This window comes from Lissotriton vulgaris, chromosome 3_1 (assembly GCF_964263255.1).
Source record: "Lissotriton vulgaris chromosome 3_1, aLisVul1.2, whole genome shotgun sequence".
In the NCBI taxonomy this organism is placed as follows: Eukaryota; Metazoa; Chordata; class Amphibia; order Caudata; family Salamandridae; genus Lissotriton; species Lissotriton vulgaris.
Window position 1 is genome coordinate 707,198,405 of NC_141689.1, and position 72,089 is coordinate 707,270,493.

The window sequence follows — 72,089 nt, forward strand, 5'->3', positions numbered from 1 at the left end:
CTCAGCTATGTGCAAATCACTCTTGTCCCTGCTCAATCAGAACAGTCCAGCCCTAACTGCCAAGCGAGGTCCTCCCTAAGACAGAACACAAGCAATCCAGGACTGGTTTCACCTTAGTGTTGGGCCCATGAGCCAGGGACAGCTTGGTTCCAGTGACACAGTGTGCACAGGACCACTGTCCTATGGCGACACACTAAAGTATAGAAACAAGTGACATATGGAATGCCTTTCTGTCATGTACCCCCAGCGGGGCACTCCAGCACATCTCCCAATAGCTTATTGTTTGTCCCTGGCAAGACATTACCCAGCACTGCACCTCCATAGACTCTCCACACAAAGGGCCCAAGAAGGGGGAACCATGTATAGTTCTCCATATAGCTAGTATCTCATGATGTACATCAGATGTTCTGCATTCTACTTTGTAAGCCCAACAGGATGATTTTTGTGGACTGCCATTCACACCATACGTCTGGAATGCTCAAGCACTGACAAATGTTTATGTTTCTGTATTCTGTAATCTGGAAGCTATGGCTATGTACCGACCCCTTTATTGCTCCCCCTTTTTTGTTCTCAATAAAAAATGCATAAAAAAAAGAAGAAAATAACTGAAAATTGTGTTGTTTTACATGTAGGTTACCACAAAAAGGTTACCACAACAGAAAACATCAGCATTTGCTCATGCAGAGTTTTATGGTGTTGTTTTATTATGGGTTTCAGAGTAAGGGATTACGGGATAAATGTACAAAGCATTTGTGTCATCGGAAACACTCCACTCAGAGATTAAAACAGCAAAAATTATTTTTGAAATGTACACAACTTTTCTTGCAAGTGAGTCACAGATTTCCCTATTACAAAATGGAGTTAGAAGGGCATAACAAATCACTATTTTGAAGAGGTATGCTTAGGGTGTCCCTTGCAAATAACGATGTTTTATGACAGAAATCTGGTCTAAAAAGATTAGAATATTACAATCTCCCAACATGAGGTGGTAATCTATTTGTTAAAGGGAACGGGTCCCCTTGGCATGCCTTCTTCCTCTTTGTGAATGTAAAAAAAGGTTTTCTTGGACATAGGCAAAATACCACTGTCTATGCTCAAACATACTATGACCCCACCTGGCCAACATCCCTGTAATGGCCACTAGTTACAGTGAGTCACAATTAACGACCTCCATCATGAAAATTGAAGAGGAATGTCTAATTACGGCCCACTACAATTCAGAATTCTGTCAACCAACGTATTTGTACATTGGTCGGTTTGCTAAATTGTACACTGGTTTCAAAAATGCTAGTTGCAATTTGCAACCAGTGTCTTGTACATCTAAACCATAATGTTTGTTAGCAAGACATTGGAACGCAAACTTGGATATCTGTGGAAGTATACATAATAGTTTAACATATAAACTCCTCAACTGAAATATATACTCTAAACAGTGTCCTATCAGAATGCATCAAACTTGACAACAAAAAGAGGTGAAATATTTTCTGCAAGGTAGACATGTAACCTCCCAATTAGTTTCAAATATACACCAACGATACACCTACCTCCTTGGAAACAAGAATAGCAGGTCAATAAACAAAGGTTTCTCTTGACATAGGCCCATTCAGTGTTCTTGAAAGATACAATTTCCATATGAGAAGAAATGAAATTCGAAACCGAATTGTAAGGTAACGAGAAAGGAAAATTACACTCAAATACGAGATGATAATAAATTATTGATTCGTTCATATGATTCTCATTAATCAGAGGGCCCTCATTAATCTCTGCTTGACCTAGATGACCCACCCACGCGTAGCAAAGCTTTTCTTTGTTCTCTCACTTTATCCATCCTTTCTCCAACAATCAGCTGGAAAGATGTGCAATTGAATCAATATCTCGCCTACACAACGTACCTAAGGTTGATCCCTTTCACTACAGAACACAAAGTCAACTCATCTCGTTCTGATGTGGATCCATTGATAACAATCTATACCAAACTAGAACAATTTGGCGAACATGCTTATAAAATCAAGCACCCCCGAACCTAACAAAAAAGCCTGCTAAGAATTTAAAGCACAGACTTCTAAAAACTCATCGAGAAATCCCTTTCTCTGACCCATATTTCAGCATCAATGAAGGTATAAGTGACTTCATCCTATATATGAGAAGAAGAGCACACTGGAGGAAAGTTTTGATCTCATTGCTCCTGATCTCCTTATCCAACAAAACTCCTCATGGTTTAAGACTCTTGATAGCTACTTCTTCGGTCTACAGAGCAGAAACAGCCATAATCATTTACAACAATTCTCATCCAATCCTATGATTGCAACCTAGAATTATTTGAGGAAATATTACTTCTCTTCAAAAATGCTGTAGCCACGAATGTGCCCTCTCCCTCCCAAGTCCTTCCTAAGCAGGCGTGCAATATGTACTCGCTTACTTCTCCAAGACAATACAAGCCCGCCTCTATCAATTGCAGTGCCACACCACATTCACACCCCACACCCAGAGCAACTTCTTCAGAGACACATAGACTTTAAAATCATGCTCTACTCCTGATTAGCCATCTGACCCCCCATGCAATGACTAGTAGCATCCCCAATGCCTAACCCTAATATCCCACTCACCAATTTGTCATTGACTCCTCCTCCTACAATGCACCTGAGCTCCCCTCCACCCAATTGGGATGTCTCTGCCACCTCCAAATCCACATCCCTACCGTCACATTCCTTTGACCTACAGCACTACATCTCCACAGAAATCAATACCCTGCTGCCTACACTTCCCACACTCCAAGACCCCCCCTTTGAATCTACTCCTCCTATGCTTCTTCCCGCTGGCCAACAATACTCCACTATCACAGATATTAACACCTCATCACTGCCTTTCCACACTCTGCAGGACCCTACTATCGACTCACACATCCTACTTGCATCCAGGCTGGATGTGATTTCACATACCCTACATCAACTTAAGGCAGACTTACAAAGCTGTAAGAAGCTGGCCTGGTATATGATGTCCACTAATGTAAGTGGGCACCTTGCACCAGTCCAGACAACCCTTCTTGTGATTTAGGAGGTCTCAGACAACCTTAGAAAGTGGTAGCTGTGGAGAGTAGTCTTCAGGCTTAGTTTTGAAGGAGTGCAAATCAGCTGTTTTACCAGAATCCATTCTAAAAATGTAGATTAAATGAAAAAGAAGCACACAAAGTATTTACAAAAATATGTATTTGTTATATTACACTGTCTAGTATGTTCAGTATCTCCCACACAAAGATAGACACAAAGCACACAACACTAAAGCAAAGGAATCACAGTAAATAGCAGAATTACACAGTGGGCCCCAAGAGGGCCCAAACATATACTAAGAAAGTGATATAAGAACCACAACTCGAGTAAAGAAAATGTCGCTAGGACGTAGAATTGCTGGGTATCCACAGAAAGACCCACGGTAAGTAGATAGGGACCCCACGGAGAGCGTGTGCAGTGTGTGAACATGACTGTGTGCTCCTTAAAAGTCTATATGCAAGTTGCGGTTGAATTTTTTAAGATTAGGGACCCTTCTCAGATGACCCTGAAGAAACCCAGTGGAAGACAGAATGTTGGAGAACGACCCCACTCATGGATACCGTGGTAACCATGTTACCTATCCCAGGGAAACAGGGTGCATAGTAGTGAACTGGCATCAGAAACCTCTGTCTAACCCAATACAGGACTTCAATAAAGAGCCGCTGCTGGAAGAGGAGAAAGTGTCCAGAGGAATATGTACATGGATTCTTGACGAGGAGTACCTGAAAGCAGAGGAGATAGAGTCTATGTCACTCAGGGGTGACCAAGAGACATGGAAGACGAACGCCTTCCGACGCCGGGTGCTTCAGGAAAGATGACAGTGACCTTGACTCTGCAGCTACAGGGACCAGATGACGCTGTGGATGACCAGCACCCAAATACGAGCTGTCTCACAAAGTATGTTGAGTGCTGAGGGGTTGGTATCTGGTGTGAGCAACAACAAGCTTTGGCAAACGCAACCCACACAGGAAGACAAGGAAGTGAACGGTTGGGACCAGCAAGGTCCAGGAGATGCACCACAAGCAGGGAAGGCAGGGGAGGCCAGAGCATTTAGGGGAGCTCAAGGAAAACAAAGGTGACCCTCAAATGGACCCACAGGCCGGAGGCACAGGAGTTGCAAGAGGACCCCCAGCAGCTCACCAAAAAATGCGGGCCACAATGCACAAGATGTGGTGTGGATGAAGATTCTAGTCACTGGAGGTGCTTGAGTTTGGGGCTACTTGGAGCCTGAAGATCTTCTTCCAAAGATGTCAACAAACCTTTGCAACTGCAAATTGGACGCGGTACTTAGGAGTTTGGTTATTGCAACCTCCAGGAGTACTACTTGCCTCAAACTTTGTGAGAGGGTAGAGCAGGCCTCAGGAGCTGTGGAAAACCACCACCTGTGATGCAGAGCCCACGAAGTCCAGAGGAGCTCAGGATCTGCAGACCGGTTGACTTAGTTGCGGTGCCTGTGAATGCAGGGGATTGACTCCTTCACTCCAAAGGAGATAACTTTGCTAGTCCTTGATGCTTCAAAGGCCTTGGAAGGTTTCTGTATGATGCACAGGTATATAGGATGAAGCAAACTGGAAGGGAGATGAAGTCAGGCCCAAACGAAGTCCAGCAAAGTCCAGAGTACTCAGACAGTAGAAGTGCAGTGGTTTCAATTCTGAATCTTATCCCCCAACAAATCTCGGGACCTACACCCAGTTAAGCCTTTAAGTACCCTAAGGAGAGGGCTGGAAGATTCAGGGGACCCTCCCAGGGGAGGGTCTGAAAAGGGGAGAGGTTACTCCCATAGCCTTTGTCGAGTTTCGCGTCAGAGCAGGAGCCAACGACTCCCACGACTGGTTTGAAAAGGACTATGCACAGGGACACCAAATGTGCCCCTCATGCAGACTTTCAAGCGCAGGCAAGCGCACCCACCAAGCCCTAATACACTAAATCCTGTCTGGGAGGTGACCACACCTCCCTGTGGCAGGATGCCTACTGTTCTACTTTCCCCTGCTCGAGCTTGACTCAGCAGCAGGAGGGCAGAAATGTGACTCTGGTTAGCAGCAATAATTATGTGATGTCTGGGACTAGAAGGATGGTACAGGGAACACTGCGAGCCTAACGGAGGGCTCTTCAAGTGCTTGGACTCATACACTCACACTGTTTACGGTGTGGGGTTATGATTTCAACATGTTTGATACCAAACATGATAAGATTGGTTGCATAATTTTTTGATTACATGGTGCCCCTCTATATAGTATATGGTTGCTTCACTGATAACTCTGGAGAATGGACTCCGTAGGCGGCAGGGGTGTCCTGCCCATGTAGGGGCACCCTCTCACTTACAACCAAGCACCCTGCCTTCAGGATTGAAAAGGCCTGCTATAGGGGTGACTTATACGTTTCAAGTGCAGTGACCCTTAGATACAGTAAACCTATATCTTTAGTAAGTGGTGCATGCACCAACTTACACAGGCTGAAATGGCAGGCCTGTAGTTCCATTTTGAATGGTCTCTCATGGGTGGCATAATACATGCTGCAGCCCATGGGAGACCTCTGGGGTACCTATGCCTGGGAAAAGGGTACCATATACTAGGGACTGACAAGAGTACCCCAGTATCCAATCTGGGATGTACCTAAGTACTGAACACAACAATTTAGGGAAAAGCAGATCGACTGGGGTCCTGATTAGCAGGATCTCAGTCAGACTAGTCTAAAACAGCATCACATCAAGCAAAAGGTGGGGGTGACCATAAGAAGCAGATCCTACTTTCCTACAAAAGCCTTATACATATCACCACTAAATCCACTACCAATCACTGACTAATCAGGAATCTGGGTTCGACAACACATGACCATGAACAACCTTACATCAATCCTACCTTGTCTCCAACACACCCCACAACCAATCTGATTTCATCCCTCCCGAAGCACCCGCAGTTGAGATGAAGCACACTTCCCTGCCCCAACGCACCCTCTATGCCCATCAGATAAACTGACTCAGACTCATACTTCTACTATCATACCACTCATTTCATCATGAGAGCATCGACAATCAGAGTAAAATCCAATCCATATTTGCAAACCCACACAGAGAATCTAAACCCAACAATAGAGTTTATAACAAACACAACCTCAAGAAAGCTACACATACCCAGACTTCATTGAATATCCACAAATCCTTTCTTAAATGTATTCTACTCAATTGTAGATGCTGTGGACGTTGCAGATCTCACCCAGCACATGAACTTGGTCTCCTTATCCTGACAGAAACTTGGATAAATGATTCCTTTGTACCAGTCCTTGACATACTAGTCCCTTTTAGTTACAACAGTTCCAGACTTGACAGCTCCACCAGACCAGGTGGAGGCACTGTATGTATTCACTGTAACAGCCTTTCAGTTTAACATTCATAGTCCCCTATGCTATCATCATGTGAATATCAGTGTGTCAACATCGCCTTCAACAACAAACCTCTTTGCAAACGTTCCACCTGGTGATAACCTTTCCTTCCGAGAACTAATTAAGGAGATCATCACAACAAACAATGGTCAGCATGGTACTTAACTCATTCTTAGCGATTTCAAACTTCACTGAAATTATTTGAATGACCCTATAGTTAACCGCATCAAAACATTTATTTTTCACCTCAACTTGATACAAATATGTGACAGCCCAACACATAACAAGGGAGCGATCTGAAATCTTATCTTAGTGAAAGATAACTCTATCCAACTCAAATCTATCCTCCCTTTGACTGGTCTGACCATTACTGTATCACCTTCCTCATCACTAAAGCCCTGAGAACTCCTACGGCACAAATACTCAAACCTAAGGTTTGGAAAAGAAATACGAGAAATATCAAACTTACTAGGCTGACATCCCTCAACGATAACATCCTGCTAACCCCTGAAGACATGCTAGATGTTCAAGATCTCACTAACCACTACATTGGCCCCATGAAGGATATTCTTGACTTAACCGCACCCCTACAACTAAAAAGACTATCCACCATAGACTCTAAGCCTCAACACTGAAAGATGTAACCTGAGACTAGCTGAACGAAAATGGAGATTCTGGCCATCCCTTGAACACTTTAAACATCTAAAATCTCTTAGGAATATTTATTACAAAAATATTAGATATGCCAAAGCAGATGTCTTCAGAAACCAACTGGAGCAAGCTAAAAATCACCCTAAAAACTAATTGAGCTGGTTAAGCAGCAATCTAATTGCCTACCCACCCGCTCCCCAGTTTGATTCAGCATACTACCTAATTGTGAAGAATTTGCTGCCTTTTTCCTTGAAAAAACAGACAATATGAAACTGACTTGCAGTTAGTTTGGGAGCATTGTGCTTGCTCACTATTCACTTGAGTCTTCCCCTCACTGATAGGTGGGCCCACATACCTTCCGGAGCACATCCTCAAAAACAACGCTTCCTGGAGCTCTTTTGAAATAATTGATCAAAAACACAATTCTCAAAATTCTGATGGACTTGAAACCCTCAAACCACTTAAATGAGCCACTTCCCTCCAACTTCTTCAACGAGATCAAAATGTCTATACTTCCACTCTGGACCAAGATTGTAAATGTATTGCTACTACAGTGTAAATGTCTGGACTGCCTAAAATCTGAGCAGATCATCTTATCCTAAAAATACCTATGGCTGATCCTCCCAACCTCAACAACTTTTGCCCCATTTCCAACATTCCTTCTGTGCAAAGCTTCTTGACAAATATGTTTACGTCTAACTTTGTACCCACATTGAGTAATTCTGTCTTTTTGACAGATTCCAATCTAGGGTCTGCTCCAGGCTTAGCACTGAATCGGCCCTGACACATATATTGTACAATGTCATATAAATGTTGGACCAAAAATAATCATGCCAACTAATCCTCCTGGGCCTATCCTCAGCAGTCAATACGATTAAGTATGACTGCCTGCTTGACTTGCTAGAACACAGTACAGGAATTTCAGGGTCTGTCCTAAAATGGTTCAACTCAGTTATTCAAAATAGAAAGTAAAAAGTCAAGGTTAATCTGTCCCTCTTTAAGATTGCTCAGGTCAAACTTGGGGTCCCAGAAGGCTTCTCCCTTTCACCCACTATCTTTAACATATTCATGGAGCCACTGACAGAGGTCCTTAGGTCATCTAACATCCACTATCATTTGTACGATGATTAAATCCAATGGTACCTTAAAGTCTCCTTTCCTAAAGACATCCAATCCCTTAATCCTATACTTCAAAATACAAAAAAATTGTCTGTCATGCAACCACCTAAAACTTAACACTATAAAACTGAATTCCTCCTAATCGCCCCACCCAATCAGTTGCCCCCTATCAATGAATGGATGTAGCAGCTCACAACATTCAATTGCACACCCAAAATTATTGATTCAGCAAGATCACTGGGAATAGCTCTCGACAAAAGCATTAACATGCAGAAGCACATTGGTGCTGCCACTAAAGGAGAAAACTTACAAATGAACATATTAAGAAAATTAAAACCCTTCTTCCTTCAAAATGACTTCAAATCTGCCGTACAAGCCCTTGTGATTCCCAGATTGGACTATACACCACCCCAACTTGAAATCCCTCAACTGGCTTCCCTATAAAGCAAGAATTCAACATAAAATTGCATGCATGACAAAGCTCTACACTTCAATTCCCCAAGCTATCTTGCTAAGAATATTGAACTTTCTGGAGGCTCAAGATCCACTAGAAGCTCCAGCACCTTACTGCTAAACCCACAGTTATTCTTCAAAAGGAAAACCTACACCAGAGCCTTCTCTGGCATTGTCAGAGAATTTGGAACTCCCTCCCCCAGAAATACAAATTATACCTTCAACAAAATCTTTCAAGAAAGATGTCAAACTTTTATGTTTGAACACATTTCTGCATTAGATCTTCTGAAGTCCTTTTTAAGATCATTCTATTCCTTTTACCTGTATGGCTATTGAATATTGTTTATATTGTTTTATACGTTTTTACTTTTGTTCACTTGCAGAGTGCTCCGATACCCGCCCGGGCCACATTAGCGCTCTATTAAACTTTTCAAATAAAAAAATGCTCATCTCAACAGAGGTCTCCATTTCTCTCTCCCTCCATCCAACCCCAACTCAGGCACAAATTATACACAACATTTCTGATTGGTCAACTCAGTGCAGTAACCAGCTAGACATATTATAATCATAAGAAATACCATAAAGGGAACTGCAGAACTGTTCAAAGCTGCCAGCATTCTTCCAAACCATAACCTGTGCGTCTGTGTCTCTCACACCTCCTGCATTTCTGTGTCTCTCACAACTAATCATACAACACACTGCTATGTGCTGCATCCCATAAAACAATATTCACCTCTTGGTGATCACTACGCACAACATGGAAACAATTCCCCCATAGGATCACAAAACAAGGACATCATCCTCCAAACCACACACTATGGTGTAGCTTGCTGTGCATGCAGGTAAGTGCATCAGTGCCCAAGAATTGTACGAATACTGCAATACAATAAAACAGAATACAATATTTATCATTAGTGCATCGTCAATATTTGTTTTGATTCTATTAAAATCTTTGTTTCTATCACACTTCAGAATTACGAAACAAAGTGAGCTTGATAACTTCTGAAATGCTTCTATCTGATACGACCACTTAACAAGACTGTTCATATAACTTTGTGATGATCAGATCTATGCTCTCTGTTTGGATTGGGACATGGGTAATGTAAATGGAGTTACATTTGAATTATATTTGTGAATTGTCGTGAGGTAATTAAGTACATTATATCTGTGATATATAACTACATTTAGAAATTAGGTGAAGTGTATGTATCACATTTATGATACTGTGCAAGATAATTGTACTATTATCAGTCAATTATTGGAGCATTTGTATTCAGGAAAAAACTTGAGTATTTACCTTGGGGTGTAGGTTTGGGTTCTAACGGGTCCATTACGATGGCGGGAGGGTAACGGTACACGGGACCAACCGCCAGAGGAGCGGCGGTCCCGACATGGTAATTAGAATGCCACTGCCACGTTGGCAGTGTTGTCCCGCATATGTTGCATTGTGTCGGACGGTGCTGTACGCAAAACCCGCCACAATGCAATATATGCATGTTGTGCATTGGCATGAACAACGTGACAGGCACCGCACAGTGCCTGCCACCTTGTGTAAGCCAATGTTGAGGGGTAAAGTGCAGCCCCACATGGAGGAGTCTCCGCCATAGAAAGGCACTGGAAATGGAATATCCTAATATGGATGGCGGTGCCTGCAAGGCACTGCCACCATATTGAAGGCCTTTTCCGCACGGCCTGGAATCCTACCGGCGGAAAAGCGGCAGACGGTCTTTCCATCTGCCGTGGTGCCCCTCGCCATGCTAATATGGCGGTGGTGAAGATGGGTCATTAGGCGGGCGGATCACCACCTCCGCCTGACAGTTATGATCCGTCCTCTCTTCTAATTTATGTTTATAAAATAAATTATATTTCGGTATGGGGAAAAGTGTGCTCAAGGAATGTAGATTGCATGTATTTAATGTACTACATTTTGTTTGCAATCAAATGTCACACTCTTCACACACTTGTGGGTATGTAGTTTTAATAGGTGAATCTTGAGTTCAATTGTGTAATTTTTAGAATTATATGTCATGAATGCTTGAATCGTAGTATCAAACAGGTAACACTTGCCACAATGAATACGTTTGGTCAAGTCTCAAACTAATTTGTATTAATGTAGGATTTATGATTTTTCTTTAGCAAAATTTGTTAATAAAAATTCAAACTATACATTTTTTAATAGATATCAAAAACATTGAGACCCAGTAGTGGATCATCCGCTAAGGCGTAGAAGCGTTGCCCCACTGCCAGGAGCAGCAAAGAAAGGATTTTTTTTATTATAATTGTATTTTTTCATCCTGCTGCAGCAGTGTGTGAGGGGGCAGGGCGGAGCTGCATGGGTGGAGTGGTAGAACACTCCTGTATGCAATGACTGTTTAGTCGGCCCTCCTGAACTTCTCAAAACAGTCATGTGTACTTTGCTGTTCTCCATGCAGGCTGCATTATAGCCTGCATGGAGAACATGCCCATCCCTTTAGTCCCTGGCTGAGCACCGTGTCACTGCGTTCAGACCAATCACATCACTGTGTTGTGATTGGCGTAGGGGTGGGAGCCTGGCTGCCTGCTTCCTGTTCCCATCTTGAGCGAGCAGGAGAGAAGACGCGGGACCCAGTAGCAGCGGCATGCCAAGTTTTATTTATTTATTTAAACAGCACTCCATGGCATCCCGCACCTGACCCCCACTCGCGAGCCATGCAAGCTGCCCGTATTGAGACTCTTTATGGTGTATAAACACATTTTGTTCTTTTGTTGTTTCAACCACTAAATAATAGGGGAACCCCGGAGTTGATTGAGGTAGAGCAATCGGGGAAAGTCAAGGTATTGGAAATCTAGAAATCTGCTCTATATTTATATAAACACAATAAAGTCATTGGATAAGGATATTACTTAGGCTAGGCCATGTATGAACCCCTTACACGCGGGGCTAATAATCCCCCTGTGGTGTGGGGGAGGGGGGCCGCACCCAGCGCAGCGGTGCTCGTGACGAGACCAGCTCATCCTGCTGCACAGTGGAGCTGTGCTCATGACGAGCTGAGCTCGTCACGACTCGGCCCACTCCCATGGAACACCCCCACAGGAGGGGAATTAACCCCGCGTGGGCGTTCCACAGCAGTTATGACGAGCTCAGCTCGTCATGAGCACAGTGGAGCTGTGCCTCATGACGAGCTGAGCTCATCATAAGCATCGAAGTGATTAACACAAAGAACTGAATAAATCAATTATTGAAATAACGTTTTATTCTCATCTCGCTATTATTCAAAAACAGCAAAACAATACATTCTCATTGCAAAATATAATATAAACAACAATAACACTGGCCCTAAGTTGTAACACTTTTCATGGACAACCTTGCATACAGCATTCATACAATCAAACACTCAAATGCACACATTCAATCCGTGATCCAACACTCAACATTCATCATCAATAGGTCTGTCTAGGTCTGTTAAAGTGTCCCAAAACATATACAGTAACAGAGCTAAAATCTCCTTAGGAGGAAATCTAATCAATTATATGCAATCCACTATTTGAAGGATTGAGCATCAAAGCAAAAAATAGGGTATCATTATGAAGATGATTTCAAATCATGGGCTAAGTTGGCACAGGTTTATTTTTAAATATGTGGGGGACACAAGGAATAAAAACACGCCGAAGAGCGTTTCGGTGTTTTCACCCCCTATTCTGGGTGTCTACTTCTTCAGGCCATGTTACAACGTAGGGCCAGTGTTATTGTTGTATACATTATATTTAGGAATGAGAATGTATTGATTTGCTGTTTTTGAATAATAGCAAGATGAGAATAAAACGTTATTTCAATAATTGATTTATTCAGTTCTTTGCGTGATATTCTTATCCAATGACATAATTGCGTTTATATAAATATATAGGTAGAGCAGCTTTCAAGATTTCCAATATCTTTTGTCGTTTCAGCCTTGAGAAAAATACAGGAGTCACGAATCACATAATGGCTGGCATTCTTTGTATTTTGTAATTGAGGCAATTTAAATGTTTGATAATATTATCACCTTAAATTCTTTTGTATATATTAACAATCTTGAATGCTGATAATTAATTTATCTTATGTAATTCGAAAACCTCAATCTGAATACTTACTTGGGGTGCGTCCTTATTTTGCTTTTAAATAACTGCTGATAGAGTTGGAAATATTAGTACAGTTCATTTACATATATTTACAGTCTCTTATGCATTAAAACACATTGACACTGTACAGACTTTCTTTTTGCACTCCCTGGAGGCCAGCGAGATTGTCAGATAGTTCTGTATACAAAAGTCTCTCAATTTTCAGTCATAGAACAAGTAAACAACATCTCCATTTTGAAAGAATAAGCAGCAAATTGTCACAATTTGTCAGAAGACATAGCCTGATATTTGACATCTTTCTTGGAACCACAGAAATTATGACAAGATAAATCAAAATTTAAAGGCATTTTTTTTGCTCTTTCACCTTCTGAATACCAGCATGATTGCAGCTCCTTGCATTCAAAGGTGATTGCATCTGTCTGTGTCATTTGAGGTTGTTGGGGGGGAAGGTGGGGGGGCACAAAGATTAATATGGGCTGGCCTGCCCATCAAATGCACCTGCCGAATTGCCTGATTACTATTTGAGGATAAAATACCTCTTTAGGTTCCGTGCAGGCAGGCAGCGCGCATGCGCTGTCTCTACAAGAGACGTCTAGTAATCTGTATAGCGATGGGAATCCCGCCTGCTGCTTGCCTTCTGCTTGTAATTGGCTTATTTATGATTACTGTGGTTTTCCGGCCTACCTATTGGTTGCTGGTCTGATGGGTCACTTTCATTTTTATCGGAAGCAGCACTGACCAACTACAGTTCTTTTACGCTGTGGGGCTTTGTCAGTTTCGTTTTTGGGACTACTTGGGCTTTTCTTTTTAATCACTGCGGCGCTTGCTTCATGGGCTGTGGCAATTTCAAATAACACACCTAAAACAGATGCATACCAAAATATCGTCACAGCGCGCCCGCTTCACTCTACAATGACAGTGTTACGCAGTTCTTAGCAAACACATCGCTTCTAATTTGATAGGAAGCAGACCCTAAGGGGAGGGCATTGGCGACTGCCCCAATAATTGTTCAAACCTTGAACGGTCTCCTATCACGCAGTATGGCTGCATGGCCACTGAAAGGCAGGGACTTCACCATGGATGGAATTTAGCTTACTTACACCGCCTGGGTAAATTGAGGCCTGATGCCCTGCCCGTCAATGAAGATCACCTCAGTATTTAGTGAATGGAACAGATTGGAGCATCCGGATTGGTCACTGCTGAATCTTCCAGCAGCCTTTGTCACTGCGATAGCGCCAGTTGAATGAAGTAAATAAAGGGATGCGAGCAACAGTAACTGAAAGTGCAGATGATTTTGTAAACTCTTTTTGTTGTTCAACTTTTAAGAGATTGGAGACCGTTCTAGCTCCCCGCCCGCCCACGTCGTGTTTGTGTGGCCACATGCCCCACAAGTCTGGAATAGGAGCGTTTTGTGTGACTGTTGTATTTTACTTGAAGCGAAAACAAAGCTGAGGCTTGCCCGCGCCTTGTGAGTTCAAGCTGCTCGCCGAAGAATTACAGCATGCATTTTGCAGGTCTGCCAGCATATGTAGTATGCCTTTCTGGCAATACCTTAGGAGGGTTCACATGGAAGTTACAGGTCGGAAACCCGCATCAACAAACAGGTTTATGCCTGCAGCAGGTGATACAATACATCTGGTGGATGTCAAGTTTATGTTCGACATTTCAAAAAGCAAACTATCCTGCTGGATGTTTGCATCCAATGCTAGTTTAAGGTCCGGCAACTGATGTTTATGTAAGGATGTCATACTTTTTGGGTTGTTGCCTTGTACTGAGTCGGCTTGGCTGGCATTCGTACACCTTTGTGTAGAAAGCTTTACGCAAAAAGCATGAGGAATACTATCCCACGCCTTTAATTATTCAAATCGTGCCTGCATGGACTTACTGCTTCAAATTTGCTGCATCCATATGAAGTGTGTGTGTGTGCCGTGATCTTCTATCCAAGAGGGGCTGGCATTGTTCCATATTGGTCTATAACAACCAACACTGCGGGCTGATGCACCACGCGTTTTTGCCGCCCACTCCCCCAAATCCCAATAATTAGCAGCAAGTTGTATTTGCAGCGCCTTGTCATTGCTTGCAGTGGGTGCGCAGAGGTGGCAATTCCAAAATGGCTGCCCAGAGCTTCAGCTCTGTGGAAACCCCATGCACAACATCCTAATGCGGCCCTCGAAGCACCACTAACTTATCCGTAAGAGCCAAACACCAAAATCGGACGATCTGGAGTGTCTGCCGCTGGGGCTGCCGATACTTCCAGCGGCTGCTCTGCAGTGATATCACCAATATCCACCCCTGGCGATAACACCTCAAGATGACGCCCGAGGTGAAATGCAGGTAGAAGTGGGGGGGGGGCCGCAGTGAAATGGACCCACGTTATGAGGGAACAATGAGGGGGCCGCGACATTAGGAGCGGGCCCCTGCTGTCCTTTCATCTTCCATGGCGGGCGCCCGCAGCTTTTGCAGCCCGTGATCGCTGGATCTGCAGCCGACATCCGCCTGTGTGGCCCGACCACAGTGTGTGGATGGAGGCCCGTGGCCACAGCGGATGGGTGGAACAGGTTACACGACCGGGAGAGGATTTTAATTACAGCGCTCAACCCCTACATATGACGGAGCCGCTAAGGCCCCCCTGAGAGAGCCCAGATAGACATCAGCTTTTTGTCGAGCATGAAAGCTGGGTGGAGATCTGGGGATTTGTTTTAACACCCCTCCAGCTAATGACATGGGTGGACTGTGGTGCCCAGTACAGAAGCGTGGGAGCATTTAGACTAGGGATCATGTGTGTGCAGCAGTGGTGAAAGGAGGTGCAAATACTGAAGATGCTCTTCCTTTTGATTGTCTGACTCCTTTTACCCTCTTGTTCTTCCTCCGTTGGGTCGGCTCCCTGGTTTTCTTTGGACTTCGCCCTTGTAACTTTTGGACTGGAACTCGTGTGTGCCCCGCTATTTTGGGACCCTCTCCTCTTGTCGCTCTTGCCCTGGGTGCATCTTGCCATGTTGAGATGGTTTCCATCGATGCCCACCACCCGGGTCTGCCATTTTGTTGATTCTTGTCCTTTCCTTTGGTCCCTTGGATTCCATCCTAATGACATTTCACTTACGCTGGACTGCCTTATCTCTTTCTGAGCTCATCATGACCGTTGGAACACTCGCACACTGGGCTAAGTCCCCTGCTGTGCGAGCGTTCTACAGGAACGGGTGTGGTCATGACGAGCTCAGCTCGTCATGAGCACATGACCACCATGGCTCATGATGAGCTGAGCTCGTCATGAGCACGGGGGCGCTGTGCGTGACCCCCTCTCCCCAGCACAGCGGGGGAATCAGCCGTGCATGCAAGGGGTTACATACTGAGACAAAAACAGACACAGACAATCTCTCATCTCTGTTTTGAAGGTGATATATCATGTTTATTTTTCAAAATACTGTGTTTTAAGTATCCCCTCACTGTCCGCACTCCTTTTCCCTTCTCTGACCCTGAAGCCCCCCTCATGCACTGCTTCTCATGATATGTCAGCTTAATTGTTGGGAAATCTGAAGCTCACACCCACCAGTCTAATTGAACAAGCTACGCCCCTGCATGCCTCCACCACAGCTCATCACAAGTAAATTAAATTTTCCAGATAATACCTGGAAGTCATATCTTTATGCTCATGACTACTGTAAAACATCACCTTTCCCTATCACTATAACTAGTAATAAACTAGAATTTACAATGCAACAGGTCTCGCATTACAGAAGGTTGGAGCTATTGGTGTTGTATTATTATTTGCAACACCAATAGCTCAAACTTTCAGTAATACGAGACCTATTGCATTGCAAATGCTTGTTATATAATTCCTGTTTTCATACTGCGTAGAACTGAAGAATTTTGTTCGCCTTCCATGGACGGTGTGACGTTTTCTATTGCCTGGAAAAAATTACATGCTTCATGAAACACAGGTTGGCTGTATTGTTAGTTTCATTCTATGTATTACCTTTAACAATAATACTCTTGGATTGACATTCTGGTGTCATTCTCACATGGCATTGTAATTGTTTTTTTTTGGCATATGTGTTATAACTGTAGAGTACTTTTTATTTTTTCAACTTTGTGACTCTAAAAGTATCTCTCAAAATGTAATTGAACCATATGACTTATTAGTTACATACATTTATGATTCTCTTAAAGAACTAACTGCACAGTAAATTATTTCAATTGGGTACAGCATTGGCATGATAGAGGAATATCTATCACCTTAGAGAGCACTCCCCGCTAGACGTCATGCTCATCGGATATATGATGTTACCACGCGCGCGTTACAACGACCTACCATTACAACTCTGTTGTAACAACGCAAGTCGTTACAACGACTTGCGTTGGGGGGGCGCAAATTTAAAACATTTAATTTACTATTCCAACACCAGTCCCCGTGGATAGTAGGGAAGGTGTTGGGATAGTAAATTAAATGATTTACTATCCTCGAGCGCCCCCAAGCGCAATTCGTTGTAACAACTTTCGTTGTTACAACCGCGTGGTAATGGTAGGTCGTGGTAACGCGCGCGTTGTAAGCATTGCATACCTGCTCATCTATTACCTCTAGACTTACATATTTGTTGTGGTCAAATAGTCACCCATCAGTCTTTCTTGAAGTGGCACGGTACGTAAAAATAATTGTGAGCCTAAATTCAGCAAAGTTTTTCAAACTGAAGGTCAGCCAAAATTCAAAATTGAAATGGACAAAATACAAAACAAACAGATATATTAAAAGGGTGACTGAAACTAAAAGAAATGTACCTTGAAGAGCATGGTTTACTATTCATAGATTGATTTAAATTCTTCATTAGCAGGACCGGTTCTAGGATTTTTGGGGTCCCGGGCTGAAACGAAATGTACACGGTCCCTCCAATTTGCTAACATAACACATTCAGGGCTCTAGAAGCTGCTTTGTGCAGGCTCCTCCTGGACCGCAGCTCCCCTCCCTGCCACCTACAAGCAACTCTTTCACAGCTCATATGGGCTGAAGGTGTGAGAATTGCTTGGGAGCTGAGAGTTAAAACTGTGCAGATGGAAAAGTGCTGACAGTGGGTGTCCCGCAGTGTCTCTCAATGGGCAGCCAGACATGAGGCCTAATTGGACACCTGCAAAATGCGTCTCCTTGCAACAGGCACACGATAAAGTGTCCCCCTCCCTAGGCCTCCCCACATCATCCCTGAGAGACCCAGAGAGGGCACCCCCTCCTGTAAGCCCAATTGCACACAGACACCTTTCTTCAATGGGATCGACAGTGACGCAAGGTTTGGTGGTGTGAAGCCCTGGGCAGCTGCCCACACTGACCATATCTAGTGCCGGCCCTGTTTATTAGATTATTACAAATTAACCATAAAAGAGTAAAACATAAATCCACCAATAAATATTGATATTTAAAAGAAACACACATAAATAATACATGGTGACATGCAATCTAAATGCAAAATTGTTAAGAACATTAAAAATAATTTAATTTATAGGTACATTTTTTGTAATAATCAGGTTATGCTAAACATTTGCTATATTCTGCCAATAATGGGCTCTTTTTAAAGAGGCACCTACAGCAAAACAGACTGCTGGATCAAATAACATTTAAAGATAGAAAAATGCCGGCATGTAATGGCGGAAAACTGGAGTTCTAAGAATGGACAACAAATATCTACAACAAAATGGTGCATAATATGTACAAAACAAAGTAAAGTGCTCTAGCGTTTGGGGGGTGGGACAAGGCCCTCTAATGGTTGGCTCAAACTGGCCTTCAAGTTCTTATTGAACCTATTCTGAATTTCGTTAGCAAAGACCTTTCCCATGGCTTCCTCAAAAGTGAAAGATAAGGCTCAAGCCCATCTCTGGTTGTAATAACAAAGTCATCTATCAATGTAATTGCTCCAAGGGCATCCCTCTCTCTAGCTTCTGCAGTGCAAGTAACAAATAGATCCCTGATCTTTGCACGTTCTCACTTACGCAGCGCTTGAGGGGAAATACCTGCCCCATAGGTCAAAACGGAAAGTCACTTCAGCTTATATACTCTCAACAGTGGTAGGATAGGTTTTCTACCAACATTAGAAGCAAACTTGAATGGATCACCTCAAGATTAGCTAAAGTGCATACAGAGGCATCCAACAATGAAGTTCTTAAAACATAATAATAAGTAGGGAAACTTACTAACCCTCCTAATTATTTTGCTTTTGATGGAAATTGGCCTGGTTTTACAGATCAGCCTTCCACAAACCATATAATCTAATTTGGAGATATTTGTATCCATATCTAATTAATCCATAAAGCTTACAAAGGCATCAACCAGAATTCTAAGGCCATTGGGAGTGCGTCAGAGCAGGACTGCATCATCGCCATACATAAGGGTCAGAATAAATGCAGATTTAACTTTAGAAATATTCTTTACATTAGAGATTAAAAAAGAGTTAAGACCATCAATATACAATAAAAAGAAAATGGAGGCCAGGACACAACCTTGTCGAACACCTCTGGAAAGAAGAAAAGGTTTGGTGAATTCTCCCTCACTACCCTATCTACCGGACGCTCTGACCCTGATGTGCAAAGCCCACTGAGGAAATATAAATTTTATGGTCGAGAAATGTTCCCTAACGTGTACCCCACCGTCTCCATGTACCAGCTTAAAGTGCATGTAACTTCCCTCCTGTGCCAGCTACGAAGACGCAAATACATTTGCGTCCAACGTTAACATGTCCTCTTTCAGATCCACCCTGAATGGGTTGAATATTCCGTTCCTAAGTATGCCATGCCAACGTCTTTTTGTGGTGTACTTTACACGTTTTTCAGCTCTGGCGAAGTAGGCCCTGACTTCTGCCATCGAGCCTTTTTCTGCTTTCCGACTCTGAACGCCTCAGCCTGGGCTGCCTCTGTACCCGTGACCTCTGCCTTACTCCCTGTGCGGCTAACGGCGCTTGGCTCAGCCTGCTGCCTGCCAACACTGTATTCAACCTTCGAATTATCTGTTCCGCTCCTCAAACATACATTCCTGCCTACTAGTTCAAGTAAACATCTTCCAGCTGCAGAGCAAAGGGCCCGGCCTCACTGTCTCCGTGCAAGTAATTCATAGCCTCTGTTACCATGATAGGCCCATGCCCCCTCGCATCTCATGCAGACACTTAGACGCTTATACACTCACTCACAGTCAGTATAGAATAGCCTCTGCCCAAGAGACCTTTTCCTCTAGATAATATGGTTCCCAAACATTAGATATCAGATATGATATAGGTACGAGTTGATCTGACATGCCAGACTTCTGTCTCTTTCCGCTAGTGTAAATGTCAAGTCCCCTGCACCCTCCAGTTCCACGTCAATCACGCGTCATGCAGCTGCGCGCGCATCCAGGCCTCAGATTTCTGCTGACATTGCCAAATTCTGCTAAGTACCCACCTACTCGTGACACTTACATGTGACGTTTCTAGCACACACCTCTATGTCCACGCCTAGTTCACGCCTTTTGATTACGTATTGCTAACACGTGTATGCTGTTATCTTGTTTCTCTCAGCTGTTACGCCTACTGTATTGGTATTCATTCTATGGTTTAAGTATAAAAGTTATGTCTTGTCAATAAAGTATGCTCTATCCCTTCCTGCACCCCAGTGGTGGCAGGAACCCGATATCCGATCTGGTACCATGACCATTCCTTTTTAAGGAATAAAACCCCTAAGAACTCTAACACCACGGACTCTGCGTCTTTCTTTCCGATTGAGTTATTTTTGTTAAGTACTTACCTGCATAGAAATTAGGACGGTAAATCCAATATTTACCACATTATTTTGGCACCCGAACAGGGACCCCTCCCCCACCTCACGCGCCGGTTGGTGTGTTGCAACCTTTGCCCCCTGCCATAAGTCAAGACGGACCACTACGCGTACCCGCAGGATTTCCTGTATCTCCCTCTTGCCCACGGAGGTGACGGAGACTGCGATCAGCACCCAGACGAGGCGGTGAGGAGTGCGGAGGATCCCGACCAGAGCCTAGCCGAAAGAAGCAAGGTCCGAGGTGTCAAGAGGCCCACCAGTTTCCGAAGTATCCACGCGTCGAGTCGAGTCGAGTCCAGTCCGGTCCAGTCCAGTCGAGTTTTCCGAGGCCTTCTGTTCCGTGCTTCCCGGTGAGTACCATTGCTGGGACGTATCTAGATGGGTGCATTATTATGTATCCGGTAAAGACGTGTTTGGGTACACAAACGCGGTCTGCACTGTTTTAGACAGTGTATCTGTACTGTTTAGCAGTATATCAAGCATACAAGTTCTTGCACTGTTTTCAACAGTGTATCTGTGCTGTTTAGCAGTACATCTAGTATCAAGGGTAGTGATATATGTTCCAAATGTTTTTCATGTAATTAATGTTGTGGTATGAGTGACTGTTTGATGTACATTATTGTGTTTTTGTGTAACTAGCTGTGTTCCGAATAAGTAACCAGTATCAAGTATCCAGTACTAAGTAACAAGATGCCGTTCTTCAATAAACTAAGACAGATAGGAACTAGGAAAGGGATACTAGAGGAAGAAATTCCTATCCCCCCTAGGGACACTCCTGGAAACTTTATGTACCATAAGCATGGCTTAGATGCCATATTGTATCTAGATTTATGGGCTGATTATACTAAGCATCTAGACGAGAGACACAGATGGCCCGTTACAGGAACATGGGATGCCGAGTGCATCGTGAAAGTAGAAGAAGCGCTATGGAAAAAGAAAGCCAGACAATCTCAGAAAGACGCCATAGAATTTTGGCGTAAAGAATCACATAAACGTGCTGAAAGAGCGCTCCGTAGAGAAGACAGACATAGAGAAGAGTCAGATAGAGCCCGGGAAAACGAATTAGTTAATGAAGGGATCCGAGTAAAAGCAGAACAAGTAGACCGCGCACGAAACAATCTTGTAAATGGCATGTATCTTGTGGCCGAGGGTTCGCCTGAAACCACTTCAAAAATACCGAAAAATCTGCCGTCACCATTGGTTCCGACTAAAGTAAATCACAGGACCACCAAAGACATATTCCTTGCTTCCTATCTAGATGATGTAGCACTCGCTTACACCAATCCACGTACCCGCGTCCCGCCTACTGACGGTGACGGGGACGGAGGTGGCAACCCGCCTCCAGACCATATCCCGCCATTACCGCAACAAGGTTCCCCCGTTCGACAGCCTGCTCCACTTGTTCCTCCACCTCCACCACTTCCCGCACCTAAGATTGATATATCAAATCCGATTGTGCCCGATCCCAGTAAGAGACAAGTTCAGATACACATACAGACTCCACAGAGAAATAATGCTCAAGCCTCTGGCTCAGGAGGTGCGACAGGGGGTCTCCAGACCCCGCCAACAACACACAGATTACACCTTAGAGACCTGCTGAAGCAACATACCCCCCAATCACCCCGTCTCGACAGACTCAAAGAAACACTTCCAGTTTGCAGATACGATCCAGTATCCGGTAAAGAAGATAGGATGTGGATAGCGTCACTACGCTTGCGACAAGCTACAGATTACCTAATGTTATTCCCAGGGATGACTGATCACCTAGATAGAATATATCATTTTGTCCAGACTGGAGAAAATCCCGATAGTATTAAGGAGGCCCTGGCACACCAGAAAGTTGACACTCAAGCATATATATTACGTTTTTTCATAAATTGCTTAATAAGAGACCGAGACAGGCCTGGGGTAGATCAGGATGAAATAGAAACACTAAACAAGTGGGGTCAAAATATAGCCGAAGGAAAGCATGATAAAATGAATTGTATATCAAGCATGTACAAGAAAATCAGAAAGGCAGTAATAGAAATACATGAAAAAGAAAAAGAAAGTGACAAGAATGCCTCCTCCGAGGAGGAGGAAGGACCTGAAGAACAAGAAACGACTACAGATACGATAGCATATGTAGGTAAGGGAAATTACCTTAGGAAAGGCATTCGCCCAGAAAGCAAGAGAGTTTTTCTCTCTGGCATATTAAAACCAAAATCGCCTGAACATCTGTTTCAAGTTACCGATAAAATGCTTCAAGAACAAATGGGGTACCATGTACTCAATTCTATGGATGAACAAGAACTAGCCCGGTCAGCAGTACTATGGGCTGACGATTCTAACGCGTACAATGATGATACAGTAGCACAGATATTTCTGAACCTTTCCCCAGACGAGCAGAAATTAGCTGGTATATACATGAATCAGCATCTCATCACGTTATACAGGCAACAACATTCTGATCCAGGTCCCTTACCCGATACATTAGAAGCACTACTCATGAATAGATGGAGAGGCCTAAGTACCAGATTAATTCAAATAATTCTAGAACAACGACGTAAATATAACGCTTTCTTAGGCCCACAATATGTTCCAGCTCAGCCACCCAAAAGAAAAATGTGTCACTTTGAGCATTTTGACAGGCAGAATCCGTTACGAGAAGTACACCCAGTCATGGGCACCGATAATACCCTGAAACGTGTGTATGTATACACACCTCTGACCAAGTTAGAACTATTAGAAATGAAGAAACTAGTACCCTGTCATGATAAAGACCCTGCAGGTTTTCACCGAGAACTTAAAGACATGTTACTCATGGGAGATTACACATATACAGATATCATGAAATTGTTAAAGGTACTGCTGCCCACCGGCATCTACGAGAAACTCAAGGAAAAGGAATGGGAGGTGGGAGATAAAAAGATTATATGGACAGAAATAGAAGACGAGGAAAAAACTCGTACCCCAGGGCTAGGCCTTGGGGATAAAGCAAAAGCATTACCAGGTTTAATAGTACAGGTCTTGCCAAGATTATTGTCAACTAAAAAGGAAGACTGGGACGCAATCTCAGCCTGTAAACAGAAACACGATGAAGATACCAGTGACTTCTATTCAAGATTCGAGAAATGTTTCATTATTAATAGTGGCCTAAAACCAGGTAGCGAGTCGTACCCGCATCTTTTTGTATCAAAGTTAGTCGAGAATTCCCTGACAGCAGTCAAAAACCGTGTATATAAAGTTGAAAGTACATGGCAAGCAAACACGCCATCCCAGATGTTACAAATGTTACAATACCATCAGAACAGAATTAGAGAAGAACAGGATCACGAACAGAGACGTATGAAAGACACGAAAATGAAAATGTTAGTGGCCCCGTCGGTTCCAGCCGACGGCCAGAGAAAGGGTACGACCCAGACAGGTAATGCCGCAGCTCCCGTTAAAGGGACATGCAATTATTGCAAGCAGCCAGGTCACTACGTACATGAATGTCCAGTCCTGAAACACAATATAGCAACAGGTAAAACTAAAGAAAGACCGCATCCGTCTAGACAAGACCAGGCCCAGCAACGGACTTCACAGAATTCACAACCTATGCATGCTCCACCACATACAGCACAGACAGCAGCGGTATCACAGCCACAGCCACAGCCCATTGCCGCGACACAGCAAGTTTCACGACAGATGAACCAGTATCCCCAATCTGATTATCCAGATTATCAGCGATACACATGAAACAGCCTAGAGAGGGAGGTTGGCTTACCTCTTATTGAGATTCCTGTAGATCAAGAGGGTCCTTACGTACACAGTCAAGTATTGGGAAAAGACAGAACGTTTTTAATTGACACAGGGGCAAGCCGCACAACAATCAGCCATAATGAAGTCCCAGGGGCACCCCTCTCAGGCTCACAGAATGTTTCCCTTGGTTTTTCAGGACAGCCTATTGTAAATGAGGTATCGAAACCAGTCCCCCTGGCTGTGGGTCCATTATCACGTGTTACAGACTTGTTACTCACGAAATCATGTCCAGAAAACCTGTTAGGCATCAAAACATTGAAGGCTCTAGGAGCTGTGATATGTTGTTCTCCGGAAGGAGTTAGACTTTTTCTGCGTGACTTTAAGGGTCACTATGTATTACGAGAGTTTGATGTCAGATTGAAAAATGTACCGAAGCACCTGTGGGCACAAGGCCCGACCGATGTAGGTTGCATGCACATCACACCATACCGTGTTACACTCAAACAAGGAGTTGTTTTACCAAGAATCAGACAATACAAGTTACCACCCGATGCTGTAGTGGCTTTACTGGAAATCATTGAAGAGCTCATTGCCCAAGGAGTGGTCGTAGAGACCGACTCCAATATCTGTAATTCCCCTATCATTCCGATTCTTAAACGTACTGATCCCAATGCACCGCCAGTATATCGGTTGGTGATTGATTTACGAGAACTAAATAAATGCATTGTTCCACAGTACCCTGTGGTTCCCGACATCTCTTCCCTATTGACTGCTATTGATTCAGAAGCAACGTTCTTTACTGTAATTGACCTCAAGAACGCCTTCTTCAGTGTGCCCATTGATCCAGAGAGCCAATACCTCTTCGGATTCAGTTTAAATGGACGAAGTTTCAAATTTTCACGCGCACCTCAAGGATTCACAGAAAGCCCCAGCATCTATAGTCAAGCACTGAAAAGACAACTTGATTGTATCCAAATGCCAGTTAACACCGCCTTACTACAATACGTCGATGATCTGCTGATCACCGCACGAAGTGAACCAGAATGTGAACAAGCATCACTGACAGTTCTACATTTTCTGGCCGACAAGGGACACAAGGTGTCTCCTTCGCAGCTACAATTCTGTGTTCAGCAAGTTGTGTACTTGGGTCACTTGCTGTCCAAAGTGGGGAGACAGCTCACTCCCGACCGCATTCAGTTAATTGTAAACATGCCACAACCCCAGACACAAAAGGAAGTGCGGGCCTTTATAGGCCTCACCTCGTACTGCAGACAATGGATTCCCCAGTATGCATTTCTAGCTAAACCACTCATTCAGTTGACAACACAGGAGGCAGCGACTTCGACTGCCCTTCCTTGGACTCAGGAACATACACAGGCCTTTGAGGAATTAAAGAAAGCTTTATGTCAAGCACCAGTTTTAGCAACACCATGTTACAGCAAACCCTTTACACTTTTTGTTACAGAACGTGATGGTACAGCGTTGTCTGTCCTCACTCAAGATCAAGCAGGTTCACATAAGCCTTGCGCTTATTTTTCAAGTACATTGGATTCAGTAGCCCAGGCGCTCCCTGCGTGCTTAAAGTCAGTTGCAGCGACAGCCCTAGCAATCAGACAGAGCGATTCAATTGTCTTAGGACATCAATTAACAGTACAAGTTCCACATTCTGTAGAGGTTCTTCTAAACCGAACTCAGACTCAACACTTGACTATAGCACGACTGACAGGTTATGAACTGACACTATTCCAGCCACACATAGAAATCAGACGCTGTAACATCCTGAATCCCGCAACATTGTTACCTTCGATTATGACTAATTCAGCCCCGCATGATTGTATAGAGATCATTAATGCAGTAACAAAGCCCCGACGAGACTTAACAGATGTTCCACTGACAAATCCAGACCTGACACTTTACGTGGATGGTTCATGTATGAGAACAAACACAGGAGAATTAGTGGCCGCCTATGCAGTGACCACTGAAACTGAAGTTAAAGAAACATATCGTATTGATACACTGTCCGCTCAAGCAGCAGAGCTCATCGCTCTGACCCGAGCCTGTATACTAGCCAAGAACAGAAATGTTAACATATACACAGATTCACGTTATGCTTTCGGAGTTGTACACGACTTCGGAGTGTTATGGCAAGAACGAGGTTTCCTGACCTCTCACGGTGCCAAGATCCAACACGGTCCCCTCATTCAAGCACTATTAGAGGCAATACATCTGCCTTCAGGCATAGCTATCATGAAGTGCAAAGCACATACTAAAGTTACAGATTCCATTTCCCAGGGTAACGACCTGGCAGACCAAACAGCAAAACATACAGCATTGACTCACACCCAGACAACTGATATGACAAAGACAATAGTACCGACACATTGTATGACAGTTAGGGATCCCACACTAGATGTAATCGATATTCAGACGCATGCTACTCCAGATGAAATCAAGAAATGGACTGAACTAGGAGGGATCCAGACAGATCAAGGTTGGATGACGAAGGGAAAATCTACATGGTTTCTCCCCGACTCTATGGTTCAAGTCATAATAAATACAGCACATAGTCCAGCACACCTAGGAGAAAAAGCTATGTTAGACAGCTTACAGAATCTCTGGTACAACAAACATTTACGAGCAGCAGCGAAACAGAAAGTGCGTACTTGCATGATCTGTTGTCAGTTCAATCCAGGTAAAAGCGTTCCTGTAGAACAAGGTGGATTCCATCCTCCTGATCACCCTTTTGAAGTCCTCCAGATGGATTATATCCAGATGGACCGTTGTCGAGGATTCAAGTATGTCCTCGTAGTTGTTTGTGCACTTTCCCGGTGGACCGAAGCATATCCAGTCCCAGATTACACTGCCCCGACCACTGCCAGGCAGCTGGTTCGAGAATTCTTCCCCCGGTACGGCTTGCCTCGTGTAGTGTACTCAGATAACGGACAGCCATTCTCATCCGAGCTCATGAAACAGGTTTCCCTTCTGCTAGGATATCAGTGGAAATTCCACTGCGTCCGACATCCCGAGGCCGCTGGCCTTGTAGAGAGGCATAACCAGACACTGAAAACACGCCTTGCTAAAATCTGTAAAGAGAAAGGGGTCGACTGGATAGTCGCCCTGCCAGTTGCACTGTTCTATATGAGAATGGTCCCCCATTCGAGATCAGGACTATCACCGTATGAGGTGGTCTTTGGCAGACCACCGAATATGTGGGGGACGCCCATGCCTAAGAAAATAACCGATGTTGATTGTAATATGCTGACAGATTACCTTGCCTCCTTGATGTCTGCACTCCAATCATGTCGTTCACAGGTTGCTGCAGCCTTCCCCGACAACACTGATGTAAAGCCACACGATGTCCGTCCCGGGGATACAGTCTTAATTCGCAACTTCGACAGGAAAAGCCCGCTGGAGCCCCGCTGGAAGGAGCCGAAGATCATCCTTCTGACCACGAGGACAGCGATAAAAGTCGAAGGAAGAAAGGGGTGGATCCACACGAGTCATATTAAAAAATGTAATGAACTGTTGCCAGAGACCGACTCGTCCACCCCCTCAAAGGACTGCCTGGATACTAGTGACTTTAAAGTTCCCAAAAGAGAGAATACTCCCCAAGAGGAGTACAGAGCAAAATTACGGTCTAACAAGTCAGACAGTTTAATTGTTTAAGTCCTCCCCTAGGTGAATCGGTTAAATAGTTTCTGACATGTATCCCCTAGACCGAGATAGAGAGAGAGAAAATTCAAGAAACATGCATATTGTAAATCACTCCGTAGTCACTGTATAGTGACATTATTGATTATGTTTTTTCTAAGTCTTCTGATTATCGTTGCTAGTATATTGCTGTCTATATACTACCCTATTTTCAAGCGTGAACAATCTGCTTACAATGCCACTGCCGAACATTCTTTTAGCGAGTTACCCCCCCATGAATTATCTTATAGACTTGCGCTGCGCAACAACACCTTCATTAGTATGTTACATCACTCCCATCAGACTAATAATGCTATAAATTGTTGGATATGTGGCCGACTCCCTCCCTATCAGAAATACAAGGGAGTTCTACCTCTCTTTCCGTACCCGTTCACACACAATGGCTCTTGTGGAGCATGGTTTAGAATAATTAATTCCTTAGATCCTGATATTGCTGTTTTCGAAGGAAACTGGGTTTGGGGAAACTTGAACTTAGTTCTGCTTAACGCCTGTTATCCTGACAAAAAGGGACTTCCCACTAGAATAGGAACTGATCTAGAAAATGAAGTATATGGATTAGGTAATTATACAATTAACCTTATGATTCTTACTGTCGAATCCGAAGCTGCACCAGTTCTCCCTGCTATGTCAGTATTACCAGTCAAAGGTGACTTATGTGTCAGAAAGAAGGGTTCAGTACACTTAGGTCATAGCAAATGTACTACTGTGGTCGAATTCAGTGATCAAGGCAAATCTTCCTTTAGAGCTACTCGTCATTCCTACTTTGTTTGTGGCCATACCGCATACATACGCTTACCTCTAGATTGGGAGGCCAGGACACAACCTTGTCGAACACCTCTGGAAAGAAGAAAAGGTTTGGTGCATTCTCCCTCACTTGCCTATCTACCGGACGCTCTGACCCTGATGTGCAAAGCCCACAATAAATCAATCAATACGGGATAAAATATACCACAATTTAGACCAGATTACCCAGTCATTAGTGCTGCTCAGATCCATGAAGGCTAAATGAAGGGCCCCTTTCTTTGCTGTAACATACAGCTCAATAATAAGGTTAATGTTTAAGCATTGTTCTAGAGTCCCCAAGCTTTCCAAGAAACCATATTGCGCCGGACAAAGGACATTGTTATCCTGCACCCAGGCTTCAATTCGATTTCAGATGACATGCCCCACAATCCTGACTGTGGGGTTCAACAGCAATGTGGGTCTGTAACAGCATGGATCCTGTTGTTTGCCCTTTTTAAAGTCTGAGGCAATGTATGCATTTTTCAATGAAGCTAGGATTTTAACAGAGACAAGAGCATTTAAAACATTGGTAATAAGAATGGCCCATAGCTTGATGTTGGCCTTTTACAGATCCACGGGGACCCCATCCGACCAGAAGGCCTTATTGGCTGGACTGGCCATGATAGCACTGATAATTTCTGCATTCTTAAAGGATATTCCCAGAGGAAAATGAGAGGGCTCTTTAGTGGACTCTGCCATGGGGCTAGGTATTGATGAGCAGATTTTTGATTAAAAAGGGTCACCCGTTTATTTGGATTGACATTGGACCCTAGGCCATGGGATGAATGTAGGAAGGCCTGCTTACCATTAACAGTCTCCGATAAACACCTTGTATCTCTGTCTCTACATATAGAAACTAGGTGGTCCCAACGTTCTTCCTTTCTTTCAATTTTCCTTTTCTTAATGGCCTTTTTATAGTTCAGTCTTGTAGATGTGGTACTTGGCTGATCTCAGGGCCTAGCATTCAGGATTTCTTGAAGCCTATGGTTGCTGACTCTGTATTGTTTGTTGAACCAAAACAGTTTACATGACCTTTTCAATCCTGAAAGATTTAGCTTGATTACCCTATCAGAAGTACCTTGACTTGAGAAAGGCTCTAAAATATCAGGGGACATGGAATCATTTGTTAAGAGACATTCACCGAGAATGGCCATGTTTTACGCTATTAACAAATGCATCGGCGTGGGGATATCAATTGCCCTCCAATTTAGCCTTAGACACTTATCCTTCTAGGAAAGGCCAAGTAATCACAGGAGTAACAAAAGGACAGGTGCAAACAGGTAGGTTCGGAAAAAATCCAATAGGGTTATGGTCACAGTAGCAATTTTCTATTTCCATCCCTTAGTATGCTAAACCTCCGGGTTCCTAGAAATAAAAACATAATCAATTGTGGAACCACAGCCCCATCCAAAACAAATTAGGTGACTGGTTTAGAAGGTCGCCTGCTATTTCAATAACACTAGAAAGACCCAAGGTGCACATTGCCTTATACAGCTTCCATCTTTCTAATCAAGTAATGCACAATGAGTGGGCTGATGATGCAGCAACAAAAGGTCACTCACAGTAGTAACTGTACCCAATTTAACATTGAAGTCACCTCCAAGTCTAACATTAAAATCATTGCTCAGGTTATATGACCTAGCATTCATAACTGACATAACCTGGAAAAGCATCCATATCTGACAACCCAATTCATACACTGAATTATAAAAGTTAATTAAGAAAAAAATAAATGTATTTGGCAACACAACTCAGACAGCATGGATCCCACTGTGAGCTCAAGCTCTTTAGACCATTTTAGAGGCGTTGTGATCCATACCAAAATGGCCAAATCCCCGGGGCTCTCTGGCCCAAAGCGGCTACAGAAGGTATAGTAATACTCTCAGAGACATCCCATATCATCTCCTTGAGGGCTGAGGTTTCTTGCAGCATGACTACATCAATCCGAAAGATAAGCCAAGCAACTGGGGTTACTGCTGCTCATCCCTGACCATCTTAACTAGTATACCTTGTTCCCGGGCACTATCCACAGTAATATGACTAACCACTTGCGTATGAACAATTTCAGTAATGCAACAGGGGTCTCCCACAGACAGGCAGTGGCATCACAATGGTCTGGGCAGAATGCCCCAATAAAGCACCCATGGCTGAAGGGATGCGCATTCCCAAATCACCATAAAGTTTGATGCCACATGAAGTTAGGAAAACATAGCCAATCAGGTCAGAGTGGGAATAATGTATGACTCCATGAGGAGAAGATGTATAGAGTATACATGTCCTAAGAATACGATAATTTGAGGGATGAGAACGGAAGCATGGTTCCAACCATAAGGCATGGAGTGTGTGGCATTCCAATATTAAGGGAATGTAGTATGAATATGTGAGAAAGGGATGTACATTAGGAGTGGGACCCACAAATGATGAGCACAGGCTGATAAAAATCTATGAAAATAAATGGATGTACATTAAACTGAGGAGGGGGACCAAGAAAACTTTTTAAGCTAATGACAGGCATTTATATTGTTTGGAATATATATGGCTAAGAATGATTAGTGATTATGTCCCATTTTTTAATTTATTCCAACAGATTGTTTTTAACTTTGTCCTGAGGAAGGTGGTGCGCACTGCAGGATCCACCGAAACACGTCGACTTTTTTATTAATTTTATCTTGTGATTTTTTGAATAATATGTTTCCTATATAAACCTGAAGATTAAGTGATTATTTGTATAATGTGTGATGGTGATTCCATGTTTGCAATGTTTTGAATTAAATGAAATCTAACCTTTTTATTAATACAATTATAGCAGAAACTGACTTAAACTTGACTTCTGGTGGCAGATTGAGCCTGTCATTTTACCTGTTTTTATAAATAAAATAATGAGAGTATTCTCCTTGGCTACGCATTTAACTCTTTAACTCTTTAGATTGTAAGTGCCTTTTGGGGTTTCGTTTCTAGTTAATGTATTCTCACTGCTGAATGATTGACGAGTATGTTGTGGGTAACCCTATAGCTTCAGCGTTACATATCCTAGTGAGGCAGGATCCTATTGTAACCGGATAATTATCATAAACAAGGGAACTATTTGTTTTTATTTTGTTTTTATCTTGACTCCATGACTATGCCCAAATTCCTTGCACTAGAAAGGATTAATACATTGTTTCAATATTCTCCCAAAAAAATTATATAATGGTGCTCAGATCGATTGTTACTTTGAGACCTCAGACCCCGACTCTGTAACTGTTCTCCTGGCCGAAGTGTTTGATTAAACAGTTTCTATTTTGCCAAGCACCTCTTGTCTTTCGGTTTTTCAGGGTAAATTCACATTCAAGCAACATTTTGCCAAGCCAGCCAGGAGAGATTGGTGATTCGAACCCAACTGCAGCTGACGGAAAGACCCCGCCCGGATGGATTTACATCTACGCAGCAAGGAAGATGAGCAGAAGCCACAATTGATTGAAAGTTCTGCTGAAAACGCAGGGTTTTTGGCATATGGTACACTAGGAAGAAGGCAAACCTTTTGTCTGAGTGATTTCCCACTGTAGGGTAGTTACTATATTCCCAATAGGCTCTGCGCATTGGAATAGTATATCCTTTAGATTAGACGTAGGACTGAGATCAACTAGGTCTCTATCGAATATATTAGAATTAATTTTGTGTGCCAGCTAGCTCAGAGGTCACTGGAAACTCTCTCGAATTCACAAGAAGGGATTAGTTTCTGACAACCGCATAAACATGACAACTTTGTTTCACAAGAATAAGAAATGTACCTTTAGAGTCGCAGAAACAATAGATAGTTATTTCACTCAGTCAATCGTGCATGCTTCGTTTCACCAGAGGTACAGAGAAATAGAGAGACGGGCGTTTTCAATAAAAAGGTATTTATTGAACAGTCTACTCTCTCATGCAGAGGAAATGAACTACTTCAATCGTAATACTGGTTGTAAAGTACAATGCGTACAGTACGAAGAGTATTATAAAATAATACTGTAAAAGCATGATATATTTTCTAAGCCATAAAATACATAGATTATATACATTAATAAATAAAGACTAAAAAGTACTCAGGTGGTGTTTCTAAAATATACCCCGGTGTACCTAACCTAGGTCTAGTACAAGGGAAGAAGTAAGTGAGGTGTAGCTTAGTTTCAGTATTCTTTTGCCAAGAATCTAATCCAAGAATACCCTAAGGGTCTAATCAGCTCTGTACCTTGGTTTAGAATGAAGGAGGTCTGGTATCTCTCTCTCAGGACTCAATTTGCCAAAACCCGCAAGGGTAGCTTGGAAACACTGGAGTTGGATTTCTTGGCAAGAGAAAAGACAGCGTCTCTCTCAGTGCGTCTGCTGGAGGGTCAGCTTCCTTCGCCACTTGCTGCAGTGAGATGCGTTGGGCAAGTAGATAGTCGAACTGCTCCAAACCACTGTGTTTTCTGAATGAGCAAGTGTGGGCATATTTATACCTTAAAGGTGCCTAGTTTGATGTAAGGTTGGACATACTCACGTCATCAAAGACTCAGTTCTTTGAAAGCTCCATGAGTTCTTGGATAAATCAATATTTAAGCAAGGGGAAGTCCCTGACTGCTGAAGGCGGGTTTTTCCAAGAAATCGTTGTTGATTTTCGGAACTAGTGGAAGTACCCATGCGGTATTTGGACTGCATAGACTAAGTCTAAATATGGTTATGATTTATATGCCTATATAAGGATAGGGTAATTTATACCTATATATGGGCATGAATCGGGAACAATACACTAGGGTCCTAAATTCATATACAACACCCACTCCACTTTATTATATTTAACATGACCTAATTATAAGCACTAAAACATATCCAAAGCATGTGTTTACAATCCCACCCAAAATACAAAAAATGCATTTGAAAAGGTTTGCACACGAAAAAATTAGCATTTGACTATACGCATTCAAGAATAATGTTTTCATATGAATTATAAAGCATGAAAGCATTAATACTAACTAAATCAATAATGAAATGTACATTCATGAAATGGCTCTTAATAACAAAAAAAAGTCGAGACTATCCCATAGCAGAATAATATACTGTTTTGGTTTGGAGGACAAGGTCAAATATTGTCTGTAGTAAGTATTCAAAAGGGAATTTCTTGTTCCCTAAGACTAGTTCTACTTTAAGCAGATTACTTTGTGCTCCCCAAAAAAAAGTCAAGTTTTTTGGGGAAAAAGTCAAAATTAGCCGTAGAAAAAATAGAGTTCTAAAGCTTTGGAAGGATTGTTATGAAAAGTGAAGGCCAAATTCAGAGTTCATGGAACGCTCTGTGCAGATTTCAAAGGTTATTCTCGGTGTCAGGAGAAAACATCAAATCGTCTAGGCTGCCAAAGAAATCGTCTACCACAGTAGGTGAAAGTGGAACTACTTCATTAAGTAGATCAATTGTGCACAGATGAGAAGCATCACTGTCTGCGTCAGCCGCTTTAGCGATGTTCAAATCAGATGGTACCTGTGTGACTCTTGATCCACGTATCTCACCTCCTGTTGGATTTGCCGGTGTGATCTCAATGAATGCCGTCATCAGGATTGGTAGCCGTTGGGGGCAACACAACACGTGAGCCGTTACCGGACCCAGTAATGCGTCAACATCCATTGGCAGTGCTGATGGAAGTGTAAGACAAATGTCCAACACGCATTTTACTCCACAAAGCAGGCATCGTAGAACAGGTAAGATGCAATCTTGCCAGATTGGTCTGAACAAAAGTAACCATTCAACATTATGTAGCTACCATTGGATAGCTGCCTAAAAACTGGATCTATCACTGCTGCTGGTGAACCGTGCAGGTGGCAAGAAAGGTTACTTGAAGAACCCTCACAGGCTCTGTGTAAATTAATACCCTGACACAAAAGTGTACCGCTTAGTGAGTTCTTACAATTTTTTCCACTAAGAAATACCTCCTTTCCCCCACTCCAACATTTGTGTGTACGGTAAATTCCAGGTTGACTTCATGTATTCTCTACCCAACCTTTCATACAGGCCAGCTGGTATGTGTTTTAAGCAATACTGAAACTGGAAAATCGTCACTGGTATCATGATGGTGCCATGGATTATCCACTCCACGACTGGTTTCTCAGAAACAGTTAATGATAATCTTTCCAGTTTTTCTATGCTCAGCACCGTATAGTCTGCTCCTCTTTGTGCCAAAGAGATTTGTTTATCTGTAAGGTTAAAGACAGTAAACAATGACGTGGTGTTGATTAGACGCCATGGCACTTAGCCTGAACGGAGATTTCGTAATGTCCAGCCTAGCAGCATTATAGAACGTAATTGAGACTGGCCATGTTGTAAAATTAGCAAGTCCTGCTCTATTATGTCAATGGCAGAGGATACAATGCTGTCCAAATAATACATTCTGGAGGACAGAGTCGTTAACCCATTGTCCACTACAGAGAGAGCTTTGTCTAAATTAATACAATCCATTTTTCGTATATTCTTTCTGCAGTTTCCATTTGTGTGACTTTCCATGCTTCATTGTAAGCAGAGTATATACCGGCGTATATGAAATGTTTTTGACGTGGTTTACGAGGTCCAAGTAAGAAGTCTCGTAAGTCAACCCCTTCTTTAAGTAAAGTTAAGTGTTGTTTAATTCCTGGAAGTGTGGATTTCTGTAGCCACTCAAGGCATAGTTTTCCTACACTGTATGTTGTAACTATCCCTGGACGTTGTCTCTGGGAATATCTTGGATCTGGCCTAGTTACTTTAAACACTTGAGTTTTGTTTAGGAATCTATCTTGACAGTTATTTGTGTCTGTGGGCCAGATTAACCATTTTTTCCAATCAGGATTAGTTCTGTTCAGTTGTAAAATCTGTTTTACGTCTACCTCCTCATCTGCAGTACCATTACTGTCAGGTATGGCTTTAGGTATTGTCGGTTTGCTTAAATCCTTTATCTTAGCTAAGCCAAGACATGATGTTTGTTGAACAGTGTCATTTAAAAACATTATTTGTTCTGGGATAATACAGGCTCTGAATAAGGCATCTTAGCCTTGCACCTGCCAGTCTTTTGTGCCCCAGACAGTTTTTGTCTCAATGTTGTCCTTCTAAAAGTTAAAACCTAATGTGGACAGCTGAGCATAAAAGTTCGCAGAATAAATTTGTTTAGTATTGGTCAGCATGTTTTTCATTCCTGTCTTATTCATATTTTTTAAATAAAACGTTTCTGGATTTGTGATATTAAAACCTGAGAAGTATAGAAACTTTTCATAAAATGTTTTGAGCTGCCTTTTGGCGGTGTTGAACAATGTTCCCATTGATTAAAAGTAAAAACATTTCTAGGGTCTGCATATTTGTGCAAATAATGGTGACAATAATGATTATAACAATATATTTGTTCATAAACTGATGAACCTTCAGATTATTCAAGTTTGGTGAATTTAGCTGACATTTCTAAATCTGTCATCATGTTATTAACAGTTTCAAAGTCCCAATCATCAGAAAATGTGCTGGGTGAGACAAAGTCACTCAAAGAAACCTTAAACTGGTGTGGAATCTTCAACAGTTCCACCGGGCCATAAATGTCATAATCAGTTGTGTCCCTTGCTATGCCACCAGGTATAGGAACGGCTGTGATGTTCACTGACGACAGGCCTCTTCGCTCACGATGAGATGATTTGTGAGGTTTCAGGAGCAAGTTGATGTTCTTACTTGCTGTGTCCATTGTACTGTATTTTCCATCTATCATCTGTCCCAAACTTGAAACAAGAATGAGCCAAAGTAGGAGAAAAATAAACCTAACACAATCCAAAATTCAACCCATGGTGAAACAAGATATGTATTTTCAAGTTGACGAAAGAGTTCTGTTATTTTTTCTTTGAAAGTTTTATTTGCTGGCGTAGTTTCAGGTTCACTGGGATCCTTAGAAAATCTATCAAAGTTGATGAAATAGCCAGAGGCATTTCTGTCAAAAGTTGGGATTGCATCCGGATTGTTTGGAATTGTTGGAGCTGGTTCTTCCTTTGTCATATTTGTATAGTCAGAGGCTATATCATTGTAGACAGGTTTTTCTTGATGAACTGTCATTTGGGTCCCAAGAGGTCCAAGTTCCATGGCTTTGCTGCATAGTCCTTCCTTTCTCACTGTAGGTTTATCAAAGGTGATCAGCTTTCAGTTTGAACCTCTTAGATTGTAGCAAGCTTTGGTCGTCTGCTACATCTTGGGAGTCCACTGGGCATTCTACTTATTATCGGCCACATGATGTGGTTTGACCAGGTCGATGGACATGATTCTGTTCTCCCTTTTTCCAGCAAGGGGCGGAAGTAACACTGATCTTGTTCCGTGGGTTGTTAAGGCAGGTACTGGTTTTCTGTAATAAGCCCCAAATTCCTTCTTCACCGCGATCTTTTCCCTGACTAGATCACAATCTTTGGAATACAGACAGGCCTTGCTGGGACAGGTGTTTTTTCTTCAGTGGTCATTTGCTTCTGTATTGTGTTACTCGGACTTCTTCTTGTTTCATTTAAGTCCTGTAAAACAGCCAAACGATCTTTGATGTCAAAGGTTTTTTTTTCTACCACTGAAGTTTGACAATCAAGGCCTTGGATAATCGTTCTTGTACCAAAAAGTATTTCATATGGAATGATTCCATCCAGAGAATTTCTTGGCAGATTATTAAGACTACATTGGACCCTTATTAGATGTTGACCTACCCGTCACCCGAGCCTAATACCCTAGCTGTTATAGATTGCTTTATGTCACAGTTTTTTCTTTCCACTACCGCATTTCCCTCAGGATGGAATGGACTTGAGTACCGCAATGCAACGCCCAAGCTAGCCATGGCCTCCTTGTAAGCTCGAGAGCACAACGCAGGACCCTGGTCAGAATATAGCGTGCCGATTGCATATGTGCCGATAAAGACTCGCAAATCTTTTATTTTTTATTTTTATTAAAATCTTTATTTCGGCAAAATAGCCATAAAAGACACATGTATATACATACATAAAACAAGAGAATTTGAATTCCAATTATCAGTTCATAAAAAACGTGCATAAGCATTTTTCTTAAAAGAGGTCACAGTTCAGCAATCTCCTTATAACACGGTTCACCAAAAAAAAAAAAAAAAATAGTTCATTTGGCATGGTTCATTTTAGCAACAGGAGTGCAATACAGAGTATACCTTCTTGGAGAATCTGACACAACTTCTCAAAGCATTTGACCCAATTTTTTTCGAATAAAAAACACTGAAGTTAAGAATCTGCTAATGCTAAACACAATGAACTGGGCAGTAAGCGTTTTAACAATCCTATATGCAGTATGACAACTTCTAGTTCCTAGGAGAGCACACATAGGTTTTAACCATTTTTTCCGTGCTTTTATGTAAGCATTGCATACAAAGAGCATGTGGATTTCATTCTCCAAACAGGAGGCTGAGCACATAGGACATGTTCTGTTATTGTCAATTGTACATGCCACACTTTTCTTTGACCATCGCTCTAGATTAGAAGTTAACATAAGGTTCCCATATCTGAATTTCAGGTAGAGGGTCTTAGCCACAGGAGGCTCAATTTCATCCAGAAATGTTTCAAAACAAGGTTCGTCTTTAAACAATAGGAATTCTTTAGTTAGAGTCCCAGTTCTACTCTTGTGTACAACATTGTTATTCATATAGGACCAAAAAGCTCTCTTCACCATGGTTTTTGCAATAGGTGGCAGGTTCTCAGGGTGTTCCCATAAAGAGTACAACCCCAGCAATCTAAACCATTTTTGTATATGCCCAAACCATAGGATGGAGTTAAAAGTGTCGAGGTTTAATACCTCTTGAAGACTGTTCCTGTAGTCCAACAATTCTGGGGTGGACCAAACTCTAATCCAGAACATCAAGGGTCTTAAAATTGTAAAGTGATCAGTTCGTTTAAAATTTAGGTCAAATTGGAGGGGGATTAGGGGGGTGCTAGTAGGAACCCTCACAATAGATCTCATAAATTTGTTATCCAATCCTTGGAAGCACTCTCTGGCCCAGGGACCCCATATTTCAGCCCCATATAGAGTGGCAGATTGGATTTTAAATTTGAAGAGTTCAAGAGCAGGTGTTGCACTCTTACTTATACTAGCGTTCAATTTGCTCATTATAGGTTTGACATTTTGAGCATATACCACCCTACTCTTCTCAATTTGGGCCTTCCATGTTAACTTTGAGTCAATTACCACCCCCAAGTAAGAAAAGTTATCAACGACCCCAAGAGTTTGTCCATTCAGAGTCAAAATCCCTCTATCTGGTCTGCTAGGGTTTAATGCCATACATTTAGTTTTGTTAGTATTTATTTCTCGGCCTTTTTTTTCACAGTAACCACTAAATGAGTTTAAGAGTATCTGGAGGCCCCTCTTGGTCTGGGAAATAAGGATGGTATCATCCGCGAAGAGCAACGCAGGTACTCTCTCTCCATTTAGCTGGGGTGAATCGTTGTTACAGGCATTTAGATGTTCTGGAACATCATTAACAAATATAGAAAATAGAGTGGGGGCCAGGACACATCCCTGACGAACGCCGCGCTCGATTGGAATATCGCGCGACAGTTCGCCATTTGGTCCCCATCTAATGTTGGCATGGTTTCTAGCATGTAACTCAATTATCTGACTTAACAGACACCCTGGCATCCCGGCTTTGTTTAAGGAGCTCCAGAGCAAATTTCTAGGAACAAGATCAAATGCAGCTCTAAGGTCAACAAACGCTACATACAAATGACCCTTCTTAATATGTACGTACTTCCAGTAAATACAACAGAATCTGAAGACCTGGTCTAGTGTACTGGTCTTAGACCTAAAGCCTGCCTGAAATTTAGTAACATTTTTTGACTCCTCCAGCCAGTCATTCATTCGAAATAATAAATGCTTGGCATAGAGTTTCTGCAGGGTGTCCATTAAGCTAATGGGTCTATAATTAGAGGGATCAGATCTGCTACCCTTTTTAAAAATTAGTACAACTTCTGCAAATCTTTTATAACAGTTCGGGCGTCAGCCGAGTGCTGAGGCCACATCCAAATGAATCTTGTTCTTATTAGTGTGGGACCGCATCCATCCATGGTGACGTCTGCGTGAAGAAAGTCTAATGCTGTCTAACAGTGGTGTCTGTACTGGGCTGGCTACACTGTAGTCAGGTACCTGGTGGCTTTCAAAGCTATGATCTCTGTAACAGGTATCACAGTTAATTCCGATTTTGTAAACTTCGACGCTCAATCCCGGCCACCAGTACATCTCTTCTAATTTTATTAGAGATTTTAAGATCCCTTGATGTGTCAGACCCTCTCCCATATGTGCTTTGTGAACAAAAGCACCTCTCTGGTTCCTGTTTGGAATTACTCTATCCCCCACTCCAGGAATTCGAGCAAAAAGAACGGAGTTTGCATCAATTATGTATGTATATCCGAGTGGATAATTTAGAGGTAACGCTGCATAGCTGCCTTTCATTGAGGCATATTCTGCTAGCCTTGTTTCACCGTCTATTTTTGTTTTTGAACGAGTGATTGCAGCTAAGGAAGCCGTTTGCACAGCTGCCTTTGCGGCTTCATCAGCCAATGAATTCCCTGAAACGTGAACACCATCATGCTGATGACTCAGTATATGGATCACGTGAGTCTTTTGTAGTTCTTTTGATAATAGAACTACTTGTTCCGAAAGCATTTTATGCCTAATTGTGCCGCCTTTTGCTTCTTTGAAAATGTTTTGAACCCAGTTCTGCAGATATTCATTGTAAGACTGGATGCAGTAATACGAATCACACACTATGAGTGTGGGGAATTCGCGATCGGTATTTTCAAGCGCCATCCTGAAAGCCTGTAGTTCAGCTCGCTGAGCTGTACAGTCTCCGAGTGGTTGAGTTGTAGTGACCAAAGGTCTAAACTTACCTTCGCGCCAGCGACTATTAACAATTGCGCACGCAGCATTATAGGCTTGTTTACCCCCAATTGCGGGCTGTGCTGATCCGTCTGTATAAGTTATACATCTGTAATGTTCTAGAGGCAGAATCTTGGTCGGCAGAGGGCTTTCGTGTTCGTATTGTAGAAATTCTTGCGTATTCAACGTCTGTTGCAGCAAGAAAATTAATCGATTGTTTCCATGTCGGATGAAAAGCCTTAGCATTTGGAATGCTCGCTTTTGTTACTGCCTCTAAGGCAGGTACAGGTGTAACAATCATTATGCGTTTGCCCTGCGCAAGAGCTCTCTCTTTTGCTACCGCAGTTTGAACCGCTGTCAGAATCTTTTCTTTTGAAGTGAATTTCATTTCAGCCTGTGTGTACAAGTGTGATTTGTAAGCTATTGGTACCTTTTCACCTTCATTAAAGGTTAAGTATGTGAATCCGCATCTCCCTGGGATGAGTCCTATTACAAGATTGCGCACGTTGTCACCTGTATGTAACTGTGTTTTTGCTAACATGTCAGTTTGCACTGAACGCAAAATTTCTGTGTGTTCTTGAGTCCAATTAGTTGATTTGAAATCAGGTTTTATTAGTTCGTAAAGAGATCTAACCCTTTCTGCGTAACTTAGAACATAGGTTCTTCCAAACTTTAGAAAACCTAGAATTAACTGTAAGTTTTTCTGCGTTTTTGGAGGTTGAAGCAGCGCACATTTCTCTAGAAAGTTGGCTGCCAGGCTTTTGCCTTCACTTGATAACTCATATCCTAAGAATAGGACGTTGAGGTGGGCAATTCGTGATTTCTTAAAATTGAATTTGTACCCTTCAGAAGCGAACCCAAGTATTATGGTGTTCACTCTTTTTAAATGCACGTCCAACTCATCGTCTGTAAGATAGATGTCATCGACATAAGATAATGCCTCATCATCATACGTTTGTAGCAACTCTGTTACTGTGGCTGAAAATAACCCTGGACTATTCTTGAATCCCTGGGGGAGACGGCGAAATTGTCTCTGTGTCCCCATTACTGAGAAAGCAGTCAAGTACATACTTTCTGGTGCAATGTTTTGACAGAAGAAACCGTTAGAAATATCTAATGTGGTTTTATATTTTTTCCGCACAATGTTATTCATCAGTGCTCCACTGTGTGCATTTTGTACTGCAAACTTTTTGCAACAAGAGTTTAAGTGTCTGTAGTCTAAAACTAGACGTTAAGTATTATCTGGCTTGGAGACAGGAAACAAAGCATTGTTTATAGATGAGGTGCATGTTTCAATCACTCCGTGGTATTCAAGTTGATCTAAGATCTCCATGACCTGTTTTGTAGCTTCTTGCTTAAATGGATACTGCCTTTGTGCAGTAGGTTGATTTTTTTAACTGGATTTTATGGTGAGGAGAGTCCTCATCCCATTCTACATGATTTTTGTATAATGTTGGAGCCTGGGCTACTGCTCATTTTCTGGCATATCTCTATTTTTTATGAATTGGAATGTGATTAGAGAAGGCTGGCATAATTATCTCTTTGTCATGTGGGCACTCCCTGGCAAATTTAGGTGGCCAGTCTTGTTCAGCTAGAAGAATGTCATAACCCTTAGATAGCTTATCCCAAAAGATTGCTTTTTTTCCCCCTAGTTATGTCCCCCTCCATCCGGAGTGTTACTTCATATAACCTATGTGGTACACTAACCCTGGTGTCGGCAGTTTCAACTTGAATGTATTCATTCAAGTCCACTGTCTCCAGATGATCCTTCAGGATCTTGCGAGCTATGGTCACTTCTGCTACGCTCTCTAGCATTGTCTGGGTCCACTCCCTGTTCTTGAGTTGTGTCCTCAAGGTCTTCGGCATGTCTGATCTTTAGACTTGCTACTTTCTTTTTGGTGACTTGGGTCTTCTTATTTTTCGGAACGTGCTGGTCATCTTTCGACTTCACGCGTTTTTCCTTTAGTTCTGATCGTCCTCTTCTTTCGGATTTCTGCGAGGAAGTCTGAAAGGAACGAGAGGAATGTGTATTAGTATCTTGATATCTATCAGGTTTTTCTCAATTTATTGTTTCTGAGGTTATACCTCTTTTCAGAGGGCTCCTGTTGAGGAGACCTTGCTCTTGAATGAGAGCGCTTCTCTTTAGAAAGTATCTGTTTTGTGTTTTCCCACTTCTTTTTAGGAGTAGTGAGATTATTTTTAATAAAAACGTTTTCAGGATTTTCTGTTAGTTGGGGTTTTACTGGTTTCCAACCCAAACTGTCTCTACCTAGTTCTTCATAGCATTTTTCAATAAGTCTTGCAAGTTCATATGGTTGCTCTATTATTAGTTTCTTTTAGTTTTTGGCGGATTGCCACAGATGCTACTTCACCTTTGATGTTAGCTAATAATATATCCGAGACCTGTTTGAAATCTTTTAGTAACTTCATACCAAGATTTAAGGCAGGTTCTGGTCCGTATTCATTTTGAATCTGTCTTAGGACGTCTGGTATTACCGCCATAGACGGAACACCATGTGTTTTTGGGTCGATTGAAGCAAAGACTGTACTCCAAGTGTCACAGTCCTCTACGTGTGGTGCAATCCCCATTGGTAAACAGATAGTTAAAATTCTGTGTTTCTCATGAGGTGTACTATCAGTGAATACTGCCTCAATTTGAGTAATTTTTTGAGCTAACCAGAACGGAATTTGTTCCCTTTTCGCGGGCAATTTACCAATGACTGATTGTATAGTCTGTGGTGTAATTTTGTTTGTGTTCCCCTGATGAGGGCTGTGCTGTGGAATCCTTATAGTAGGTTGGACTGTTAAAGTCTGCATGACATATTGAACCAATTGTCTGTGTATTTTTATTAACTGTTTTAGCTGAGCTAACAGTTCTGGACCTGTCATTCCTTCAATGTCAGGATGTGGTGTATAGCTGGCTAGTATGTGCCATTTTGCTCCTGGTCTACCTAGTGGACCAAGCCTGGTAGTGTGATTTTGATGTTGTAGGGCGCCTTTAAAACAGAGCTGATGCTCTTGGTAAGTTAGTGGAATTTCAACGTCCTCGAAAGGAACGTATTCCGCTGGAGATTCCTGTACTTTGTAGTAGTGGAACTCATGTGTTACTGGATTTGCTGCAGGAAGCAGAATCCATGAATAGAATAACTCTGTCTGCCGATATTCATGTGCCACTATAACAAATATTACTATACCCCCTCTCGATGATACTCCATTTTCTATAAGTTTTATAGTGATTGTTTTCCTTATATTTTCCGGGTTATTTTGTTGGAGACTTGTGTCGTCTAGAACTGCTTGAGCTGCTGCTGCAGCTCTCTCCCTTTCGTCGTCACTCTCTGACATTTGTTGACTGAAAGTTTGCAGAGCAAGTTTCAAGGAAGCAAAGATAAGGTGCACAATAATTTTGGAACACTGCATCCTTCAACGTTGAACAAACCAAAAAACGAATACATAGGATTTTGGTCCTACTCAGTTATGGCGAATATTATATCCTTTTACCCACTCCAGACGTCTATTGGAGTAATTTACGGGAAAAAGGGGCTCTGTGTGAAAAGCACAACTGAGTTACTCTAGTATCTAGCGTTACATTATCGCCTTACCAAATGTTGGGCACCATGTAGCGTAGTTCCTATATTCCCAATAGGCTCTGCGCATTGGAATAACATATAGTATAGATTAGACGAAGGACTGAGATCAACTAGATCTCTATCGAATATACTAGACTTAATTGTGTGTGCCAGCTAGCTCAGAGGTCACTAGAAACTTTCTCGAATTCACAAGAATGGATTAGTTTCTGACAACCGCATAAACATGACAACTTTGTTTCCCAAGAATAAGAAATGTATCTCTAGAGTCGCGGAAACAATAGATAGTTATTTCACTCAGTCAATCGTGCATGCTTCCTTTCACCAGAGGTGCAGAGAAATAGAGAGAAGGGCGATTTTCAATAAAACGGTATTTATTGAACAGTCTTCTTTTTGAGCAAGTTTGGGCATATTTATACCTTGAAGGTGCCTAGTTTGACTTAAGGTTGGACATAAGAATGTCATCAAAGACTCAGTTCTTTGATCTATGAGTTCTTAGATAAATCAATATTCAAGCAAGGGTGGGTCCCTGACTGCTGAAGGTGGGTTTTTCCAAGAAATTGTTGTGGATTTCGGAACTAGTGGAAGTAGCCATGGCTTATTTGGACTGCATAGGCTAAGTCTAAATATGGTTATGATTTATATGCCTATAAAAGGATAGGGTAATTTATACCTATATATGGGCATGAATCAGGAAAATGACACTAGGGTCCTAAATTCATATACAACACCACTGTCAGAAATCTGACAAGTTGCCTTTTTTATGTGTCCTTAAAGAGTAGTCACAATGCGGCCTCTGAGGTGATCCTGTGGAAGTCACCTCTTTTTTTATAACCAGCACGCTAGGAAAGGTGAAGGTTGTTAGTCACTTGTCCCACTGAGCGTGACACAGTCGGTACGAATGGGCACTGGGTGTGATGTAGGACAAGCACCTCAGTCTTATTTTTCAGTCTAAAAGGGTTTTCTTTATGCTACCAGTTTCTTAGCACTGTTGGTTAGCACTGTTGGTATCTGGAAGATGTAAGAGGTGTTGTTCTTTTGGAGTGCTGGGCATAATATAGATGGTACGCATGACCACTGGGTGTGATATAGAGTGTAATACGGACATTTGGAGCAATTTAGATTTTGGAGATTAGGTGTAGCTTCTGCTTGGGCAAGAAGGGTCTGTAGTTGTCTAGTTGTTCCTCTTTTTCACGTAAATTGTTGTTATCTTTGTCCTGGAGCTAATTTTGACAGACTATTGGGCTCATTTAGTCCTGTGTACTGTACAGAACCTCCCCTCATCATCAGGTAGTATGCAAAAAGGAGCGGCTAAGGTATTTTTTCTTGATAAAGTCATAATTCTTTCTCTGTACGTTTTTTCTGTCTTTTTCTTCATTGTGGATATTAATTGATGTGTTCTTGATGTTGTGGTGCTGGTAAATTGTTGCAACTGCATTGCTCTCTTGAGTGTTGTGTTTGTTTAGTTAGTGACTCCATGTGCTTATGAAGGCACCGCTAATTCTTACAATCGTTATTCCATATCTAAATATAGTCTGATGTTTTTATACTGAATTCCCACATTTGAACTAACAATTGTTCTTTCATTCAGGTTGCAACCCTTCATATACATCATTGTTTATGTTTTCAGTCAGTCAAATCTTTATTTGGACTCAGAGGCCATAAAGGCACATAAAATAGTATAAAACATAAATACGTAAAAAAAAGTCATAAATACAGATAAAATCCAGCTCATTATGTTACAATCTATAGTCATGTTATGTTTGTGAAACTTTATTCTGATGCATCTGTACATAGCATTGACCTCGTAGATGTAGTTGTAACTAGTAATCTCCATGTATGTATTTCCTCACAATCAGAGTAGAATCTAAGATTATTTAAATCCAGAGAAGCCAGAGTAAATTGATCTCTTAAACAGTCCCTTGCGTATCCTGGAGTCATTGCTAAAGCAAACTAGGTTCTCCAAACAGTTTAAAAAACTTAGCAAATATTGCCACGAATGGCACACACACAGTAAGGTACACTCTTTATCCTGGCGAGAGGGGGAACCATTAACACCAACATAATCAAAGATACGAGAACGCACATTTAGATCAATTATGCAGGACAAAAGAAGACCACAATAGAGGCACTGTTAGAACTGTGGTCCAGTTTCGAAGGCCCAGACGATAGTCTTATCCCAGAACCAGCAAGCAAGGCATCCGCACCTCCCCCATGCAGGAATAGAGGTGCTCTCCTAAATGCCTGCCATCCCTGCATTAGATTATACCAATCCACCAGCAGTGGTGGCTGGTGACATTTGAAAGTAGTGAGGCGTAAACATTTCTGTGGGTGTGCACTGTGGCGAGCGAGCCTGAACATGTTAAGGAGGGTTCGGGAGTGTTCCCCCCGAGAAAATTTAAAAAAAGAATGGATAAATGGTGCATTTTCAAGCAAATTTGAGAAGCAAGAAGGACACACTGATATAAACACCCATACCTTGTCGTACATCAGCAGCAGCAAAACGATGGTTTAAATGAACTAGGGCAGTGGGAGGATACATGTAAAGTGCACTAATGAGATGAAGATTACTAATTAAGTGTGAGAGGGCTGGGGCGGGGGAGGGGTCTATAGGGAGCCGTGTGTGAAAATTCATGTTTCAGGGGCTGAAAACGGGCAGAGCTGTCTTAGAATAGAACTACAGGTGGTAAATATGCACCCCATACCTCTGCCTCTCAGGATTGGGGTTGGGGGGCTATCAGAGCCAGTGAACTCGTTCACAATGCTTCACAAAAACTGCAGCATTGCGGACACAGAGATGGAGATGCAAATAACACAGCCCTCTCACATTTCGCAACCTGAATACCTAAAGTATCAACACAGGCAGGATGAGCCAGAGACGATGACCACTCGGAGTCCTAACAAGGAGGGAGACCGATAGTAGTAGTGTCACGCCTCCCTTCACAGCCTAAACCCGCATCACAGTCCCTCCACTATGTCATCAGAGACTTAGAAGCCAGAAGCACATGTTACTGGCCCCTGGCAGCCTAACGCTAAACAACACCAATCCCCAGCACAGGACAGAAGTAAATAACAGAGCCACTTGACCCCTTAAACCTAAGGACCACAGACCCCCAGAACAGACTGGCAGCAGTAAGTGCACCCTCCAGGAGTCTTGAGACCCCTAATTCCCAGCCCACAGAAAGAGTAAAAAGTAGCAACTCCCTTCACCCATCCAGCCACTGATCCGAATACAGAGGAAAGGCGAAGAAACATGGCCATCTCGCATACATAACACAAAGCAACTCACCCCCAGCACTGAAAGGCAAAAAAGTAAAAAAATAAATAAAAAAAGCAATATCATGCGTCCCTTCAACCCTCCCTGAAACATGCCTCACTCAGGACCTAAGCAACGCTTATTTTTAGCTCACAGTAATGGGATAGTATCGTTTCACAGTTCATAACTTAACCACAGTTTATCCCCCAACACAAGGTAAACGGGAAGGATATGTCATTTCATACTTTATAATCCCACTGCCATTAACCACCAGAGCAGAGGTAAAGGATGAAAAGTATACATTCACCTCTCAGGCGAACAGCGTTTACAATGCAACTTTTACAACGAAGTACCTTTACGACGCAACCATTACAACGCAAGTCATTACAACGACTTGCGCTGGGGGGCGCTCTAGGATAGGGAATAGTTTTAATTTACTATCCAACACCTTCCCTATTATTCACGGGGACTGGAGTTGGAATAGTAAATTAAACTATTCACTATCCAGCGCCCCCCAACGCAAGTCGTTGTAACGACTTGCGTTGTAAAAGTTGCGTCGTAAAGGCTTGCATTGTAAAAGCATGCGTTGTAACGACGTACATCCCACCTCTCATAACCTGAACACCACTCACATCTTGTACAGAGTAGAGAGGGAAGAAATACTATCATATAACCCACCTTAAAATAAGCACAGCAGATTGTAAACAGGGAAGATGGAGGGCAAAAAAATTAAATAAGTACAATTCCTCCCTTATAACCCAACACAACTGATCTACAGTACAGAGGGGCAGAAAAAAAGAAACACTGTCATTTCACACCTCACAAGTTACATACCACTATTTCATATCATTGAATAAAGAAGGAAGAAACATTTTCATTTCACTCTACCCTTTATATTGTGAGCACAAGAAATTACTGGAACAAGAAACACTACCACCAAGTCAGCCCTAAAAGCCAGACACCACTGATCCTCGGCACAGGGAGGCAGAAACTCTATCATTTCAGCCTCCATAACCTCAACATCGAAAACCCATCAATGAGAAAGGTGGGTGGGAGGGGATGACAGCACCACACCACCCGCCATGACATGAACAGCAGTGATTACTGGAATAGAGCGCACAGAGGAAATAACAGTGCTAATGCACACCTTAAAACCAAGTTTTAGGTTTTAAGGGATGCCTGGCTCAAAGGGATAGAATGACAAAGCAGTGACGTTGCAACTTTCCAACTTTTAAGCACAGCCTTCGCCAAGCCCCACCCCTCCACCCCCTGTTATTACAAGATAGGTTAACAGACCACATTAACTAACCACATTAACTAACCTTTGACACCATAAATATCACTGAGCAATGAGCAGAGTGAAGTCAGAGGCATTTACATTCTACTCTTCATACCTCCTCATCCCCACAACCTTAAGTTTCATCCAGGCCCCACCCCATGCAGAGGGCTTCAGGGGGCTTCAGGGGTAGGAAGTCATGTCACAAACTTAACATCACAGCGCCTCAGCCCTGTTCACAGAGAGGAGTGTACACACAGGCCCACCAGTATCACACCTCTCTTACTGTATAGAGTGGTATAACCAAATATCAGTCACTGCTCCCACATCACCACCCCCTCCCACCTACAGAGCGGTGTTAACAAACAGCAGTATCAGTATAACCCTTCAGTGCCTTAAACCACCGGGACGCCCCTCACAGCAGAGAGATGTTCTTTGGTACTTAGTCAGTTTATCGCTTCGTCCAAGGACAGAATGTTGTACGTAGGACAGCCAGTGCAACACATTAAAGCTGGTGCCGTGATCTCCTCTTCTGTCCCAGATGTGATTCGGTAATTCCTCAAACAACCAGAGTTTTCTCTGCGACACAAGGTTCCTCTCAGGGTAATAAGCAAGATACCAACCTTCACCCTGGACATCACAGTGATGAAACCGCTGGTATCACACGGCGGCGTGGTGCCCCTCTGACCCCAAACACAACATACGAGGAGTCAAGGATCTCACAGCCTCAAGGCGCTATACTGCTGTATACTGTCCTTACTACCTGTTGGGATTTGGCCAGTGAATAACTGCTCCTCTATTACCAAGTTATTTCCCCTGCTTTTATGCACGTTGAGAAAACCATTGTGCGGCTGGACACTTGCAAGAGAGAAAGGTTTTCAAAAAGTCACAGCTCGCAATATTCGTGAAAGGGGGAGAGAGGGGTCGTGTGGGGTTTTGTGCGGGGGTTACTGCGGGGGGGCTTATGTTAAAATAAAATAACATCTTACCTGACCAGGTCAGCACCGCCTCTGCTCCTGGGTCGGGCCCTCCCCTCCTGTCAGCCAATCATAACTCTGCAATGGCAGTGTTGTTTAGGTGCGGAGTCCCGGACTGTGCCCAGCCGGACACCAGTAGGGACGCCATTTTCTCTATGTAGGCTGCATGCAACTAACATAGCGAAAATGTAGAGTATGCATGACTGCTTTGGTCGGCCACAGGGCTGACAAAGCAGTGAGGGCATTCAGAGTGGTGCAAGCCACTCCTACTGGACCCGCCCACCCACAATCAGGCATACCATCTCACCCGCCCCCAGCAGGCATACCCCTGCCTTCTGCTTTATCGCAGAGCGAGAAGCAGAAAATAAAATGGTATTTAAATGTTGGGACTGAAGGGGTATTCATGTGATCCCAGAGCAATTTGCAATCATCAACAACACCTAATTATGACACGCTCCCTCTTTATACATAGCCCGCATGTGCAGGTTAAGAGGCACCACACACACACTAGGAAAGATAGGATATTGAAAGTCTAGCTACACTCATAAAATATTAGTTAAATAACGTAGATCATCCAAGACTACCCCTTAACGAATATCCTTTTCTGTCATGGGGAGGGGGAGAACTGATGACCTGTACGCAAGAATTAAGGTGACTTGTGAATAAATACCCATTGTTTAAAAAAGTAGGGGAAAGTAGACACTCTGTTTTGGGCCACCTTCAATTACCCCATTAAAAAAGAATGAATGAATGTAAAATCACACTCCTAAAAAAAGTAAGGCACAGGAATCCCCAAGAATGATTGATGATAATTTATTTATTTATTTATTTTGAATTTTGTAGAGCGCGCAGCTACCTCCGACGGAGGTGTCCCGGCGCTGAAGACATAGTCTCAGGAGGGTCGGGGGGTAGTACAGAGGGGTCTTAGATCTGTGAAAATAACCAGGTCTTTAGTTTTTTTCTAAATAGGGGTTCGGACGTCAGGAATCTTAGTTCAGTGGGTAGCTGATTCCATAGTTTGGCGGTTGTTACTGCCAGGGCCCTTCCCCCTGTACGTGTGAGGCGAAAGCGGGGGCAGATCATGAGGCGAAGATGATTAGATCTCAGGTTTCTTGGTGCTTGTGAAATCTCATTCTGTGACGTAGGTAGGATGGGCCTCTGTCATTGAGCGCTCTGAAGGCCAGTGTTAAGGCCTTGAATTGGATACAGAGTTTTATTGGTAGCCAGTGAAGTTTGATTAGATGGGGTGTGATGGAATGGCGATAGGGGACATTGCAGACAAGCCTGGCTGCCGCATTCTGGACTTTTTGAAGTTGGTGGATGAGGTAAGTGGGGGCGCCTACGTATAGGCTGTTGGCATAGTCCAGATGAGCGGTAATCAGGGCATGGATCACCGTTTTGCGGGACTCCAGTGGGAGGTATGGGATGATTTTTTTTATCATTCGGAGTTTGCCGAAGCAGGCTGAGGTGACTTTGTTGACTTGAGTTTTGCAGGAGAGGGAGGTGTTGAATTGAAAGCCAAGGTTGCGTGCGGTTTGAACTGGTTCTGGGGGGGGGTTGAGTTCAGACGGCCACCAGAGGTTGGAGGGTATAGGCGATTTTTGATTGAAGAACAGTACCTCGGTTTTGTCTGTATTGAGTTTCAGGTTGTTGGCGGACATCCAGGCTGCGATGTTGAGCATACAGAGGCGGATTTTGGTAAAAGATTTTTCAGTGTGTTCTTTGAAGGAGAACGCCAGTTGGGTGTCGTCAGCTTAGAAGGTTACTTTGACGCCCCAGGATTCTACAACTTTGGCCAAAGGTTTGAGGTATACATTGAAAAGGAGCGGGCTGAGGGCAGAGCCCTGTGGGACTCCCCAGATCAACTGTTTTTTGGAGGAGAGAAAAGGTCCTAGCATCACTTGCTGTATTCTGTTTGTGAGAAAGGATTTTATCCATGCAAGTGGGGGTCCGCTAATACCAACTTCTTGTAGGCGGGTCAGGAGTTTTTCGTGCGAGATGGTATCGAACGCTGTGGATAGGTCGAGGAGGACTAGCATGGCCTCCTCTCCCTTGTCCGTGCATTCGCGGATCGATTCAGATACCTCGAGTAGCGCCGACTCGGTACTGTAGTCCGGTCTGAAACCTGACTGGGTGTCGTGGAATAGGGAGTTGGATTCCAAGTAGTGTGACAGTTGTTTTTGGACAGCTTTTTCCAGAACTTTTGCGGGTTTGGGTAGAAGTGATATTGGCCTGTAGTTATTTAGACAGGAAGGGTCGATGCCGTTTTTTTTTTTGGAGAGGGATAAGCATGGCATGTTTCTAGGCTGCGGGAACAACCCCAGTGAGTAGTGAGGAGTTCCAGATGTCAAGTAGGGGGTTAATGATGATGGGGGCAATTTCGTTCATGATAAGAGCTGGGGCTGGGTCCAGAGGTGAGCCAGATTTACATTCCAGAAATAGTTTTAGAGCAAGTTCTTTGCTAAGTGGTTGGAATGAGGTAAACGCATGAGTGCTATTGGGGATTGGGTCTTTGGTGGTATCGGAATCTTTCTGCAGGATTGCTGCCGCTATGTAGGCAATTATTTCTTCGAAAAAGTTGGATAAGTTTTCACATAGTGTCTGTGACATGGGCGCAGGGGTCGAGAGTGCGCTGGGGTGAGTGAATTCTTTCACTATATTGAATAGGGCTTTGGTCGAGTTTTTTGCTTTGTCGATTGTTTCAGAAAAGTAAGTGCTCATGGTTTGGCGTTTGAGTTTACGAAACTCTTTAAGGCTTTGACGATAGAGGGCTTTAGCTCCGGTATCGTAGTTCTGTCTCCATTGTCGTTCTAGCTTTTTGCACATGCTTCTGTGTGCCCGTAGTTTTTCCGTAAACCAAGGGGCCGATGGTTGTTTTCTACGGGAGGACAGGCTTTGAAGAGGCGCTACTTTCTCGATGGCGGACGTGATGTCGCTATTTAGTGTGGTCACAGCTTTGTTGAGGTCGTCCGGGAGAGGGCTAAGACTGTTGTGGTAATTTGGTTCTAGGGTAGCAAGTGTAAGTTTGTGCCATATTCTGCCTTGAGATCTGATGGAGGACTCTTGTTTTGTAGATAGAGTCAGGGGTAGCTCGAAGGGTTTAAGAAAATGGTCGGACCATGGTAGGGGTAGTGAAGGGAGGATTTGGAGTTTCTCGCTGTTCGAGAAAATAAGGTCAAGGGTATGGCCTGCTTTGTGAGTAGGGCCTTTTACTTTTTGCGTAAGATTGATGTTTTGCATGGATTCGAGGAGTTGGGAGGCGCGGTTACAGCTACTTACATCAACGTGGTGGTTGAAGTCTCCCAGAACCATGAAGTGGGGATGTTTGAGGGAGAGATCTGCTGTTGCAGCCAACAGCTCTTGGACAGCCGATTGAGAGGTGTTCGGGGGGTTATAGACCAAGATCCCTGAGCAGACGGCCGTGGAGGAGTCAGTGATAGAGAAGTACATAGCTTCAATGGGGTTAATATTAGAGATTTTTCTTGAGGTGATTTTCAGGTGCTTCTTTAGAATCACCGCGATTCCTCCTCCTGTTTTGGAGCCTTCACGGCTGATTCCCGTGAAACTGTAATCAGTGGGTAGAGCTAGAGCGATGTCAGGGTTGGAGGAGTCTTTAATCCATGTCTCTGTTAGGAACAGTGCGTCCCAGGCTAAGGTAGACAGTAGAAGCCAGATGTCATTGACGTGACTGGGTAGAGAGCGACAGTTCACCAAACCAATGGAGTAGGTGTTGGTGGGGGGGGGGGTTGTTTGGTAGTTGGTGTACTATTCCTAGTACGAGTCCAGTCGGGACAGAGGGAGAAAGGACAGTTGGGGCATTTGTGCCGGAAGGGGCAGGGTAGGGGAAAGCTACAGGTGAAGGGAGACGGGCAGGATGTCTTACCTAGGTCTAGTAGCTGTGTGCTGGTCCACGTGATTCTTGGGGCTGGTGACTGACTGGCAGCGTGGCTGGCCCTAGGCCCGGAGCTGGCGCGGACGGGCGCAGACGGGCTTGCCTTAGGCGCGCCTTTGGCGCGCTAACGTCGCGCCCGCTGCGCTCGCCCACTGCGCGTTCTGTACATGCACATATTTATGGAGGAAGGGGGACTTGGTTAGAGAGGCGTGGCCTCGTAAAAAGGGGAGTGGCCTCAGAGTGCGGCGGGAAATGGCGGCAAAGTTTGTTTACCCTGCGAGTCCTCGGCAGCGTTAGGATCCGCTGTGAGGCTGTGGGCGGGATAGTGCAGCTGTGAGAAGGTGAGGTTTTTTAAAATCAACACACACACATTCACACAGGATATCAACAGGTAGATTTTAGCAAAAGTACAAGTTATTTGTGACTCTCAAGTATTTTTAAAAATGAGCGAGTGCTCGTGCCTGTAGCTCCCGGCTTCCGCCTCAGGAGAAAAGGTCTTCTGACCAGATGCTAGGATTTTGCGGCTTATGTACTCAGGGGGCGTGCCCTCGTAAAAAGGGGCGTGGCCTCATAAAAAGGGGCGTGTCCTCAGAGTGCGGCGGGAAATGGCGGCAAAGTTTATTTACCCTGCGAGTCCTCGGCAGCGTTAGGATCCGCTGTGAGGCTGTGGGCGGGAGAGTGCAGCTGTGAGAAGGTGAGGTTTTTTAAAATCAACAAACACACATTCACACAGGATATCAACAGGTAGATTTTAGCAAAAGTACAAGTTATTTGTGACTCTCAAGTATTTTTAAAAATGAGCGAGTGCTCGTGCCTGTAGCTCCCGGCTTCCGCCTCAGTAGAAAAGGTCTTCTGACCAGATGCTAGGATTTTGCGGCTTATGTACTCAGGGGGCGTGGCCTCATAAAAAGGGGCGTGACCTCGTAAAAAGGGGCGTGGCCTCAGAATGCGGCGGGAAATGGCGGCAAAGTTTGTTTACCCTGCGAGTCCTCGGCAGCGTTAGGATCCGCTGTGAGGCTGTGGGCGGGAGAGTGCAGCTGTGAGAAGGTGAGGTTTTTTAAAATCAACACACAAACATTCACACAGGATATCAACAGGTAGATTTTAGCAAAAGTACAAGTTATTTGTGACTCTCAAGTATTTTTAAAAATGAGCGAGTGCTCGTGCCGGTAGCTCCCGGCTTCCGCCTCAGGAGAAAAGGTCTTCTGACCAGATGCTAGGATTTTGCGGCTTATGTACTCAGGGGGCGTGGCCTCGTAAAAAGGGGTGTGGCCTCGTAAAAAGGGGCGTGGCCTCAGAGTGCGGCGGGAAATGGCGGCAAAGTTTGTTTACCCTGCGAGTCCTCGGCAGCGTTAGGATCCGCTGTGAGGCTGTGGGCGGGAGAGTGCAGCTGTGAGAAGGTGAGGTTTTTTAAAATCAACACACACACATTCACACAGGATATCAACAGGTAGATTTTAGCAAAAGTACAAGTTATTTGTGACTCTCAAGTATTTTTAAAAATGAGCGAGTGCTCTTGCCTGTAGCTCCCGGCTTCCGCCTCAGGAGAAAAGGTCTTCTGACCAGATGCTAGGATTTCGAGGCTTATGTACTCAGGGGGCGTGGTCTCGTAAAAAGGGGCGTGGCCTCGTAAAAAGTGGCGTGGCCTCAGAGTGCGGCGGGAAATGGCGGCAAAGCTTGTTTACCCTGCGAGTCCTCGGCAGCGTTAGGATCCGCTGTGAGGCTGTGGGCGGGAGAGTGCAGCTGTGAGAAGGTGAGGTTTTTTAAAATCAACACACACACATTCACACAGGATATCAACAGGTAGATTTTAGCAAAAGTACAAGTTATTTGTGACTCTCAAGTATTTTTAAAAATGAGCGAGTGCTCGTGCCTGTAGCTCCCGGCTTCCGCCTCAGGAGAAAAGGTCTTCTGACCAGATGCTAGGATTTCGCGGCTTATGTACTCAGGGGGCGTGGCCTCGTAAAAACGGGCGTGGCCTCGTAAAAAGGGGCGTGGCCTCAGAGTGCGGCAGGAAATGGCGGCAAAGTTTGTTTACCCTGCGAGTCCTCTGCAGCGTTAGGATCCGCTGTGAGGCTGTGGGCGGGAGAGTGCAGCTGTGAGAAGGTGAGGTTTTTTAAAATCAACACACACACATTCACACAGGATATCAACAGGTAGATTTTAGCAAAAGTACAAGTTATTTGTGACTCTCAAGTATTTTTAAAAATGAGCGAGTGCTCGTGCCTGTAGCTCTCGGCTTCCGCCTCAGGAGAAAAGGTCTTCTGACCAGATGCTAGGATTTTGCGGCTTATGTACTCAGGGGGCGTGGCCTTGTAAAAAGGGGCGTGGCCTCGTAAAAAGGGGCGTGGTCTCAGAGTGCGGCGGGAAATGGTGGCAAAGTTTGTTTCCCTTCGAGTCCTCGGCAGCGTTAGGATCCGCTGTGAGGCTGTGGGCGGGATAGTGCAGCTGTGAGAAGGTGAGGTTTTTTTAAATCAACACACACACATTCACACAGGATATCAACAGGTAGATTTTAGCAAAAGTACAAGTTATTTGTGACTCTCAAGTATTTTTAAAAATGAGCGAGTGCTCGTGCCTGTAGCTCCCGGCTTCCGCCTCAGGAGAAAAGGTCCACTTAAGAATGCATAAATTTTCTGAACATAACCAATTAACAACAGCTCTTATCCAACAGGTGTGTAATCGAGCCACCAAAGTGTACCACCCTTACAGCAGCCCACCATCTCTTCATCGACCTCTTCCATAATCCTAATAAGACCCAAGTATGCAAGTCAAAGACCACAAACCTTGTTCACAAACTTTTTTAACTCTTCCAAACGTGAAGAACCACCTGATCACCAGAGGACTCCAGACATCTTCCCTGGATCCATCCACAACACCTGCAATGTTCAATAAGTTATGCATTGCTGCAAAACTGTATACCCTCTGTTTGTTGTGGGTGTGGTTGCATCCATATGTTGCCAAATATCTGCCCAATCAAATGACGTCCACCCCAACATTTGCACAGCACTTACATAGAGACCTCTCCCAAGTCACTTATAATTACACTGAACCAACACTAGCATCCCAAACTCCATGCGCAGCTCAGTCTTACACAACACATGGTATCCACACATGACTGCAGTGGGTGCCAATACATCAGCCAAGTCATGTTACGTCTGTTTACTTCCCTAGGCTGTTCCAACTAAATTCCAGGAAGAGAACAAAATACAAATATATGTGCTGCCTATGTTTGAAAATTCAAATGTGGTACAAAAACAAGCGTGACACTTGTTAATGTGTGCAAAGCAAATGTGACCTACAACATGCATAATTAGGCTAACATAGGGAATACGACAATGGGCCACTGAAAGGCCGCACAACAAAATGAGATTTTCAAACAGATAAAGCATTCAACTGCTGTAAGACCAGCACATTCTCATCTCATGATTTCCAATAAACCCTTTGATATACTTTTCCTTGATTATATTGACCCTTTGACAGACGTCAATCAGTATAAGTATACATTGGTTTCAGTGGATTCATGCTCTAGATTCCTTGGGTGTGGCCACAAAAGACTGCCACTGCTAGAGCATTCATAAAAGACTTACAGTGCCTAGTAGCAATAGGAGTAGTTCATGCATTTCATTCAGACAATAGCCCTTTGTTCACTGCTATGGTGTTTTTGGATGTGGGAATAGTCATTTTTACCTCTCCGCAATCTAACACTTTCCCTACTTTTGCATTGATTGGAGTGGGAATAGTAAATGTTATCCCTCTGCTATCCAACACTTTCCCTACTGTTGCACTGGCTGGAGAGGGAATTGTAAATTGTATCCATCCGCTATCCATCACTTTCCCTACTGTTGAACTCACTGGAATGAGTAGAGTAGTTTTTACCCATCCACTATTCAACACTTTCCTTATTGTTGCATTCACCGGAGTGGGAATAGTAATTTTTACCCCTCCGCTATACAATGCTTTCCCTATTGTTGCATTGACTGGAGTGGGAAATTTATTTTTAAAGACTTTTAAAAAGTTTAATGTTTTAATTTATAATAGTATGTTTTTTAATTAGATTTTATATATATTTGTAAATTGTTATATGATTTTAAAATTATAAAATAAATTAAAATTAATAGTTTATTAATTGTTTTAAAGTATATATATATTAATTATTATGTATGAGTGTTTAACTTTTTTAATTAAGTTTGTTTGTTAAAATGTATATTAAATCTCCTTAATTTTCCCCTTAATAATAATATATTTATAATGTATTATTTTAAATATATATATATATATATATATATATATATATGTGCGCAAACTCCCAGGAACGCCGCTTCCGATCCTAGCACGACCCAGGACCAGCGAGGCAAGCAGGAGACGGACCACAATTTAGGATTCACAGGTCTTTTATTGCAGGAAGGTTGGTAAGCAAGAGGGCAAGACGCGTTTCGGGCTTACAAAGCCCTTGTTCACATGCCATATATATATAAACATCTGTATTTTTTACAACTATATTTTTGCCATCTATATTTTTTTCGCTATTTTTGTACTTACCTGTTTAAGTATAGGGAGTTGAAATTTGGCCATTCTATATTTTTACCTCAATATTTTTTCATCTATATTTTTTACATAGATATTCTGTCAGAGAACCACCTCATGGGTAACCTGGGCGTAGAACTATGCTGCGCTCGTGGAGCATCTGAGTTTGTGCTACTACGCGCTACGCGAATCGCACAAAGCACTGTGCAAACATGCATAGCGGGCATTTTTTGCTTGCTCACGGTCCTCAACGTCAAGTTGGTGACCGCGAGCAAGCAAAATCAACATCCTGGTGAGACTTTTTCCTCGTTCGGGATCAGCAACATCAAGTTGCCAGTCGCGAGAGTGGAAAATATACCTCCCGGCAAGATTCTCTACGCAGGGAGGTCTGGTTTCTCATTGCGAGTTATCCCGTATGCTAGCGACAACTCGCGATGAGAAACTACCAGTCCGCGTTGAGAAAGCTTCCACTCGAGTATAAATCTACTCGAGCGGCAGATAACTACTGCTTATACTGTGCAAGATGCTGTTTGCAATGATTGCACAGTGTGGACAAGCATCCCGCACTGTGCAATCTATGTGAACAGCATTTTTTCTACCGCACTAAGCAGTTCGCGTAGCTATGCGTAGCTCACGTAGTGCCAAGTGCACTTCGCGTACCTATGCGTAGCGCTACAACGCAAACTACGCCCAGGGTTACTCATGGGACAATGAAGATCTGCATTTGAATGCAGAGAATTATCAGAAATGTGTCTGTTTATATCATTATGATACCTCTACATTCATTGATTCAACTACCCAGGAAAGTATTCAATTTTAAACAGCGAGGAACCCCACAGATTAATAATAAGATTTTCAGAGAAGGGTTTACCAGTGAAGACAGATCTGATTCATTTGCATTTTATTATTTTAAAAAACTCAATAATCTCAAAAAGATTTTGATTACTGATCACAGATTTATCTAGTCATCGAAGTTCTTGATTTGTTTTTAGAACAAGGTTGCACATATTGGCGAAAAGATATTAATAAAAAATATTTGAGGAACTAGATTTTGCAAAATCATGGCACTAATACCTTGTTCAGAGTATGTTTTTTTTTTTACAGTTATTATATTGTTTCATAAGACCATGCAGAAAATAACTTGCATGACATTTGAATCCTTTTCACATTCAAAAACAGCAATTGCAATAACTAATTTGAACCATTTTGCAGATTGGAAAATCTATGGAGATGCACGCCTTACATGGCTCATGTACGGAATAATTTCCTCACCTGTCTCTGCTTTTCATTTCTATTCATTTTAGAAACATATATCTTTTGGAAGGTAGGAGTGCATGCATAACACCTTCTCGGAGTACAGAACAGCCGGACCATTGTTTATCTGAGATATGTAGAATAGAGACCACATAAGAAAGTCATAATGGCACTTTTGGTGCTTTTGGTGCTCAGACAGCTTAACTATGGGCTAAAAGGGAGCAGTTGGAGAATAGAGACAGATTCCATCATGCAATGAATTGAACTTACAAAATACTGTCACAATATTGCAATTCCTTTTAACATTTTGCTTAATAATTGCTATTGTTACCACCATTGTTTTTGTTTTTTTGTTACATTTATAAACTTTGGACCTTTCACAAACTGCATTTTGTTGTACATTTAGTAGTACTCTCATACTACGAAATGCTATATACCTACCTACGTGCAAAAGTCTCTGCCTCTCCTATCTTTTCTGTCTAGAAATCTCCTCCTCGACTGCAGAGATCTATGCATGCGTAGGCCTACATTATAGTAGTAAATGTGGGAGAGAGAGGGGAGTGCCTGGAAAATGGGGAGTAATTACTAAAAATGAGAGTTGTTAAGGACAGAGAAGGGGAGGTTAGGGAGGAATAAGGAAGGTTTAGGAAGGGGTTTACACCCACCTACCAAAGAATACGACCATTGCTATTCTCAAACTGCACTTCTTTAGTCATTATTCATTACAGCCAAAACAGACCCAAAGCACTTAATAGTGTATTCCAACTCAAACCTGGAGTAAAACTGGCATCATATCTGGCCAGTGTGAGAAAATGCCCTCTTTCTTGCATGGTATGCCCCCACTTTCTGCTGAATTGCTGATGTTCTTTGACTGAGAGTACCCTGGGCTCCTGTTAATCAGGTACCCAGGGCCTAAATTCATTCCCTATAACTGCATTAAAGCCTAAACCCAATTGGCATCTCTGGCCACATGTCAGCCCTTGGTAAATGGTACCACAGGCACCCAGGGCACTGTGACCAGAGAAGGCCTCTAAGGGCAACAGCACTTATTGTGCCACCCTTATAGGTCCTGTACCCTGACACTCACACACTGCCTTTTCAGGCTGCGTGTCTTGGTGCAGATCAAAGTGAAGAGTCGACATGGTACACATCCCTATGTGCCATGCCCACAAACCACTGCCCTGGCATACATCAGTCACCCCTCTAGCCTACAGTGCCCAAGTCCATTCCTCCCCCAGGATGGGCAGGGTTCAAGAAGCTTCATGCCACCTTTGTGAGCATCCCCAGACCATTTGCTGCTTTCAGCAACTGGTCCCCACTGGGTTTATCCCCCACTTTGGGTGGGAGAACCGGCAGGAAAAACAAGTGAGGAAGAGGGGTTTGCCCACCTCTGCCAACTCCACCCCTCAGGTGGGGATGGTGAGGAGAAGCACAACCTTGAGTCCCTGTCATCTTGAGGATTGGGGGACCCAGCCAACCAGGGACAGGATCCTGCCCCTCTCCCACTGGAGAGTGGCCAGATAGGGGGTGTACCCACCCCAGGGAAGGGACCTATTGGTCCCTGTCCTTTACCTACCTGTAACACCCCTAAATCTAGTATTTAGGAGGCACTCTGAACCTTGCTTCCTCAGATCCAGACAAGAAACAAGAAAGAAGATAAGAAGGACTGAAGAGCAATGCAGAGCTAACAAGAGGATGACGCCCACTGACTTGGCTTCAGACAAACGGGCCTGTCTCCCCCTCGAACCTGCTCCTGTGAAATCCTGGTGTGTCCAGTAGCCAGCAACCTCAAGAAACCCAGAGGACCTGCCTGCCTTCACTTGTAAAGACTGCATCTCCCGTCAACCCTGTATTTCTTCAAACTGCAGCTTCTGGCACCGGCCCGAGCTTTTGTGGAAAAACACCATTAGGAGGTCACCCCGGCGATCCTGACCCAAGATCCGGCGACCTCTGACCTGCCCTAAGCCTCCAAGCCTTAAGCCTCCAGCCGACACCTGCAGCCTAAATCCAGAAGGCCCCCCAAACCGGGACCAGGAGCTGGTAAGAAGATTCGACTAAAAAAGACACCCCTGCACCTGACGGCCCACAGCCTTGTGTGCCCAAACCGACGGTACCTAACCAACCCTTAACTTCCCAACTTACCTCTCCAAGTGGTGGTCGCACCCAGAAGTCCTTCATCTCCCTGCCTGCGGTGCTTTTGTAAACCGGATGTTCTCCATAGAAAACAACAGGGTGCCCAACGTCGAAACAGCATTCTTCACCTGGCTGCCCCAGTGCCACTGAGGGTGCACCTTTTGTGCTACTTTGCTTTCCCATTTTCCCTGACCTTAACCCTAGGAGCTTTGCTCCCACAACCCAGTGGCCTGCTTGCCAGCATGAAAAAACAAATAGGGTCAAAAGGGCATATTTATTGACCAAGCATTGCTATCATCCCTAATGATTTACACAGACTAATTCTCAGGATAACAATGGGTCAGCAAGTTGAACTATCTAGAAAAACCTGTGTTATCTAAAGGATACAATAACGAAATCCACAGAGAATAATTTGTGGTGGAAATGATTCCCATCAGATTCCCATCCTGTGCCGCCCTACATCATTTGGGATCCTTCACCCAAAGGAAGTGGTGTTCATCCACCATGGATTAGGTAGACTGTAGCCTAATCTGATAGAAGGAATCTCTGGTGTAGTAACGAGATTGAATGGCATCAGGGGGTAAACTGACTAGCAGTGCAAAAAAATTTGTGATAAAGTAACAGTGCTGAGTGCAAAATGGTTAGTTAAGATTGGGTTGTGGAAGTGGAACAAACAATTTTAATGGAATCCTATCCACACCCAAGGTTGAAAACAGTGCAAAGTAGTGTTAAACAAATAACTACTGAGATGGATTGTAGGTCGACATGTTTCTACACTGGATATAGAGTCAAAGGATCTCCTCCTGCTTCATCAGGACCTTAAGATAATGCTACTGCTTAATGTGAAGAAGTAAAATAAACTATGTCACCTGGAATTCGCCCGTGAAGATGATCCAGATTGGTCACAAAATCACAGTGAACGAAAAAACAAAGAAGACACACAGATATTAGAGATAGTTTACAAAACAGACACATTATGTGATTGATTACATTTGACAGTTATTTTTTCTGGTCAGTTGATTGTATTTAGTAATCGATTCTGTAGTCATAATAATATTAGACAAAGAACAAACGGTATAATTATATCCACTCACCCAAATTATGGGGAAAACACGCCCCACCTCACCTGGCTACAGCTCAGGTAAAACGGAGCACCGCTCTATGGGAGGGAAAGAGGTAAGTAAAATGAAGGAAGGACTAAGTAGCTGTTTCAATTACAACAAACACGGTGTCAAGCTTATTCAATTGAGTAATATTGTGTGTATACCCAATTAAAATTGTTAAGCGTTATGATCGCATATAATGTAGTAACATGCATTAGAACATTTCTAAACAGTATGCCCTGTTAGTCTACACATCATCGTGGTGCAGACAATAACGAACCTTTGAATTATCGGTTTGTTCGGAGCATTTCTTAATGTTAGAAATCTTTATCGTAGTCAGACAACAACCGTAACCAGCCCTATTTCTTTAAACACTGCTGGATGCTCGCTCCTTATGGGGCAAACAACGGCGAAACGACGGATTGGTGGAAACCCCGTTTGTTCGAGCGATGCATATGTTAGACTCTCTCTCTCATCGAGGCGCCAACCATAGCCAGTGAACGTAAGGATCATGGTAAATAGGAGCACAGAGATCACCTAAAACTGACGCGTTTTTCTCCACCCCTTGTCTCAGTCCCGTGTCGCGGACTGACTCAGAAGCCCTGGGCGGGACACTGGTTAAAAGCTTGTTACCGGAGATACACTCGTCAATATTAGAATGCAATTTGTAATTCGGCGGTCTCCATGCCGACTTGGCGGGACGCTGGTTAAAAGCTTTTTACTGGAGATACACTCGTCAACAATAAGTGCAATTTGTAATACGGTAGTCCCCATGGCTAGCTTACCTGTCCGTCGGTACTCCGGACATCCGTCTAGGCTGTCTTGGAGGGAGGTACCTAGACGGACAGGAAGCGGCCATTAAACACCGAGGTTGCGTGCAATGATGTCATGTGATTGTACGTGGAGGCGTCAAGGTGTGATGGGATTTGTAGTTTGTTTATACGGGCGATACGATGCTCAATTAATAAACAAATTCTTCCAACTATACAGAGAGCCTTCTTAGATTTTAAAGAAGGACTCGATGTCGTGCACAATCGTGTCAAGTGTGTTTAAAGGGTATAACTCTATGATGCTGGATAAAGAAGAAAATACAAGTCGAATGTGACTATATTTCCGGGTGCGGGTCAATGTAATGTAAGACATTGTCAGTGGTATTAAAGTGTTCGTCAAACCAGATGATATGTATAGGCGATTTCTTACAATTTTTTTTTATTTTAGATCCCGTTAATAATGTTAAAGAACATTACACCAGACTCTATACTGTATCAGCGGAAAACCCAGTGAATGCCAGACTTAGAAAATCAATAAGAGTTGGCCCCAGATACTATTTTCATATATAAAAAAACGGGATATTATCTTGTCAAACTATATCTTTTTGGTCAATGTAAGTTATCCCACTTATAATCCAGGATAAAGTCTCCATATTTCAGAACGAGATGTTATCTAATCAAGCTGTATATTTTAGCTGTAAAGGATGTTAGTAGTTTGTCATGGTAACGTGTTCTATGTAGTAAAGTTACAATGACATCCACGGGATGCCTTCATGAAATCCCGTTTTATCAGTCTGCAACTTATACACCCATCCTTGTTCTCGTTTAAAGAGGAATGTACTTTTGTCCGAGATATGGGCGGGGATCACGGGTTGTTCCAGGACGGTCCAGCGTAAGTCTGTGGGTAGGTGGTGAGCTTGTATAAAGTGATTGGTGAGTCTGGTCGCTTGTTTATTACACCGTATCGAGCTCTTGTGTTCAGATATTCTTAACTTCACTTTACGAGTGGTCATGCCCACATACCTCTTATTGCATGGACAACTGATTAGGTAGATGAGATTCGCACTATTGCAGTTTGTGAACCTGCGTTGCTCCCATGGTCGTTCGGTACCAATGTCTATAGTTGTGGACCTTGATGTTTGGGGGCACGCCACACATTGGCCACAAGGATGATGGCCTGTAACTGCAGGCATATCCCAAAGGGTGCCTACAGCTCTAGGGATCTCACTCCTTGGTCTCGTATGGACCAACTTGTCCTTCAAATTTTGGCCCCTTTTGAAAGCAAAGAGCGGGGGGCAGTGTGTCTTTGCCAGTATTGAGAATGCCCCAGTGTCTCTTAATGATTTTAGTAATCTGGTTGGATAGCATACTGAAGGTACTGACGCATGTCATGCGGTCTGTCTTGGGTTTAGGAGGCAGGACTTCTAGTAAGCTAGCTCTGTTGTTGTTGGCAGCTCGTTTTTTCGATTGTTGGATCAATCTTTTAGGGTATTCTTTGTTTGCCAGGTCTTGTGCCAGAGATTTAGCATGTGTCTCAAATGATGTGCGAGTTGAGCAATTTCTTTGTATGCGTAAAAATTGCCCGTAGGGCAGGTTATCACGCAAAGACTTTGGATGGCAGCTATTATAGTTAAGCAAAGAATTGCGCACCATTGGTTTGCGATAGAGTTCTGAAACCAGACCGGTGGACGTGCTTGAAATTAGTAAATCCAAAAAGGCCAGTCTATGGACATCATATTCCATAGTGAACTTAAGGAATTGGTTTCTCTGATTAAGCCATTCATGAAACTCTTTCAGCTGCATCTCGGTCCCACGCCACACGACGAAAATGTCTTCTATGTAGCGTTTCCATGTTCGCAGACTACTGAGATGGGGGTTGGTGTCTGCGAACACGTGCTCTGTTCAAAGTGATGTACGTACAGATTAGCGAGACTAGGGGCAAAAACGCTGCCCATACTAGTAAGCATGGGCAGAAAATCCGTTTCGCTCGCGGATTTTGCGGATTTTCGGTAAATTCGCAATCCGCGAGATTCGCGAATCTCCCGCAAAATCCGCAAATCCGCGAGCAGCGGATTTTGCTCGCACTGCTCGCACTGTTCGCGTGAGTTCGCGGCTCCCCAGTACAACTTCGCGCCCTGCGAATAAGTGCAAAATTGCAGAAATACGATCTTAGCAAAACTGAAACTACTTACCAGGTTCAAAAGTTCAGGCTCATCATTAGTAGCCATTTCCTGTAGTGCTTCCTGAGGGGCCCCTCCAGAGTTCAGTTGCCAGTTGCAACTATTATGTGACCCTGCTCTGAACCTCAGAATAGTTACACATATGCCACAAAGGTCCTGAATTACAGTTAAGGGAGACAAGCAGGAGCCAGGCTGGAAGTTCAAATCCATTAATCAGCCCCTAATTCATTATTGTCAGTTGGGGCAGGGCAGGTGTTGTAACTAATTTTGCAACAATGAAAGCACTTAGCAAGTGCAAAAGATCACTAATCAGGAAGCACTAAGGAAGCAGGTGCCAGCTAAAAAAATATTCTGTGACACATTAATCAGCCCCAAATTAATTCAGGTCACTTGAGGCAGGGAAGGTGTGCTTGCGTTGCCACAATAATGTACACTGACTGGACAACCAGAGGGTGCTGTGATGAAACAGAGGGTGGCATGGGTGGGCCAGAGGGTGGCATGAGTAGTCAGAGAGTGGCAGTGGTGACAGAGAGTGGCAGTGATGAAGAAGAGTGTCCCAAACAGGCTGGACACGTAGAAACAACAAGTTCGCGAAACTTGCGACCCGACAGGTAAGTTCGCAATTTGCGAAAGTGTACAAAACCCTCGCGAACTGGCAGAAACCCGCGCAAACACAAAAAAAAAAAATCCGCAAATTCGCGAGAATTCGCGGATTTTGCGGATTGCGAGTTCGCAAATCCGCAAAATTCGCGAACGCGAGATTTGCAAAATTCGCCCATGCTTACATACTAGTCCCGTTAATCTGCAAGTAAAGGGAGTCTTCAAAACAGAAAAAATTCTCTATCATTGCTGGAGTGGCCAGTGTCATAATCAGTCTGACAGGTGTTATAGAATTCAATTCTCTGGATGTCAACAATGCCTCTACAACCTCTAGTGTCTCAGTTTGTGGTATACAGGTATACAAACTCTCAACGTCAAATGACACCAAGATGTCAGTCTGTATATTGAACTCAATATTAGGCAGTAGCCTGAGGACATCTTTGGTGTCCATTAAAAACGTTGGCATTTCTCGTGCCATGGGTTGCAAGAAAACATCGACAAAGGTCGATAGAGGTTCAAGGAGTGAACCTATCCCAGATATTATGGGGCGTTCTGGAGGGGGGCGCTGAGTCTTGTGGATTTTCGGCAATTGATAAAAGTATGGTGTTTTTGGATTAGGTGTTCAAAGGTATTGTCCTTCCTTTGGAGTAATCCATCCTTCCGTAAGTGCCTCTTCGAAAATATGCCCAATTGCATTTGTCAATCGATCTGTTGGATCTATTAGGAGTTTCTTGTAAGATCTTGTGTCATTGAGTTGGCGCAGACACTCAGCACGGTAAGTATCCACATCCAAGATTACTACTGCTCCCCCTTTATCTGCAGGTTTGACTACAATAAGGGGATTATCAGCCAGTTCTTTTATTGCATCTTGTTGATGTCTGGATAGATTATGGAAAGTTCTCTGCCTGGTTCTGAATAACTCTTGCAGGTCATGGTCTACTGCCTCCTCAAAGGTAAGAACCTTTGGTGGTAGACCTATGATCATGGGATTGAAAGTGGAGGGTCTTTTCAAACCAGTATTCTCATTGTAATTAGTATGTTCTGTCACTTTTGTCTTATTTGCAAACATATAGTGGAGTCTGATCTTCCGGTAAAACTTGCCCATTTCAATCTGGGCCTGAAAGGGGTCAGTCATATTTGTGGATACAAAGCCTAACCCTTTGTTTAGTACTTGTTCCTGAGTATTCGTGATTTGGTGAGTACTCAGATTTATGACTAGACTTGTGCCGCTGAGGTCCCTGCTTGGTCTTGCGGGAGCCTCTTCCCACTCCTCAGATCCATGGTCTGGGGTGGTAGGTTCCAACGGACTTGTCCTTGGCGGGGTGTTCTTTGGCGGCCCCGGCCTTTCCTGCCCAACCCTAAAAAAGACTGCTGGTTATAGTCTCCATAAATTTGTGATGGGCCATAGGGTTTCATCATAGGTGGATATGGGGGTGGCCCCCATGGTGTAGGTTGCCACCAAGGCGGACAAGAGGGTTGGGCAAAACCTTGGTTGAATCCTCTCCAACCTCTCCTGTTGCTGCCCCTCCCTTTTTGTTTATAAGATGAATTGCTAGTGTTAGAACCATCTGATTCACTGGAGACCCCATCTGAGCTGGAGCTCCCATAGTTAGATCCTTCCTTTTGTCCATTTGTTTTATACACGGAAGGTGGGAAGTCATCACTGGTGTATGGATAAACTTTGTCCATTGCAAATTTAGCCAGATCTTTTTTAAACTTTTCTAGTTTTGTGAACAAAATAGAGTCTCTGAATTCTTTACTTGATTTATTGCCATCCTCTTGATGTTTAGAGAATACTTTACTCAATGAAATGGTGGTTCTGATTTGACCTTCCAACACTTGGATCTCCACTAATATTTTGTCTGCTGTTTTCTTGGCCGTTTTGATGATGAGCACTAGCCAATCACGTGTGCACTTTCACGCTATAAGCGACCAATCATTTAGGAAATCCTTATCGTCTAAGAAGAGACGCAGGACATTACCTACAATGAGTCCACTCGGGGCACAGTTGCCTCTCAGATATTCCGCCATCACTATTCCATGCACACAGACTCTGGCTTGGTTTTTTAAAAGAATTAATATCTTAGCCCATCCCTCATTGGAATTGATTGGATTGGTAGATATCATGTCAAGCATGCTAGGGTTTTCCGATAGTATTGTCTGAATCTCATTCTCATCGAATGCTAGGCCTAGATTTGTAGACATGGTGGTCCGTAGTTCGTCTTGTACTCACAGCAACGTCCCTCAACTAAACTAAACCTCCACCTTCACACACACATAGAATGTAGGTAGAAAAGTGAGACCCGCAGTTGCTAACTGCTCAAGAACATGAAAAAACAAATAGGGTCAAAAGGGCATATTTATTGACCAAGCATTGCTATCATCCCTAATGATTTACACAGACTAATTCTTAGGATAACAATGGGTCAGCAAGTTGAACTATCTAGAAAAACCTGTGTTATCTAAAGGATACAATCACGAAATCCACAGAGAATAATTTCTGGTGGAAATGATTCCCATCAGATTCCCATCCTGTGCCGCCCTACATCATTTGGGATCCTTCACCCGAAGGAAGTGGTGTTCATCCACTATGGATTAGGTAGACTGTAGCCTAATCTGATAGAAGGAATCTCTGGTGTAGTAACAAGATTGAATGGCATCAGGGGGTAAACTGACTAGCTGTGCAAAAAAAATTGTGATAAAGTAACAGTGCTGAGTGCAAAATGGTTAGTTGAGATTGGGTTGTGGAAGTGGAACAAACGATTTTAATGGAGTCCTATCCACACCCAAGGTTAAAAACAGTGCAAAGTAGTGTTAAACAAATAACTACTGAGATGGATTGTAGGTCGACATGTTTCTGCAGTGGATATAGAGTCAAAGGATCTCCTCCTGCTTCTTCAGGACCTTAAGATAATGCTTCTGCCTAATGTGAAGAAGTGAAATAAACTATATCACCTGGAATTCGCCTGTGAAGATGATCCAGATTGGTCACAAAATCACAGTGAACGAAAAAACAAAGAAGACACACAGATATAGGAGATAGTTTACAAAACAGACACATTATGTGATTGATTACATTTGACAGTTATTTTTTCTGGTCATTTGATTCTATTTAGTAATTGATTCTGTAGTCAGAATAATATTAGACAAAGAACAAAGGGTATAATTATATCCACTCACCCAAATTATGGGGAAAACACGCCCCACCTCACCTGGCCAGCAGCCACAACCCGGAGGCCCCCTATCCCTAATTGGATAACATTGGGCCTCAACACTCTGCACCTGGCCGCCCTAGTGCCGCTGAGGGTGCAACAACAGTGCATCACTGACCCTGGGTGACCCCTGAGTCTAACTCCAGAACCTGAACTCCCACAGTCGATTACTTACCTGTGAACGGTTAGTCTGTTTTCCTCCTTAGGATAACATTGACAATTTTCTTCCTAAAGGTTTGTAAGTGTGGAGTTGTGAAATCTAAAAATATTCTTTAAAAATCGCACAAATAACCTAAACATATTTACTTACCTGGTTACAGGAAATTTCCCAGTACTGAATCCAGGTATCCAGCACTGAATAAGAAAAGTAACGTACAAAGTAACTTTGTAACAGAAAAAGCCTATTTATTTTAATGCACTGTTTTTCTTCCCAAAACCGACTAAGGGCCCCATTACGATGGCGGGCAGACTTTGTCCGCCCGCTACCATAACGGTAAACGGGACCGAACGCCAGAGGTCCAGCAGTCCCACTAGGCCCATTAGGAATAGGATGTGGTTGCATCCCACATATTTAACATTGCGGTTTAACATTGCAGTGGGCGGTGCTGTAAGCAGCACCCGCCGCAATGCAAAATATGTATGTTGTGCATTGTGACAGGCCTGCCACCTTGTGCATGCCAATGAAGTACCCCCCAAGAGCACCCCCCAATACCCTGGAGCTAAACACCACATGCCATTCCAAGGCCCGATCCCGCAAATCATAATATGGCCAAATCATAATATGGCCAAGGACCGCATGGCAGGCAATCCTAATGATTGCCTGCATGCAGGAAAGTGGCGGACGGGCTTTCAGTCTGCCACTGTGTCCCCTGCCCTTGTAATAGGGTGGGTCTAAATGGCGGGCAGGTGGGGAAAGATGTCAGGCTGATCGCCAGTGCCAGTCAGGCAGTGGCGATCCGCCCGACATCATAATGGCCCCCTAAGTGTGGAGTTTTGAAATCTGAAAACATTCTTTAAAAATCATGCGAATAACCAAAACGTAATTACTTACCTGTTTACAGGAAATGTCCCAGAGCTGAATCTAGGTATCCAGCACTGAGTTTGAAAAGTAACGTAAAAAGTAACTTACCTGTAATTTACTGAAAAAGTATTTAATGCTTACCTGTGCCAGGCTTGCTTTGTTCCAAAAAGTAAAACAGCAGTATATATTTTTATACAAACACACTTGGCCGAGAGTTCAGTTATTGAGGGTGTGGATTCATTGTTGACTGAGTGTGTACATCAAATGCTTAACACTGTCCTCTAATACTGCCTTACTGCTCGACCACTCTACCACAATTAGAGAGTAAGGTTCTATCTAACTTTCACCTCTGCCTACCAATGGGGTCACTTGGACTCTATACACACTATACCTCATTTTGGTGTAGTATATAAAGAGTAAGCATGGGCGGAAAATCCGTTTCGCTCGCGGATTTTGCGGATTTTCGGTAAATTCGCAATCCGCGAGATTCGCGAATCTCCCGCAAAATCCGCAAATCCGCGAGCAGCGGATTTTGCTCGCACTGCTCGCACTGTTCGCGTGAGTTCGCGGCTTCCCAGTACAACTTCGCGCCCCGCGAATAAGTGCAAAATTGCAGAAATACGATCTTACCAAAACTGAAACTACTTACCAGGTTCAAAAGTTCAGGCTCATCATTAGTAGCCATTTCCTGTAGTGCTTCCTGAGGGGCCCCTCCAGAGTTCAGTTGCCAGTTGCAACTATTATGTGACCCTGCTCTGAACCTCAGAATAGTTACACATATGCCACAAAGGTCCTGAATTACAGCTAAGGGAGACAAGCAGGAGCCAGGCTGGAAGTTCAAATCCATTAATCAGCCCCTAATTCATTATTGTCAGTTGGGGCAGGGCAGGTGTTGTAACTAATTTTGCAACAATGAAAGCACTTAGCAAGTGCAAAAGATCACTAATCAGGAAGCACTAAGGAAGCAGGTGCCAGCTAAAAAAATATTCTGTGACACATTAATCAGCCCCAAATTAATTCAGGTCACTTGAGGCAGGGAAGGTGTGCTTGCTTTGCCACAATAATGTACACTGACTGGACAACCAGAGGGTGCTGTGATGACACAGAGGGTGGCATGGGTGGGCCAGAGGGTGGCATGAGTAGTCAGAGATTGGCAGTGGTGACAGAGAGTGGCAGTGATGAAGAAGAGTGTCCCAAACAGGCTGGACACGTAGAAACAACAAGTTCGCGAAACTTGCGACCCGACAGGTAAGTTCGCAATTTGCGAAAGTGTACAAAACCCTTGCGAACTGGCAGAAACCCGCGCAAACACAAAAAAAAAATCCGCAAATTCGCGAGAATTCGCGGATTTTGCGGATTGCGAGTTCGCAAATCCGCAAAATTTGCGAACGCGAGATTCGCAAAATTCGCCCATGCTTAATAAAGAGCCAGTTTCCTAAAGCCAGCCTCTGGTATTGCAACACCCTCTCATAGAATATAATTGAGGGAGGGACTTAAATTAGAACACCATAGAAATCATGTTAAATCAAATTAATTTATTTCACTTTTTTAAAGCTATATATACATTTTGTTTAATGTTAAAATATATACAAATAATAATATTTTGTTCTAAAACATTCTAATTACCTTTATTAATTTAAATATATATATATATATATATATATATTGTTTAATGTATTACATCCATTAAAATTAATTATCTATGTATCTT